Source organism: Phallusia mammillata, chromosome 6, assembly GCF_965637545.1.
Source record: "Phallusia mammillata chromosome 6, kaPhaMamm4.hap1.1, whole genome shotgun sequence".
In the NCBI taxonomy this organism is placed as follows: domain Eukaryota; kingdom Metazoa; phylum Chordata; class Ascidiacea; order Phlebobranchia; family Ascidiidae; genus Phallusia; species Phallusia mammillata.
In genome coordinates, this window is record NC_137257.1 from 5,739,199 (window position 1) to 5,809,039 (window position 69,841).

The following is a 69,841-nucleotide window of genomic DNA, read 5'->3' on the forward strand; positions in this document are numbered from 1 at the left end:
TTTTACATTGTTTGTTGTTAGTTCGTTATGATGCTTCAAATGCAAGATTGTACTCATGTGTCAAAAATAATTTATAATAAAATAAACAGCTATGTTCAAGGCCCGGTTTCCACATACCACATAAAGAAATGTCCAACAACATGATACTACAAGCTCAGCTCGTTTATCCATGATAACCTTTAAATGTATTTTTTATCGAAGAATATTTAGAAACACTATATGGACACGTAAGTTACTTGAAAAATTTCACTGGTGATAACAACAGTGAGTGTTAACACTTCTGCAGTAACATGTGTTCACTTTATACAATCTCTCCTGCACTTTTGCTTCTGATTAGGCTATTTCGGTCAAGAAAAAGTGCAAAAAGACGTTTTTCATGACAGTGTGCCCTTTTTGAAAGCTTTCAAATTTATCAGTTTCCATAAAAAAATGATAAATCACGAAAACAAATGCTTTTCATCATTTGCGGCTTTCGATTTTCATTTTTTAATTCTCGAAATAAGTTTTCCGCAATTAAATGCGACATTTGAAGCGGCGTCGGTATAGCGACGTCTCCGCCTGTGCAATTTAACATAGAAATGCGGGCGTTGATCCAAATATGGCGGCATCTTCGATATAAATTCTGACCAAACCACTTCTTGCAAATGTCACTACGTGCTTTGCTAAGATCACAAGATTTATTTATGACCGAGATGATATTTTTACGTTGCGTGGTTACGTCGATTACGTCGCAATTGAACTTTAACGTGAAGTATAAGCAATCGGAAATTCAAACTTATAAGCGTCCGTGATTAGCGCAGTTATTAGTAGATTGCAGAGGGAAAATTGAGATCTTTTAGGACTCCAAAATAGATGTTGAAAATAAATACGTCAAGCCATTTTTAACACACATTTTTGATGTAGTGTTTTGATGTGATATGTCACAAAATTCAGGTTGATGTATTGCATACCCATTAAAAATATGTGCGAGTATTTTTGCGACGTTTTGTTTAATGTATTTATTGGCATCATCGCAGTGATGTACAAGCTGGGAAAGAAAAGTAACCCAAAAATGTTTTTCCACCGCAATTCTTTTTTTCAAATAACGTCTAGTGTTTTAAAACCGATTTAAGATTGTATAATATTCTGTTTAAACTTAAATCTTCAACATAATGTGATGTGAAAAAAAAAACGTTTTTGTCCATGTTTCAAGGAGAAATCACGAGAAGTTTTTTATCATTGATACGAATAGCGTGACTTCGTCTTCACCGTTTACTGTGTGCAAATGTTGAAGACACAGCACAATAATTCGTCATAATGGGGGTGTGTTACGTATGAATGTGGCGTTATAATAACAACCACCCTGAGCTTTTGGGTTGAAAATTTGAGCGGAAAACACGCCAAGTTTTCGGCAGTAATTGCTTGATTTCTTTTTGCTCTATCGCCCGACAATAAACCCCATTGGCTTAATTTGTCGCTACCCAAAGCCGTGCCCGTCGAACCGTGACCGACCCGAAAGCGGTCGTCATGGCAACAGAATGAAGACAGAATCGCGCCTCGCCGGAAGCGAAATCGCTGGAGCGAAATCTAAATTATTTCAACCGAGCGAATCGGTGTGATTATGAGTGACGTTTATCATCCGACCTCTAGCGCTACGGATTTAAACACGCGAGACGAATTCTCACCACGGTTCGTGCGGGCTTTGCTTGGAAAAGTTGCAGGGCGGTGTGAAGTCAAACCGACAAATGGAAACCTGTTTTAGCGTGGATGGCAAAGTTATTGTTACGTCACCGTGACCCGTGACGAAGTGTTCCATTACTAAATCGTAAAGCGTCGCGATATTTTGGTCTAATCGAATCTTTAGCGAAGCGCCGGTTTAAATTTAGGGCGCAGCGGAAGAAGGCAGAACAAAAACAAACAGGTTTTGTATTAAAACATGAATAGGAGGCAACTGAGCAGTTTATTGTCACTTATATTCGAACAGGGTTTGGCAAACAATTTAAATAATTTGTTAAAAATTAATCGGCCAAACCCGTGAGAATAATGTGTTAAAAATCAGCATTTACCAATAGTAAATGTGTTCAAGTTGATCCACAGCAAATTATCGTGTGTCTGTTATACACAAGCAAGTTAAGTCTCCCACGACCAATCAGCGATCGTCTGAAAGCGCGAAATAATTCGATTTAACCAATTAAGAACGAGCCCGTACCTTGTTTCCATGGTTACCACATACGGATGTTCTACGCCCAAAACATTGTCTTTATTTTCTATTGTGACGAAACAATACATTATAAACAGTAGAAATAACTTGTTTAGGCATTATTAGTGACAATTTAAAATTCAGAAACAGTAAGCGCTGATTGTAGAGGTGAATTGGGTGGGTGGTTGTCGATAAAAACGGGGTTAGATGCGGATGATAAATGGGGTTACTGGGGGCTAACATGGGTCAAAACAGGTTCGCCTACGCTTCCGTTTCAAACGTTAACAATGATTGATGGGCGACTTGACACCAGCTGTTTCCTTTATTAAGTCGTTTAGGTATTAGAGAAATTTTACAATGATTAGAGAATACAGTTATTAGAGAAAAAGAGAATTGAAATATAATTTGTATTATAAATGGGCCGAAATTCTGGCTAATATTACAAATAAAAATATTTTTCTTATCAAACGGACAATGACTTTTTAGCGTTCATGCAGTATCAGCAATTACAATGTTAAAATAAGTTTCTTTCTTGATAAAGCGATTACATTAAAAATAATATTACGTGACAAAGTCGCTAAAATAAGTTTTTTTTGCACCTAAACAGTATCAAAATTTGTTCATAAAAATTTAAAATAGATTTTGGCCGAAAATATTTTGTGACACAAAAACGGAATTCTAGCGGATATTACGTCACAATATCCGGTGTGAAAACTTTCCCACCGTTAACGAGAGTGCCCGACATTTCCTCATTAAAACGACAGAAAAAACGCGAACAGCTCCACAATTAGTTTGGATTCGTGACGTACAGACGTTACGTAATAATCGCTTTCTCTTTTGATTGACAGCAAATAAACAGTAATTTTATATTTTCGCTTCACGACTAATTCCACGTTTGTCCGATTTACAACGTGTTAGCAGTAAAACGGAAGTCACGAACAGCACGCTATTGTCGCGTCACAATCCCTGACAATGGCGCGTCAACTGACTTAACAAGAAGCCTTTGTGACGTCGTAATGAGATCTTTTAGGCGCGAATGCGTGAACCGGAAGCGAAGTTTGGACTTTACTTCTTGGGCACTCCGCGTCCAGTGCTTTAAAATTAGCCAAACGCAGCAAAGACGAACTGAAGTAGCGCGCATATTTAGCAGCGGCGCGTGCCAGTTAAATGCAATGCATGATGACGCATACGCTTAGTGTATTTTTACTTTTTCCCCAAACATGGCCCCTGGAATACTAATAGAATTATTCTGCGCGCGCGCACGGTAATGTCACGTCATAATGCAAGCGTGCAATTTATTTTCGCGATTGTCTTAATACTGCTTGTGACGTATCAATATCGTCTGAAGCGGAGGGAAAGTTCTGACGCTTTATGACATCACGATCATCACGGATATCCGGTTAGTGTGACAAACTGCATGCGGGCACCTTTAATTGGATTTAACATTGACAAACCTGACTTGTGATTGGTTGCAGTCGAATGGGGATAACCAACATGGCTTTACATGTGGGATGGTTTACAAAATAAACTTACTCTGCGCAATAAACTTCCCCAAAACATGAAATTTAATAACATTGCCGTATGTGCTTAGAGGGGCTTTTCAACATAGCGGGGATAATAAACATTATGTTACGTGACAAAGATACAAGAATAAAAAAAACTATTTAAAGTTAGTTTTAGCGGGTATAAAATTGTTCGCAACATATACCAAAGTACAAAATTAAACAAAAGTTTCTTAAACGAGTATTTCAAACTGGTTTCTGTTATGGTATAACTGTTCTACTTTGTAAGTAACGCCCCTTAGAAAAAAGTTAGGACTGTAGGTATGGTAATAAACAAAGCGGACAGTTTAAACTTCCAACGCTTATACAAAGTCTCATTTTGAGCACCGCAACTGACAATCAACAACATACTTTACCTAGAAATTAATTTGATTGACAAACACAACCACCTTACACACAAAAAACAAAACTCGAAAATGTGTTAAACATTTCATACAAAAACACCTCCTTACGCTTTCACATGGACTATAAAATGCTTTAGGAGATTTGACCACCATCAACATATGTTCCCTAACAAAAACAACGACAACGGTTATATGGAAATATCGCCGTATCTTGAATGGACAGTACCTATGGCGTTTTGCATGCATCAAAGCATCAACAATAGGCCAATATGTTTTTTTGCCGGGGCGTAAAACAATGCTATAGTGGTTGAACAGAACACTTGCGCTTTTATTTAAACACGTACGAACACAAACGTCTAAAACTGAAAGCAACCGATTTTATAGCGTAACACGTAATTGTGACGTCACAAGATAAATGTGGCTAACCATATTTGCGCATCACTCTCACAAACATCGTATTTTTACTTGAGTACGTGCTATGTCGTCGTTTTTTGTGAAACGCACTTTGGACCAAGATGGCGCAGACAGTTAAACAGACATATTACTCTACTGCTATCTAGCGGACAAAGCAAAGTCATCTAAATTAGGTATCAAAATGAATCTTCGGCATGTAAGGAAATACGTATAAACTAAATGATGCTCTTATGGCAAATATATTGTATTTACCGTCCTATTTAGGTATCCTTCACAAAGACAATAAAACTCAAATTCTTAAGTAAAAAAAAAATATTTTCGCAGTATTTAACTGTGAGTTTAACGTACACCGAATATAAGCATGTTAGGATGCTGACAGACTAAAACAATGTTAATATAGATTTCGTTTGAGACTAAACGCAACCCATCCCTCACCTGTAAGCAAATGTTTAATTTTATGTGAATTTAATTTCGCGATAAATGCTGTGACTCGATATGTGTAATGTACAGTGGGAGACAACACTTCCTGATAAAACCTGTATCCCTTCTACTTTTAATACAACATCCTGTCATCTATGCATCTAAGCACTTACAGCAGTTTTGCAATCAAGGTGGGATCACACAACATTGTGCAATCTATACTCTAATGGGTACCGACAATAATGACCCTTGCCAAAAATCGTCGGAAACATGGGGATTTCGCATAAAACAAAAGGTTTAATATTTACTGAGAGAATAAAAAAATGATCTGATTTGGCCGATGTTGATTTCACAATGACACACACCCAGCTAATAACATACCATTGACAAGGTCATTAAGAAATAATTATATTTTGCGAGATGAGCATGTTACGAAAAGCAATAAAAGCCGTTGACAAAGTTGTTTGAAATGACAAAACCTCGAAATAATCAAGCTTGCAAATAACAGTTTATGAAAACATAAAAAAACAAATTTAAAAAACGTAACGATAAATGTTTGATCAAGAAATCATTATAAATGCTGATTTGTCCCTTAAAAAAAGTTCAATTACACTCAACTTACTTAAAATTCTACACCGGATGATACGTGGAGAGATGTTTAGTTTTCTTTGGCCAAATTAGGTGCATAATTTCTGATTCAAGGACAAACAACTTAATAATTTCACTTTTTAATTGCTGATAGTAACAATCACCTTTTTTGCAACTTTTTAGTAACAGCTGTTTGCAAGAAAATGCACAAAAATCGTGATGTTAGCGTTCAGCCAGTTACACCCGCCTTAGTACATTGTGCGCTGAGTCAATTTAAAAACGCTTTCAATCTTTTATTACTGGCGACTGTGCAACATTTTTAACGTTATTTTCATCACACGATCTCTTCCTAACATCGGTTTATATCATCGAGTCACCGTTCTGTGGTGCTATGATAAACAAAACTATAACTTACATATTTTTCACCAATGCCAGTGTTGCAAAGAGAACCTCGAACAACTATTTTTATTCCGCTGAAATCAGAGCCTCGCTTTCCCGCCGACTTCTTTGACTAAGCGCGACATTCGCCATTTCGGATGGACTGTCAATCACTTCAACTCAGATTCGCAAAGCTACAACCTACAGGCGCAGGCCCCCTAAAACCGCGTCACCACAGCACGCGTGCACGAGTGCGGAAGCTTTTTTTCTTAAGGGCTAGCCCCGGTTTGAAAGTTTTAAGACAACACTAGAGTTAATTTACTTTTCTTTTGAGCTAAGGCTATTTTGCTCGCTTAGGTGCCTGTAACAATACATTTGTGATTATCAAACTGACATTGCAGTCATAGGGTTTCTAGAACCTTTTTTTACTCAAACTTAAACAAGAACATAACTGAACGTATTACTTGCTGCTAATTACTTTATCAGTGGTCATATAAAGTTAACACTTGACCACAAATTTCAATAATGGCCCTTGTGTAGTATTTTGACACGAACACTTACAAAACAGCAAACTGATCAATCTCTTTGTCACCAAGCGCTTTCGTTTTTTCGTCTGAGATCAATGGCTAGATTACGAAAGGTTTCACTTTTCACTTTCGGACCTTGTTTGCAACAGCCGACAACGGTTTCACTTTCGGACCTTGTTTGCTTATTTTATTACACGCCTTGCGCAAGTTTAAACAGTCAATACCACTTGAAATAAACTCTGCTTCCTTTTGGTGTTATCCTACAGGTTAAAAAATCCTTCAGTTGCTGAAAAAGTATTTGACTATTGCTGCTGATGGCAGTGAACAACAACTGCAAGGCGAATAAATTTGATTCACCAGTTGTCCCTTTAACATTTTTGGTTTATAACATTCTAACGCTGCGCAGTTACTTTCGGTTCCTTAGTTATTCTGGTGCAATTGTGCTGTTGCGATTTCTTTCACCAAGAGACAACTCATAACTGAAACTGAAAATAGTTTGGAATCAAACCTGGTTAAATGTGCTAAAAAAATCTAACATGTGAGCTAAAATATGACTATGCTTTCAGTGGGAACTTTCCTGTAACAGAACCTTGCCAATACATCCGAAATTTGGTCTCAAATGACTCCAATAAGATCAACTAAATCTAAAAAACGCTAACAGAAACCGACAAACAGTCAGGCAACAGTTCAATGCCAAACCACGACACAATATTTCAGTATTAGAACATTACAACAATAGGCGCTGTTGTAGAACAAGAGGCATTCATGAATCAGAGATTGTCCGGGATTAGTCTGTGTTTAATGCTGTTTACCTGCTTGTGTAGTGATATAACTTGGTTCTTTCGGTCGTATGCGGTAGTGGTAAAAACACACAGGCTGTGGAAACTGCCTCGTGGTTTGTAGGCGACTAAAACGCCAACACTTTTACAAAATACAGCGTACATTTAAGTTCATACTCCGCACTACACATCCAGTTTCATATAACATCACCAGTGTTTAAGGACAGCCATATTAAAACCATAAAACGACCCAGGTTGCTTACAGGTAAAAAGTTAACTTCCTGGTCAGCGAAGGGGTTCGATTGTTTTTGTGCCGTCATAAAGCGAACTTTGACCGAGCGCGCGCCTCGATTTTACGTTCCTCAGTGGAGTGATTTACCACTCACAGCAGTTCCAGTTTAAACTTTGTGTGTACATTTCCAGTAACTCTTACCTGTAGGCTGTTGCAAGTAGTGAAAGTGCGTTCTGTTCTAACTTAGAGGCTTATAAGTGAGATAAATTACATACGCCCTGGGGGTAAGTACAAGGAAACAAGAGTTTTGATGTATTTTTTGAAAGATATTATCAAAATTATTTTTTATTATTTTACATTTTTATACAATCTGGTGAGGGGTAAAACTAAGGGCAAAGGGTAAATACTGCCCGAAACAGTATTCTCTAACCTAAAACATTCCTGAAAAACCTTGTACTTGGATAATGTTCCATTTAATGCCTCTATAAGTCTAACCATTACTCATCAATAACGCTTGTGCAATTTCGATTAACACATGAGTTTGAAAACCAGCCAATCAGGTCACGCGCATATGTGTCACGTGATCAACTATGACTTTTGATGACGACATTTTAGCCCTGCCAATTTCCATAACAGATTGGAATTTTTGCAATCTACTGTTACGTAACAACCGTTTTAGGTAATAAATGTTTTCAGTTTCTAATTATGGGTAAATGGAAAGATAATTTATGATGTACAAACACTAACATATTGTGTAATCTTTCGGTGAACGGTATTAATTTAATAATTGTTGACTTTATCACGAATAATATCAGGTCGATGACACTAGTTTCGCTTTAAAATGACCCTACTGACTAGGTTAATGTGTTTTACATCAGTAAATGCTATCGCTTTTACATTTCTGTAAGGCAGCACATAAAGAATACAACGGCCCATAATAGATGTAAAATGCTAATACGATAATCATTTACCAGTAGGTTTAAAATCTGTCTGGGTTTATACATTTCTAAAATGAATTGCTTTTATTTTAGGTATTATGCCCACAAAGTCAAGAAATTTGGTAGAAAGCGAAAATTCATATTATAGTAAAAACGCGCAGGCACTCAGCCACACCTTTTCACGTTACTTGAAGGTCAAGGGGAAATGACCTCTACGGCGACCACGTGTTGCATTGAGTCACGCAAACACATACGGAAATGCTTAAATGTCGAGTTAAGGGATTGTCCTAAATATCCGTTGTTTGTATCAAAAATCTCGGGGAATTTTTGTTGTAAAATGTCGGCGTGCACGCAATCGGCCGTGACGGTTGCCCGGCAACGCCTGTCCACAAATGGAGGTGTTTGTTACGCTGTGAACACGTCGATGACACAAACCGGAAATACTAGCTACAATTAGATACCAGTTTGTGATTTTGGAGACGTCCAAAGTTATGTGGTTTTAAGACTCAGAGACGCAACGTTTAAAAATTATGACTAACTTAATTAATTTGTGCTTAATTTAAATTTGTGCTACTGCTTTTCAAGTCTTTAGCAATTGTAAAGCGTTAAATTAAAATATAACGTCGAAAAACAGATTTTAAACCTAAATGACCTTTAAACCTAACATAAAAATTTTGAAACTCTTAAACTTTTTGAAGAAAGTCAATAAAATTTGGAGCAAACTGAAACAGGGCAAAAATATCCGAGCAGCACAAATCCATTAGGACAACATATTCAGTACAATGCCGAGACATGCTGTTGATTGTAACATTTAATAACCCGTGACTGTTCTCCACTTTGGAGGTCACTCGAGGTCAAGTGGCACTACGACAAACATGTGACTGTATGCCTCGGCCGCCAAGTCAGCTCGTCTGCCAAAAGCCGAAGTTAGTTTTTTAATTGTGAAATGCATTGCGTTGCTTTTTTGTCAAAATATACCAGAGTGAAGCTGGCGCACAATGCAACTGCTCAAAGAAAGAAGGAAACGATAGGATTTTAAAATTGTGGGCTCAAATTTGGAAAAGGTTTCGTGATACCTTTTAAACTTCATATTTTATGTATTTTTATTAAGCCCCCTAATGGTATGTTGGAGCAAAAACAGTAAGAGACCTGGAGATTCATCAACGCTAATCTGGACCAACGCTGTGGTAGCAGTTTTAAGTAAACATTGATAAGATTAAAGAGCAAACAATACTTAAAGTCGGAAACGGTTTCGACCTGTAAAGTGACAATGCATTTTCTAATCGTGCCGTAACCTTAAAGAAGTATTTTTGGCTCTTTCCTTTGCCAAATTTTTAATTAAAAAAATGTTGGAAGGAATTTGTAACAATAGACGGGTATGCTGCATATATATGCAAGAATAAACTCGCCTCCTAGTGAAAAACATTTAAAGTATGCAGCTGTCAAATACCGTAAAAATTGTAGGCATGTTTAAACTTGCTTTTTTACGAAATACAATTACAGTTGGAAGTTCCCAACTTCTAATAATTACCTTTCCTAAAAATCAAGAAATATAGACTGCATAACACAGGTTCAAACATAGGTCAAACGTTTTTGCACCTTGTAAACCAGTTTCGGTTGAAACTTGTTCTAAATTTAGGGGCACAGTTTTAACGCTTAACAGTAAACTGCTTTACAAAGAGTTCATCTTTACAGCTCTTTAAAAGTCGCATTTAAATTGTGGTGAAAGTGGAATTAGGGTACCTACAAGTCACGTAGACCTAGCTGTAAAAATCCATGTCGATTTTAAGACAGGGTTTCACGGCTGTTTACATCCCTTCTAACTGTATTCTTCTTTTGGAATGTAGTTTGTTAAAATTACAAATTGTTTGTGAAAATGGATCGGTGATTCAAAGAGGCTGACGACCGAAAAAACATTTGGTAAAATGTCTGTGATATAAAAGATCATAAAGGAGATAGGAAAAAGAAACAAATAACTAATGGTATATCAGGCCTAAAATATAACTAAAATATACCAACACCTTTTAAAAGTGCGTGAAATAAAAATGCCTTACAGGAGTTTTCAAGCTTCGAGCGACAAAAAAACATTTCTGAGAAATCATTTTGGTCTCATTTCTTGTCATAGCTTTACGAGCAGCTAATGATTGTTAACAAACAATGAAACTCAGGTCGCCACATCAGCTCGGCATGACGAAGGACTTTTGTGTGCGAACGAGGGCAAAAGCGAAACTCTAGATTGATCCTTGTTTCGTTAATCATTCACAGCGATTGAATATTCCTTTGTTTCGGCACGCGCCTGTTTGTTTTGGGTCGTTGTGAACTTCGTGTAACCCCAACAGGCAGGTAGCAACGAGGCCTGAAAAAAGCGCCAGTGTTTAATGAAGAACGTAATTTACGATCGAATTCTCATATATTCGAGTTAGTTTACTAGGCAACCGTGTTCTACTAAGTTTATTGGTCTTGTGGCATCACGTAGCCAGAGAAGTTTTATTGTCCTTGCCCCGAAATCAAGCAGTTTCGCACGGGCAGAAATTTGATTACTTTTATTTCTGCTAGGCTATATGCTGACTTGATAAACAACTTTAAATATTTCCTCTGTACCTAACTGCTTGTACACTTTCATAAAAAAGAAGCCAGGGGCCTCGTGTACAATAAATACAACGAACATTCTAATTTAGAGGTTTTAACAATATGCTGTTATCACACGTACTAAGTAGTACTTTTGCTAAGGTCCATGAATACTTATAATCTACGCGCTTGAGTGATATCATTACAAATAAAGTGGACTGAGTGCATCTCAAGTTATGGTGTACATTTGAACAACGGCAAATTCATTTTCTTTAAATTTCGGTTGAAAGACAAACAACCAATCGGAATGCTGTTTTGCTCTTGCGTGACACGAAATACAGCTTTGGAAAAAACAAGGTAAAGGTGAATATATTTTGGTACAAAAGTGCCAAAAATAATAGGCTTGGGTTTTTTTGGCGTTTGTTGTGGGTATAATACTAAATGATACACGAATATAACCTTCCATAACGTTTTACGTTGCCCAGCTATTTCCGGCTTGGTAATTGTTCAGTGCCGTTGTGACGCTGTATGTGCTTTTACCAAGCGAAATAAACTCACCTCAACATTAAAACAACTATTTTTTCGCTCAAAGTCTAATAAAGTCTAAATAAATTGTCGCTAAGCCGATGAACAGTTTTACTGCCGTCATAAAACCCGTTTTGCCAGCTGAAAACAAACAGAATTCTTGCGGAAAAACCCTAATTTTCCTTACAATAGCGACTATAACGTCACATAGCGTTTTTACTAGCAGTTGATTTTCAAGAGTAACAGTAACGAACCCTTAGGATAGAATGTGGGTCACGAACAACATATGTATATTAATTTATATGTTTACATTGCCACAGCCGACAGTATTTTCATATTTACTAATATAATGTACGTGAATGTATGACTTTCAGCAACAAGGCTAATTGATTTTTTTCATCAATACCAACAATTCCATATGCTACTCAGTTTAAAAATACAATTTAGATTCAGATTCCGTTTTTAGAATGTCCTAAACGACAGCTAGGTTCCAAAACATTTACAATGCCAAAACTTTATGAATGGCAACACCTTTGTGATGACACAATGGTTCCTTGTGAAAAGCTTCGTTGAATGATGGAACCTGCCGCTAGGCCACGGGGGTGAAAACAGACCTCTATTTTAGCCCCTACCAGCCCCCGTATTTACTAGTTTCGCTTTCAAATGCTCACGGCGTAACGGACCCCGCCGAAACAAAAACTCATTTCTTTTATTACGTTGATAGTTTCTGTTATTATACCGGGACCTGGCGAGAAATTTTCCGTTTGTGGTGACTGCTCTTGTCAACACAAGATTACCTGAAATCGGAAGGTTATTTAGTTTTGGGTGGCGGTGTTAACGTTACCCAACTTTTGCGACGAGTGATACATAGTTTATGGTGAATTTTCACCCATTTACAGGCTCCGAAAAGGGGGTGAGTTACACCCCTTTTTTAACCACCAAAGCAAATTTTCCTAATTTTACAATATCGGACATTTTTTGCAAATTACAATCGTCTTTCTGTTGCACATTTGGCGCAAAATATAATGACGTCATACATAGCCAGTATGACGTCATAGAGGTTGGGGAACGAAGTCATTGTTTAATCAACGTCATTGTGAATCATGCAAGCGTGTCCAAGTTCAACATAACAAACATTGAAACGAAAGTAATTAAAGTAGTGGGTTTCATAGATTCCAGGCCCGCTCAATTCTTTCACGATTTTTTCGCTCGATGATTTAATTTCCGGTTTGTCCTCGGAAGTATTTATGTTTCGAAGAAATATGAAATTTTTCAGCGTTGGAAACGAAGGCCTGTGGTGCAGTATTTATTATTGCTAGCTAATGGAGCAACGCGTGAGCACTTTATATTACTACTGCTGTGTAGTTAAGGTTCGGACGAAATGAACCAAACCTATAAACGAGATTTGAAAACACTTGGTCTTTTGGCATAAAGGTACTGCTTCCACATGAATCACTTCAAATAAATCAATGTTGCGCCCATTTTAATAAAGTCTCGAGTTGAAACAAAGTTTTGACGCAAAGTCACTCACAGTACAAAACGTTATGCGACATTTTTCCACAAAAATGATATTTTCGCACAGCATGGTGATTTTGTTCATTGCAACGTTAATCGAACAATTCAACACTTTTGCATGAGAATCTTGATGCACTCATAATGAATATATTTGCAGTTTTAAAATCATCAAAACCGATGAAGAATCATTGAATAACATTGTAATACCTTAGCAACGCCATTCGCAAACACAGCTTTACGACAATATCTTTACAAAATGCCAGGCTTAAAGGGGTTTTCATTACATGCTTATGATAAACTTTTGCATGTTACTTTTAACACGCCAGGTGCACACATGTCACCACTCGCTTTCAATGGTTTATTACTGGTAAAGATTGTAAACGTTTGATGCAGTAGACTTTGGCCGATGTTAAATACTTCAACTTCGCAGCTAATGTGGCGTGTCAAAACGTAATTTGTGGTCAACACGAGCTAAATGCGAAAACAAATTGCGCAGTTTTGTTGACCTTTGGTAACCACAGCAAACCCCGCTACTAGAACACCTTGTGAGCAAATGTGTTTGCTCCAAATTTGGCTCCCGGTATAGAAAACGCTCAAATAGTGTTTAAAATAGTGTTTTTGTTGCACGGGATGTAGTAAAACGTGGCCGTCAAACACATTTGTGAATTGTCTGTTTTTAGTTACAAATTATTTATAGATTCTATGAGAAAAATAACTACCATCTAAAAATACAAATATGTTTTTGTGTTTAATTACTTTTGTGAGGCAAAGGTTTAAAATTTTAAAGTCAAGTTGAAAAGAACCGGTTAAAACCGGATGAAACTCACTACTAATAAAAGCCCCCAGCACAACTGAATTATTAATTGAAAACAAGTAGACACAAATACACTCTAAAATAAGGTTTTTGTGAAAAGAAGAGAATCGCGTGGTTCTTTGTTACGTCACTTTAGCAGAGCGCTTTCTGCACGAATCGTGTCTATTTGCCGCAACGCGGGGTGAAAGTGTTTTTTGGAAAGTTGTTTGGTAAAACTTAGGTAAATAAATCGCTAATTAGCAAGGCTCAGACCTTCCCATCAAAACGAAAGAGGTTTAGGAGCGTCCTGTTAATGTTTTCTCTACTGTACTCTTTCTATTATAGTTGGTTTGGGCGGTAACCGCGCGACTGTTACCTAACACCAACTACCGGTGTGATACAAAAAGCCGCGTGCGCTATGAAAGCCACAAGCACCGAACGGAAACACGGAGGTACTACGGTCAACAAATCCACGAAGCACTTTCCCACACTGAGACGCAGAATAGAAACGAAACCATTATCTTCACGCGCTGGCCGCTTTCTAGTTGGCTGCTGGATGAAAAAAAGGCGGGAAAATGAAGTAACTTTGAACAAGTGGCAATTACACTTCAATGTAATGTAAATGGATTATGATCATTTTGAAAAGAAAAACTGTTTTGTGAAATTGCACATAAAGTATAACACGATGAAAACAAGCTCACAAATTTCGGTAATAGTGATGTTATTTGTAACGTTGCAATTTGCAAAGGCCAATAAGAAATGGTATCGGATTTTATGTGGAAATTAAGCTTCGTATTATTTACAGGCCAAAAATATTTACCTAAACATCTACTGTATGCTTTTTCCTTTACCGACAAACTTTTGAAACAGCAAATTGAATTGGGAAATTTAACTCAAAACACACAGAAATACATAACTTTAGAGTTTGTAAAGCTTGCACACAACGTGTAAGGACCAGAAAAGGTTGCCAACGGACTTCCAATTGACAAAACCGCGCAACAAGCAACGTTTACTTTCGCCGGTACGCTTACAACAGTTTGATGTTTTTCACTGGTAACCTGCGACTCGTGGGACCTGAGTAGCAAAGCTTGAGACGAACCGTCTGTTTGTCACAATGCCAACTGCGACACAATAAACGTCATTGTGACGTGTGAGTGGCGTGCGTCCTGAATAGGTTTCGTCAACACCGTGGTCTTTAGGACGAACAAAAACAAAACTAACGTGAATCTAAAACAAGAAAGTTCTTTCTTTATCACTTGGTTATCGAACTATAATGGTTTGGTTTATGTGTAGCAAAAAAGCTGACTATTCACTATGAATTACAGTACTTTTTTGCTGTCAATAAAAATACTTGCAATTGGAATGAATTAAAGAGCCTAAAAGGAGTAATAAAAACTTGTTCTTTTTTCACGTTACTTGATGTTTGTAAATCAGTTAGAAAACTAATAAAACACATATTAAACATTGCAAACTGTTTTAAACTATATAAGGTCTCATTTATATTGGCTTTATGGTTCTATTTTAAACATTGTATTGCTACAAAGTTAAGGTTTTGTTTGTTTTGGTACACATTTGCAACTTAACACAAACTACACACTGCGCACATAACGACATTATTTGCATTCTTTTTATCAACAATGCACAATTGTTAAGTAACAGTAGCTAAATTGACTGCACAAAAATATTCTTATAGTGTCATAAAGGTGTTGTTGTCTTTGCAGCATTATTGAACAATTTCGTACCTAATCGAACTTTTCCTGTTTTGTTTCTGTTTTGTTTTTACAGCAGACGTATAAAAACAACAACTAGCCATTATGGGTACGGCAGCCGTAGATATAACGCCCTCGAATCCGGAAAAGCATCTGTCATCGCCTGCTGATCAAATCTCTAACTGTTTCATGTGTTAGGGGGCGTATAGGGTGTTATTATTGCAACCCTATTGTGGGTTAGGGGTAATGTCACGTTATCCCGAATATTGGACCAGTTTCGAACGCCTAAACGCTTTTTACACAGAAGCCAACGTTTTAACAGAAATGACTAGAAGGTCACCAATGGGAGTATCAATCGCCGTTTATACAAAAGTAGGAAACCGAAATTTTCATTCTTTTTTTTCGCGGAACTACATCTTGGGTGGTATATGAGGGTCTCTATCGATATTCGATGTTTATTTTTCTTCTAAATCTCGGACAAAAGAACGACAAAAAACAAGAAATTCCGTTTTTGTCAGTGTTAAGGCGAGCGGGTTGTCAAAACATAAATATCCCTTAAACGTCCATTATCGGTTTTCTAAACTGCTTCCGTTTGTGCAAAGCAGAAAACCCTTTTCATTGTTACATTAAAACATTTTAATCGTAATATCCCAAAATAAGTCAATTCTGGAACCTAAATAAACACTGGGGGGTTGGGATTTTACGTACAAGCTAGTTGTCAATACACAGTGCACTTTTATACCAGCTATATGGGTTTCAATGAGAAGTGTACTTTTACAAAAACAAAAATAATAAACCATTCATGTAAGTTACAGACAGTGCACACTGTTTCGGGCTACAAAGTCTCATTGGTGCAGCTGGTAACAAGACATTCCGTATAGGCTTGTGTAGCCAAATTGCAAGACTCCAGTTTGTTTGAAGTAACAGGCTGAAATCCTTGTTTTACAAATTTTGTCAAACTAATAGTGTATTTACTTGCACATAACTATTGCATTAAACGTCAAACAAATCATCACAAAGTTTGGGTCTAGAAAACAAGGTGTGACATCACAACCAGTCCAATGACGTAACATAATCGGGTGTAGTTTTCGATTAAATGACGTTTTTATCGCCTGTATCGCAATTTTGGTGCAAAAAAGATAATCGTTAAACGATTGTTTAAAAATGCAACAAGAATAAATACGTACTGTAAGAAACATACTGTTTTCAAGTAAGTGTTTAAGCAACAGTCATTGTTTCTTGTAGAATCAAAATAACGCTATTGTAATTCCGACTACTTCGACTGCGTCGTTCCTTGACTGCTTGGAGCATTGCTATTCAACAATGAAAGAGCGTCGCCACGTTGATTGCATGATTTCTTGAGGTGAAGTGGTCATTTCTTTCTGAGGTGTTCCCATTGCACAAAGTGTACTGCTGTAGTAAAGGTAGTTGAAAGCAGGTTTTTTTAAGGTTTGGTTTGGGTGACCGCTAATTAGTTTTAAGAGACCGCAAGTGTTTCATTTAAATACAAAAAACTGTACTTGTAGTTGCAAGTCCAAATTTTGGGAAACCGCTGGAGAAATTTGGGGGACCGTTTCGGAAAGTAAGTGAGATTGTCAAAGAGTTTGTCACCAGCTGCACTGATCCTTATAGGTCGAAACATTGTGTCTGCAAATATAATGTATTAGCTCCACGCTCTTACTTTGTCAAAATGATTCTTTGAAATATGATTTTTATTAACACAGTGAACGATTACATAAATATGTTGTGTATGGTAGTTTGTTTTCTTTACTCGTAGCTAGTAAGTTTTTCGGATTGAGAATATTAAACTCAGTGCTGCCGCAAGTGGCAACAACTACAAACTATGTTAACCGCTAGATAGCGCTACATTAAAAAAAGAGTTTCACGATTCGGTTCCGGTCGATTGAAGGCAACATAAACACGTGATTGGTTGTAATTGTGACATTTGAGTGCTTGCGTGTGGTCGTAACGGTAATGCGAATGAGAGCACGGAATTTGTCAGGAAATGAAAATTGTACGACTATGAATTTTGAGTGACGTGTTATGTTAAGCGTGTCGTTGTGTGGTCCTAAGTTTTCTCCTTAAAAACATTTCTATTTATAATTTTGGTTCTTTTTTTACCCAATTTTATGCTTGTTTAAACAGTCTTTATTTCTTGAAATGTTTTGAAATTTAATTTTCAATTATTTTTTTTTTTTTAGAGATCTTCTGATTATTATTATCATTATTAAGTAAAGCCGCCTTTCACAAAGAATATAGCCTATATTCAACAAAAATCCAATAACAGTACTTTTTATTGTTTGCCTAAATAAAAGTCGTAAATTCAAATTATTTAAATTAAATTTACAACCAATTTCGTAAATATAAACGAAAAGCAATTTTTACTTGTAGGGAATCTGCACCGAAAACTTGCGGTTTTGTGTCTGATTACTTAAAATCGAATAATACAAATATATTCAGTCCAAGTATTTGAGAAATTTACAATCCAGCAATTGCGTGACACTTATAAATTGTTGCGTAAAAATAGCAATTGTTATGAAACTGACACATTAAGGCACCCAAACTGACAAAATATGAAAACACACATCGTACCCTAGATCGTCCATTACACAGAAGATTTGCACCTGGCGTTATTGTGATGTTGTTTTACGGTATATTGGTTCGATAGGTGTAAAAGCAAACAACGCACACTAATGCTCTTAGCTGGAAGTGTCGAAATTTGTCCGGATGTTTAGTTATTTGTACCACGCCTTTTTGACATTTCACACAAAACACTTCACATGCCCTGTTAACATCAAGTGTTAAAACACCTTGCCTTCCGAAATTGATGATTTGACATAAAGTACGTGAAATTCCGATAAAAACCAATTAAAAACAATTTTAACACTGAATTACATGCCATTTTAGGTTTAAAATGAATAAATTCACCACAAACCAAATTACAAATATGCACAATACAGCTGATGACCGTTTAATTGTTTTGTTACAAAACCATATTCGAAAGCATTGTTTCAAGTGTTCTTGAAGAATTGGGAGATAGTTCATTTGTGTCGTAACAATCACATAATGGTCCTTCACAGTTTTTCCTTGTTACAGATTCGACTACAAATTTCTTGTGACAGTTTTGAAATGTACCAAAGTAGGAAGGACAAATACATCAGTATTGTAAATTGGTATAGCCTAAGATTGGGATAAAGAAACTTGTATTGTGATTAAGTATGATCAAGCCAATTAGTATCGGATATGATAAAAGTATGACACAATTTGCTTCTTGAAATGAAATTTGACTTGATAGAGATTGTATGCTTTCAAGGCTGCTTTAAACTCATTATTTTACCTAATAAATGAAGGATATAATAGATGTCATAGGATTTTTCTGCAAATACAATGTACTGTTGGTGACAGCAGAATGTTTTAATAATTAAGCTCTTGGTAGTTGTGTTTTTATCAAGTTACATTATAAGTCAAACAAAGACCATACAGTAAACCTTGGTTAATCCGGACCCGTTTAGACCAAAAAAAATCGTCGGATTATAGGCAAAGATCTGGATTAACCGACGTCGACCAGTTAAAGCCTTATCACATTACAAGTCAATTGTACCTTAAGTTTTGTCTGAATTCCGGATTAACCGAATCTGGTTTAAGCCAGGTTGACTGTTTATTGTGCTAAACTAATCTTTTTACTTGATATAATTAGATCAAGCTTAAGTGAATAAATTAACTGCAAGACCAGATGGATTTCGCTTCGTGTTGTGATATTTACTGCACATCTTGTCGTATCTGGTACTTAAAGTTTCTTCGTCCGGGGGATACGGTTCCATTTCACAAACCGAAGTACATCCTGCCGCTTGGAGTCGCCCAAATATTAATCGGTGAGACTTCTGTAGCAGGAACTTGGCCGAATGGTCCGGCGCGCCTGACCCATATACAGACATAAAAAACCCTGATCGGGATTCGTCCCCCGGAGAGTCCTGGATTCAAACCCCGTGAAGAAAAAAAAAAATTGGGTCTTATACGCTTTGCCAATTCAAATCGTTTTTCAGAATATTATGCGTCAAAAAAAACATGAAAACCCTTTTTCTTGAAAAATGTACTAACGTAAGAACTCACATAAGAAAAAGTTAGCTAAATACCGATGGGTGGCGCAAAGAGCATTTGGGAATATTTAAAAGCAAGTTGTGTGAAAATGCTATTAGGGTTTGGGGTGTGATTTATATTAATACTAACAATAATTTTTTTTTTCATGACGTAATGCGTCGTGTTATTATTTTTCGTTCTTTTATATTATTGCAGTGAAAGAAAAAAAAAGAAAATCTAAGACTTGTGAATACAAATATAAAATACTAATTAGCCAAGGCACAAAACAATATATCTTTGCCTGAAGTGTTTATTATAATCAAACATAAGTTTTTGGATGAAATTCTATTTGGTCGCATTCTAAATTTGTAAAAAATCGTTGACTTTAAAATCAGTGACCTTGTTTGTTTTTTCTCCGCAGCTTTTGTGGTGATTGTCCTTGACACTCTGGCGCTGTATTGCCAAGGTCAAGGTTTTGCCGCACCAGCCCCCTCTTTCCTGGGGAGCCCGGGGTTTCCCCTCTGGTTGTCCACTTTGGTAGGGGTCATTTGTTTCACATTATGTATACATCAGTTAATTGGCAACATTTTTTTGCAGTTCATCGTGAGTGGTTGCGTTGATATTTGCTGCTACAAACACAAAACAAGATTTTCAGTAAGAGGACAATTAATGTTTTGCTTTTGACATAAATAACTCAAATAATTAACAATAAAAAGTAGATAAAGTTAGTATACCTATAGGTATACAGTAACTTCTGAATTACTTTCCCATAAAAATCAACACATTAAGTGCTTTTTACAGGTCACAAGTAGTATACAGTATGTCCTCATATGTTCTGGGAGATATATCTTTTACAACAGTAAAAACTATTGTATGTCCGCAATAAACATCTCTCTTTGACCAAAAGTTAAAATAAACGCTTCACTTGCAAATCAATGCGTTATTATCTGAACTTTTCCCGCAATCTTTAACTAACTTTTTTGAAGTTCTGCAAGATTTTTTAATTGGAAGGTTTTCGTGAAACCCCAGATAAAGTTCCCTTGTTAAGTCTTTTTTTATTAAACCTTTAATTGTGACACTACTTACTTCGAGCTTTAAATCATCAGACTGCACTTGCATTCGGTGTTTCAATCATTGCAACCATTCTTTCAATCACGTTACTGGCTGTCATGACAATGGCGATTGCTCAAGAGGTTGGTAAATTAAATTATAATTAAAATAAAAGCTTGCTTATAGCAAACATATGCCTTTAGACACTTTTCGAAGCATGAATATTGTTATCATCTGTGAAAAATTTGTTAACCGGTTTTCCGTTACCTTTAGTATGCCTGAATTTGTATACTGTTTAACTATTTTTAAAACTATTTTTCACATATTCAGCAAAAGAAAAATCACACATACAATATTTGTTCGTTGTGTTACAGCAATATTCTTTTGTCGAATTTACCTTTTGACTTTCCCGAAATCCCGATATTTATTTCTTAATGCTTTTAAGGGAAACAAAAAAATGTACAATACTTGATATTTAAAAACTTAATATTCTGATTATATGCAAGTGATGACTTTATCTTTCATACTGAGTCTCCAATGACTACTATCAACCATTCGAGCTTTCAGCATGTTTGCTTTTAATATAACTGCTTTAAAATTCCGTGTCACTCTTTTCACAACTCTTTGAGACTAAATTGTAAAAAAATTTTCCAGCTTACATTCTATCACAAGCATCTCAGTTCAAGTGGTGTCGTCATTGCTTGCGTCATCTGCACTCTGGTGCTTGTTCAACTGGCTGTGACGTCATCATCAGCACTTCTATGCTATCTGTCTCTGACGTCACACGACGACCGATGGTTTACCGACAGGGTAGGTTTCCGATAACAACCACATATTACTTTTCAGAGAATGTTTAGGATATCTGAAATATGGCCTTTAAGCGTTCGATATTACGAACACACTCATGTAGTATTTTTAGTATTTTGGGCCTTAATGGGGCGTTGTGTTTTATTAGATTTTATCTAACATGCGGTGAGATTCAAATCTGTAACTGAAAGCGTTGTTAAAACATGTACAATGTTTATTGGTTTTAATATTGCAACATAGTGGACACCATTTTTGAATGCCTACTAATATGAGTTAAGTTGAGTTTATTTCGCCGGGTGAAACAATTCGTAGCAGCAAAATTGCGCTAAAATATTCACCAAGTCGGAAATAGCTGCGCAACGTTGGGACGTTGGTATACAATAACACTAAGTACAGATGATGTTGCGGAAATGCAATTATGTCTGGGTTAATATCAGCAGTAATGCTAAGCAATCGTTTGTTTTGTTTCACCAGGGTACTCAATATGACGCCACAGCGACACCTAGTGTTAACAATTCCAACGCTAAACTGAGCGTTCCCAGCGGACAACCGGCTTTCCTGTTCTACGCACCATCCAATGACGCAAACAAGTACACGTCAGCGTTTCGTGACGTCATGAAGGGAGTTGACAAACGTAACGGTATGTGTGGATTTAAAAAAACTCAAAAATATCCGTTAAAAAAAGTGTTCTCTGTTTTTGGCCTATTCACTTAGACATCAAAACAAAATACAGTAAACCTCGGTTAATCCGGATCTTCGCCTAATTCAGACAAAACTTGAAGTACAAATGACTTGTAATGTGGTAAGGCTTGTACTTAACGACATCGATTTTTACGGACTTCGCCTATTTCGGACAATTTTTTGGTCCAAACGGGTTCGGATTAACTGAGGTTTTACTGTAGTTATTAATATGTAGAAAAAATAAGGTCTGACTTCGATTCCCGAATAGAATATTAATTATGCTTTGGCAACTTCCCCTAAATCGCAGTTTCAAAATCACACGCAACAATTGACGAAGATTATGATGAAGAAACAGATGGAAGAAAAACGGCGGGTATAAAAATTGTTTGAACAAACTAAAATAAATTTTCACACTTTCACTTTTTCCTTTGCTCAGATTTTAGCGATGGAACAACTGTTGATCAACTGGACAATGACGCGACAAAAGCACCTGACAATTACCTCACAACCCCTGCCAACATATGACGTCATAATACCTTCGTTGTGTAAATTGTAAAAAAAAGAATACAAAAAAATGCGGGTTTTGTTATGAAATCACCTTCTGTGGTAAATAAAAACAAGTTTTTGTCTGAAAAAGGACAACTTTGAAAGATTGGGTCAAATTCTAGGCCAGGAGTGCACAACATTTTGGCTATGACGGCCGCATCGTAGATATTTGTTTCACCAACCGCCGCCAAGCGTTTGTTTGTTTTTGTTTTAATATTACTTATGGAAAAAATGGGTTTATATTAAATATACCATCTAATTGCGCCTAAAAAGTCCATAATAATTTCTTACGTAATGCACAGATCGAACAGTCTGCATGGCGATCAGTGTAAACTGTTTATGACGTCGTCGTATGTATGTATTGTGACGTGACGTCACAATTGTTTGCACACAACAGGCGTACAAAAATTCTGACGCATGTGGCCGTACCTCCGCAGGTTGTGCACCCCTGTTCCAGGTATTTTTAGTTGATAGATATCCTTTATTGTAATCTAAATGAAGAGAATAAAAGAAACTTCTCTTTTTATGAAATTACATTTTGTGGGAAAATAAAAACAACTTTTTGTTTGTAAAAACGACAAATTTGAATGGTTTTCTTGAATTCTTGTTCTTGTTTTATTTAAGTTATAGATATCTCATTAATTTTAAGATGGTATAATAGAAAAGGTGTTGCGCAAAAAATACTCCATTTGCATAAGACTTGAACATGGAAACAAGTCTGGTTTAAACTGATTTAATTTTCAATTTAAATTTCCAAATATCAAACTGAACCGGGTCAATGTGAGTTGTTTGTGACGTAACACTGGTTTTCGCAGGAGTACGCGAATTGTCAGCGGCATATTGAGGGGTTGTTTGCTCAACAAATATAACAGAAGGAAGTTAGAATAAATATCCTGCAATCTTGTGCTGTGGGATATCCCTGGACGGGAGACTGACAATAAACAAAAACTTTCCCGAATCTAAAAATCACAGACAAATTTGTTTCCTAACTGTTTTAGAGTTTGATGACAAATGTAAAGGCTCAAAAAGACGTTAACGGCGACATGCTTTATTATTGAAATGTTTCGGCAAATGCTCATGCTATTATTAGTGATATGAGGGGCCACATCAGTTAGACCTGTCTTTTCTCGCTTGAGTCATATTAAATATGTTTGAGAATTGTTGTTGTTACTTTTTCGTACAAATAGTTCGTACAATAAAAACTTTGTTTTGTTTAAATTTTTTGACAAAGTTTTTTCAGTTGGTACCTGCAGACCTATCGCTTATTACGTAATCGCAAGTGACGTTACATACACACAAAATATTAAATCACACAATATTAAACACACTAAAACAAAAATTTTACATGGTATTTGCAGTTTGTTCAAATGGAACCGGACGAACCAAACTGAAGCTTGATTTTGTGGTTGGATAACCAGGTAACTTGCGCACTCAGTCACAATGTGTGGCTACAAATATAGGTGAATTAAACAGAATAGCGCTAAACCGTTTCAAACACCGAGTTTCGATGTGAAGTACCACAGCAAGCAAGTCAATGTATCGAAATAAATAAATAGGTAAACAACATTTTGTGAATATTTGTATGCAGTTTTGTACGGGTTTGGAACCACTGGTTTAAAGAGTTGATATTGTCCTTGTTTGTTAACATACGAAGCGGCATTACATAACCCAGTTATTCCCAAACTGTGTGCCGCGGCACACTTGTATGTCGTGAGAGATTTCCAAGTGTGCCGCAAAATAGTCTCTATTTCAAAGTGCAAACATTTCCTCGTGTTTTAGGACTCTATGACGAAATGCTGCTGCGCATGACAACGTTTCAAAGCTCATATTTTTGTTGTTGTTAATAAAAAGCGTCCTAACCCACCACAAAAAAGTTGAAAATTTACTATATATGATCAACTTTTGTTATGTTTACCTGCGAAGTGTGCCGCGAAAGGAAATATAAGTTCTTTAATGCGCCGCATGCTTAAAAAGTTTGGGAACCACTGACAAAACCCGTCTCCTAAAATACTACTGTCACTTTAAAGCTTTTGAACCTAGAAATCTTTAAATATTCTGATCAGACCATATTGATTTTTGCACGCAATTGTTTTTCAACTCAAACTTGTGTTTAGGCACATTAGAGGCATTTGACGCTTATAAGATCGTTTCCTAAGTCGCCACTTTATCTCACGTTAGCACCTTGCTATCACGTCACAATCTTCAAACGCTTTTCGTTCCGACAAATTAAGTGACTTTGATAAAAACATACGCATTGCGCACAACGTGTGTATTTTGCACTTAAAAAGGTTGTACACTTACGTCTTATGCTATAGTTTATTTTATGTACATAAGTCACACAATGAGCTAAGTGATCAATCCACCTGTAGGGAAATGAACATTATTACATAAAAAATGCATATTTTTCTAAAATTTTACCGTTTGTAAAATTCATATTGCTTTTGTTATTAACTGATTTATTCCGTTTGCTTTTCCGTCCAGAAAAATTTATCAAATGCAAACAACCGAATGCAGACAAAATTTGACGTTGCAACAGAATAACAAACTCGTCTATTACGAAACAATGGGAAAGTGTCGCGTGGCCCGTCGTAACAATGGAATAGAAGGATGTTTAATCGGAAAAACAAACAGCGGACTGTGGGGAGGTAAACAATAGCGTCGGACCCCCTTTGTGCGGTCAAACACCCCCATTTGTACCCCGCTGGGACAGGTAATGCATCCAGCAGCTAGCTGAGGCCACGTAGGCAATTCGTCCGAGCAATTGTGACGACAAAAAAGTTCCTTGTGACGTCACAGTTGGCGTTGCGGTGAGTATAAACTTTGCACCAATGTGCCATTGCAAACCAGTGGAAGAAGCTTTTCGAAGCTGAGTGCTAGAGATGTGGGCAATGGCAGGGGGTTGCGATATTTCACTCTGCACTGCGCATTTTCTCGGGCTGCTGATTATTATTAAACGCTTGTGACATAATAGTTCAGGCTTAGCGAGGTATTGCAAAGTTTTCAGTTGGCATTCATGTATGAAAAGTCGCTGTTAATATTTGCAAGTATGAAGTTGAGGATTTTGACAAGCAGGTGTCAGTCATATTCTCGAATATTCAGAAATAGTTTGTGTATTGTTACGTCACTATTACTTGAAATTTAAAAACACTTACAATAACAAAACTATTCGTTTGAACAGCAGTTTATTTCTTCTACAAATATTTTTATATTTTTTAAGATACTCGTTTATTATTCTCGTTCAACATTTTATAAAACTTTAAAAATGAGCTCTGCAAAATCGAAGCAGTCTATCAATGATATTACGTCAGCAATCGTGACGTCATCGCGTGGTGACGAACTAAACTCCAACAGTGGAGTAAAGGTGGGTCTTATATTTTTGTACATCAACTGTATTTTTTATTCAAATAAGATATTAAAGTTAAAACATTAGAGGATGAATAATTTTGATTTAAAATTATTGCGCATTATGACGTCACTGTGTGTTTGCAGATGACTCTGTTGGAACAGCAACTGTGGTCGAAATTCCATAGTTACGTCAACGAAATGATTGTGACGAAAAACGGAAGGAGAATGTTTCCGGTTTTGAAAACCTCGATATCCGGCTTAGACCCTAACGCCATGTATTCCATCATGCTTGACTTCGTCGCCGTTGACAACAACAGGTGACGTCATTGATGATTACGTCACTTTAAGTGATTTAATTTAAGAACATAGCTAAATATTCTCCAAAAATCCAACAGTAATTCATTTAAATCCCATGATTTTTGTCGCAAACTTTTTTCCATGAAACAGTAACAATTTTTCTGTGCCAGTAAATTCACATCAATCAGCCAAAAATTGAAAAATCCGTAGGTAGCGTTGTTTAGCTGGTACATTCTTTCCTTACTATCTGCGTTAAGTATGAAGTAAAATTTGACCTTTAGTGACCTTGTGTCTTTTGGTACCTGAACTGAACCTAAGTAACCCCTGTGATGTGTTTGTAGGTGGAAGTATGTAAATGGGGAGTGGGTAACAGGAGGAAAACCCGAACCTCACGTTTCGTCGTGCGCTTATATTCACCCCGATTCGCCCAATTTCGGCTCTCATTGGATGAAACAACCGATCGGATTCAACCGTGTGAAACTGACCAATAAGACGACCGGAAACGCACAGGTTTGTCACGTGATCTTCTTGAAAACGACAACAGTATTGTAAAAAGTTTTTTGCATTGATTTGTTTTGACTGACTTTCTGTTTTGCATTGTTCTGTCATATAGCTTAGATGAAAACATTTTCAGCGGGTTCACCACTGAGCCTGTGTAGCTAAGTCGACAGAGCGTGAGTCCCGGAAAGACTCTGGTCGTAGGTTCGAATCCCACCACAAGCTAGATTTTTTTAAGCCTACGCCTTGCCATGTAGGAATGCTTGGGAAACCGGCTTGATTCGATAACACATTTAATGGCCCTGGCGTACTATGTTTCTGCCATAAGTGATTTTTATTCGAATCTTACCGCAGGTTAGATTTATCTGGTCTGTGCCTTGCCATATGAGAATGCTTGGGAGACAGGCTTGATTTTAAATAGCCTTTTCAATGGGCCTCGCGTTCTATGATTCTGTTACATAGACTAGTGATTTTTTTAAAGTGACTTTTTTAACGTGACTGTATATGGATTACATTTCAGCAAATCATGTTAAACTCCCTGCACAAGTACGAACCCCGCATACACGTTGTGAAAGTTGGTGGGCCTGAAGCACAGAAGATGATTGCGACGCATTCATTCCCTGAAACCCAGTTCATCGCCGTCACTGCTTATCAGAATGAGGAGGTATACGAACGTGATTTGATGCATTTTTTTCATCAGGCAAAACTCTTACTAAAATTCTGGTCAAAAAGATAAAAGCTAGTATTTGAGTGCTAAACATCACAACGTTTTTTCTTTTTCTTTTATAAAACAAACAGAAAAACGGGATGTAACTCAAATGCTGACTTTGATCTTTTTGTTTGGAATATTTGGAACGGTGCATTGTGTACTTTGACTAAAATTATTTTTCGATTTTTTTTAGGTGACTTCATTAAAAATCAAATACAACCCGTTTGCGAAAGCTTTTCTCGATGCTAAAGAAAGGTAAGAAACAACTTTAATTCAGTTTTTGGTTCTTTTTATCCGCGCAAATGATAGCTATATTGCACCACACAGAAAAAAGAAAGATTTTCGATCAAACGGACATTTTAATTTTTCTACTCCCATCGTTGTGGTAATAATTGCAGATAAAACTTCAACTGATAAAATATAGCGCAATATTTTGATAAAAACTAGTTCACCAAATCGTAAACTCCCCTCGTTTTGCTATGATTGAAAAGTCGCCATTTTATTTTTAGTCGGAGTGACATGGATCCAATGACGTACGGTGACGTAAGCAAAAGTCAGATTTCACCGCAAACTCCACAAAGTAAGTGATGACTCAGCGTTTTTCGCTTTCCATTTTTGCATGTTACGTTTTTCGTAGAAAAAACAAACAATTGTAATTTGTTTTTTAGTGAACTCATGGGTGTTACCCAACCACGAAGCTTTACCTCACCAATACCCCGCCCCAGGGGGATTCCACCCGCACCCCTACCCACCAGCGTCGGTACAACAAATAAACCCATCACCCATCATGACCCCAAACCCCAATGTTTACCCCCGGCATTCAGGCAAAGAGCGACACACGAGCCATAAAAATCATAGGCACTCGCCGTACGCTCATCCGACTTACCATCCAGTGCAGAGAACCTCCCCATCAGGTATTTATTCTGCAACTTTTATACACGACACGTCAGTTTGACAGAAAACAAGACACACTTGTTATGTTTACGTGTATTTTTTGAAAATGTTGTACGAGTTTATAAATGCAAACGTTCATCACTTACTTAGATCATCCGCTTTTGTTGCATTTTTTATATCAAAACATTACTTTTAGGTTCGTACACGCCTACATCATACCAAGACCTCAACCTAACCCAGCCATCGATCAACGGTGCATCTCCAGCCGATTGCGTTTACACCTTTCCTTCTGCGGCCGAGCCGTGGCCAACACCTCAGCCGCTAGACGGCACACTGAGCGGAGAACATTTTCAATTCGACGTCCCAAACAATTTCGATCAATTCCAGCCAAATTTCGAAGCGAATCCCTACGAGTTTCAGCATTTTAATTATCCTGCACCTGTTGAAGGCCAAGCTACTTCGGTGTATGACGTTCCCAGCAGTCAGTACAGCAATATGACGTCATACGCGCCGCATGACGTAGCGTATACGTCAGAGTATTTACCAACTAGTGATGTTTCAAGCAGTGCAGCGCCCTTGAATCAAAAGTAAGTTTGCCTAACAAAAAGTAAAAAAAAATCAACTTTCAACTTTCAATTTTAACCTGTTCCGTTTTTTTCAGTTTTCTTCCACAACTAATGACGCAACAAAACGAAACAAATATTACTGTTACGTCACCGGATGGCAACCACGTGATGATGTCGTCACTCTATGACACGCCTTCACCTCCTGTGATTGAGTTGAGTCAAAACTCACCACTCAACGAAGTTGCATTTGATCCTTGCAAGAGAAGTCCCCAGTGGTCACCTTTGACCCCACCTTCATTGTGATGTCACACAAACTGTTTTCTTTTTTGTTTCAATAAAATATTCGAAAAATATCAGAAAGATTATGTTCAGTATCATATGCGACAGTCCTGTGCTCAACTGAATGTTGAGTTAAGTTGAGTTTATTTGACCTTTCTTTACTACAAATTCAAGTTCAGAAACGGTTGTGTCAACGACTCAGGTCAAGTCATTATTTTGTCAGAACCTCAAACCAAAGGATGCTTGTTAAAATTTAAAGCATAACTATTGTTTTTTATTTTGACTCTGATTTCGCCTAGAAACAAAGGGCTTGAATAGCTGTTTATTCAACTTCCTGCTTCAAATTTATCAACAAACTGTAATGAAACGATGATCAAATGAAAACAATTTCATTTCATTACATAAGCGGTTTTCAGTAACAATTATCAAAACAGGAAATAAAACTACATTTGTAGCGAGTCCATGTATTAAAGTCAAAATTACTAGTTCAGTAATTCATTCCGAAATATAAACATTCTTGTAAAAGCGATCGTAAATCTTTTATAAGTTAAATCTTTTTCTGTTTCATTGTATCATTCTATGCATACTTCAATTATTCTATTTAATAACGGCAACATAAGAACATGTACCAAATAGTTGACAAGAAAAGTATTTTATATTCTGTACGCTACCAAAATGACAAATGAAAAATTTCTGTACGCTACAAAAATGACAAATGAAAAATTTCTGTACGCTACAAAAATGACAAATGAAAAATTTCAGAACGCTACAAAAATGACAAATGAAAAATTTCTGTACGCTACAAAAAATGACAAATGACAAATTTCTGTACGATACCAACTTAAAAAAACACATTTGTTCCCATGTAATGTGTTACAAAACGGCAACATAACTACATGTACCAAATAGATGTTTTGAGAAGTAATTTGTCATTTTCGGTACGATGCCATCAGTTTGATAAAACGATGACATTCTATTAAGTTACTATGTGTTGGCAGTCGTTATCATTCATATCATGTTGCTTATTTTAAAGTTTCCGGTAAGTATAAGTGATTATTACACGAGATGACCTGGCACAGTTTGGCAACATTGCGCCACTCCCAAACCATCTCAAACAAATTTCGGACCAAAATGCAATACTTTGAGCACGTGACCTTTATGCGCACGGGCGTTCTGCAAAATCATTTCACGTGCTCGGCCCTGCGCGTGAGTCATGTCCGTCCAAATTGGCCCTATGTTTTTGCTTAACATTTGGAACCTAGTACTTAGCTAAGGTCAATCGTTCAACGGAATTCGAGAGGATCACAAGCTACATCCTGTCGTTTTTCCGTCAGAAATCACCCGAAGCTCGGCTTAAATGAAAGAATTCGACCAAAAAAACAATAAAAAAGTGACCTCAGTTAAAACTCCATTGCTCCGGGATGTCTCGATTGCGTAATAATTCAAAAATCAGAGGCTGGACTTGATTACACGGTTTCAAAGTTCCTCCTGCTATAGCGATTAGAACACGGAATATTATGCACTCGCCGAAGTACATATAGCCGGAAGCGTATGGGTGTGGCTCATATAAGAGTTTAACCGGCACCGCCAACTAAAGAAATGAACGTTTAGCATGAAAGGTGCAGGTAGGCATACAGAAAGGCATATTGCCTAACTTAACAAGATTTATTAAGCCAAATTCAGGATAAAGAAACTAAAATATAAACTGATGTTATTTCTTTTGCTTTTTGGAGTGCCGCAAGGCTAGTCATGATTTGTTTAAAGTTAGACGAACTTTAAAATACATTTGAATCATAGCGGTATTCGTCACATAAAACATTGTTTGGTCACAGATGGTGGTTGATTAATGACGGAATTAAACGTGAAATTAAATTGCCGCCGGCGAAATATTGTCGCAACGCCAGCTTTTTGGTGATCATAATGCACGGCGCTATACTGCGTTGAACTTTATATGTTTGTTTGAGGCAACTCGAGAAGAATTTTGTGCCATTGGGCAGTGAAAAAAGGGGGAATCACCAGATTAGGTACGCCGCGAGGTGGAATTTGTCAATGTCGAAGTCCGGATAATGATAAGCTAGCCCTAACCGAGACCGGCAAAACTGGATTTATAATTGACAGGATTTCAAAAGTTCAGATTGAAATACTTGGTAAGCCTTCGCATGCCGCGTGGCGAATTACCCGTTATTTTAAAATGATAATGACTTGGCTTGGCATTTTTTTGGTTAGTTTATTGTTCCTGCTGATTAAATGTCAATAAAAAGCAGGCAGAATCGTGCGTGTACAGGCTAGTTTCTAGGATCTTCATTATAACAAACTGAAAACCAACAATGCTTTAGTTTCTAAATTCTATTAAAAAGTATAATTCTATCAAATCGTTTAGTGTGCAATAAATATCACACCGCGTTGTGGGTGTTTGAGACCCTGCTCTAAAAACTAGAAGAAAACCTGAAAATTCTAAATAATTTTCTCACAAATCTTGTTAAAACATAATGACTCTATATTAAAAAAAGCAAAATGCTGGATAATGGAATCAGCTTTTTGCTGAAACGATGCTTTTTTGTAACTATAAGAGCCAGCATATTAACTATTTGAAACATGAAAAATGCAGTTTTAAATTGAAATTAGGAGAAAAAACAGCATTTACGTGTGTTGCAATACCCGCGGGATATGTGACTTGCTAAATTTGTCATTCAAGGTTTTTTCTGCTTAGTCATCACAACGAAAGGTCACATTAAAGATAAATAAAGCTTTGCTAGCCAGAGTCACAAGTGACATATCAGGCAAAATCCAACGCACTATGTCAGTCAAAAAAAATTTGCTGGTATAAGGAAAGGAATTGCTAAACAGGGTCAACTTTGTTCTGGTGAAGACGTGCAGTACAAGCTCTGTTCAATTACTTGGAAGTCTAAGGCAGGGATGTTTGGGAGAACAAGAGAACGCTGTGGATGTTATCACCTAATCTGAAGTTTTTAGAATACCAGGCACTGTGGTGTTTATATGTCACGTGTATAGGTAGACCGTTGACAGAACCCTAGAGACAATACTTTTCCTGGAAACAAGAGCATCACACCGATCGTTAGTTTGCCCAGCCAGGTTGCGGTTTACCGGTAAAACTACTTTTCTGATAATTTTGCGCCCCTAATGTCAAGAATCTGCGATAACCAGCTTTGTGCATCGTTTTAGCTAAAATTATGACAATGGCATTCCTCCCTAAAAGTTAAAAACATTTGCGGTTTACGTAAACTACAAGACTGTGCAATATATTTAGAGTCGTTCGAATTTCAGCAATGCTGTTTTGAATGATATGTTTCCAGCGTTTTAGAATAGTTTTTGTTGCATTTCTAGTTACTTCTTGAAAAAGAGTACAAAAAGATGAAATGTAAAGATGTATTGTTCACAAGGGGAATAGTATCTTGTTTTAAAATGAATAACAATAAAAATTTTGTACCTTAGCCAAAACCAAACGGCGCTAAAGATAGTGGGAAGAAGATTAAAACAATTATACAGTCAAATTTTATATTTTTACAACTTATAATCTTTAAAAAACATCTTTACCAGAATACAAAACAGGTGCCTCGTACATTCCAAACTTATCTATTATCTTTAGAGCAATCTCTAAATGTGGCTAAATGACAAACTGTTGAGACCGGATTAAAATCGTTGAGTATTGATTTGCCTCGCAGGAATTAGATTCAAGAAGGTTATTTGTAGACTGCGTGTCTGATTCTGCAGGTCACAAGTCCGATTGCGTTGAGAAAATGACAACTGATAGGTTTAACGCAGAAAAACTGTTCAATCTAGTATAAAAGGAACCAGTTTGCTAAGTATGACGAATACTGGGTCGTTGTGAGATAACTTTTAGGTTTTAGTACCTGTTTTTCAGTTTCTCATTTTGGCAAAGTTTCCAAGACCAGCGGTTGTCAGTTAAAAGTCAGATTATTCATAAGAAAGATATGTGTAGACGTAATTCGTGTCCAAACTGAATGGTTGTTACGTAATTAATCCCACAACACCGCAATTCTATTTGAATAAGAAACTGACGATACCAAAATACTTTAGCAAATATAGATTTTCTGTTAGAAAATTCTGTGTACTGGTCAATTATGTTTGGCATACGTATTTTTTTTACGCTGGATATTTGTAATTAAAAAAAGCACGTGTGAGATAACTGATTAGTTTGAAATATTTTTTGGAATATTTTGGTAAGAATCACAAGATGGGCAAAAATTGAAAACAGGCCTCTCAAAAATATTTTGTAATATCTCTGCATTATTAAAACCTATTACCCAAAAAAATTGCTAGTTGAACTTTTCTTTACTGTTTTTAATCGTTATTGCTTGTTTTCAAAACAAACGGTAGCTGGACGTAACCGTCCAACGGCCGAGCACGTTTACGTCAAGCTACGTCGTCACCTTATATAATTCTCGCCCAGAAAGAGCTAATATGGCGAAGGTCAGGCCGAGGGCTGTAAATTTTTCATGAGTTTGCTGGATAATGACGTTGCAATCATTTAAAGAGGTTACATTTTTAACCACTTTTATGTTAACTACATTGAAATATGTATTTCTTATTTTTCACTTACATGTATTTTAACCCCTGTGTGTTTTAAGGACAGAAATGCATCAATAGAATCTTTTATTCTGTGCGGGAAATGGAAGCAATGCGACAGAGTCCTTATGTTAACGGCATAAAATGAAAATATATTTCACGATTGCTCTAATCAACATGTGTATTGTCGTCATCGGTTCCCACAAACTGCCACAAACGTCCACTCAGCTACTACAGGACGAGCGTGAGGCTGCAAATGTTCAAAATCTTCGACTTCAATTAATGAGAAGGTTCCGAAATTCTCGAGTCCTTTTAAGAAAATGGAAGGTAAAAAACTGATATTTTGTTTTATCTTTATGACATTTGGCAAAATATTTGTATACAATATTTCAAAAATTTGCTGAAAAAACGTGCTGCGGAACGAAATTGTTTTCACCTACGCAGCCATTTTTGTGCTAATTTTGCTACTTGCTTTGCATTAACCTTTTCCCGCATTTTTTCAGGGGCATTCTTCTGATGGTTGCTTGGTGACAGTGACTTGGCCACAGGCAAGTACTTGACTGTTTCATCCTGCTACATTAAAAAAATAAATACGTTTTTTACTTTGTTTCAAACTTTTTTTTAACTAAAATTTCCAGAAAAACTGTTCTGAAAAACTGTTCTGTTCTTTCTGTTCTGTTCTTCAAAAAACTGTTCTTGAAGTTGCAATAATTTGTTATTTTATTTCCAACAGCAAATATTAGTCCTTCGCTGCAAGTTTAGAAATTAATTATTTTTTTTTCAACTGAATATGACTGAAGAACTTGTCATAACGTTTATTTTAAATATCCCATTTTGTCTTAATCACTTTTTTCCTAGTAATCTTTGCCAAGCGGCAGCCAAATTTTTTTCAGGCTTAATATTTTTTCGGGATACATTTAAAAGTTATACATTGCCAAGAAAAACAGATTTTGCGAGTTACAACACATAGGGCAGCAACCTTTTTTTGCATTGCAGACCGGTTTGAAACTGTTTTTTTTTTTATCACGGACCGGCCTTAAAAAGCACACAAATATTCTGCACTGAAAACTACAGTTATTACAACGAGCAAGTTTTATGCGGCCCGGTACCGAACCCCTGAAATAGGGTATAGCAACAAATTTTTTTTTGCAAACACACAATATTAAAGTTGATTATGAATTTCTATAGTAATATTAAAAAGCTTTAAAAAATTTAATTATTTAGTATTTACAAACCGGTATATTGCAGGCAGAAAATGTGCGGCAAGATTCCACTTCGAACGTTCCAATCTTAACGCACTTGCAGTTGTCTCTTCATGCTCTAAAATCTCTGATGACGCAATGCTCGAACACGTCATCAAGTACGCCTGCTCATATTTCTTCAAGTTCAAGAACGAATTCTTCAAATTTCTTTCACTACTTACGCCACGTCGAGGAATACCTTCGTCGCTACGCACAGGTTCTTTAGTTTGTAATTACTAACTGTAATTAAGTTTGTTTATTTATGAGATATTTATTATTTTTTTCACTGCGATTCGAAACCACACTGTAAAATTTGAAGGTTGTAATAATCCACCCCAGGGTGGAAATTTGTGAAAAATGGTGGTAAATTCCACCATATTTTGAAAAAAGGTGGAAATAAAACTCCTAAGCGTGGAATTTTCCACCAACACCAACATCGTGAGGTTTCAAGCGTTGAAATTTCCACCCTCGGATGCTGAAAGCGTGGAGTAAGCCACTCCACCCCAACACATAGAGTGGAATTTTCCACCGTGTGGTGGTTAAGGTGGGCATTTCCACCCTCTGGCACAAAAACACATGTTTTTTTCAACGTGGAATTTTACACCCTTTAAACGTGGAGAATACCACGCATACTTAAACGACATTAATATTTAAATTAGTAATATTTATTTGTTAAATTCGATCACTACAAAAAATATTCCAACGTCAAGATGTTTGTGGCAGCGTCGCGTTTGTGAAACGTCGCTACATACAGACAGAAATTGAATTTCGGCAAATGCTAAACACATGTCAGTAAATATTGCAACCAGGGAAGCGGACAAGCCGTTCCAATTAACAAATCCAGTAAAATTGTAATGGCATTAATTCGCACTCGCAATGCCACTGCGCTGTTCAATCGTTTGAAGTTATCGCGCCATCGACTTTGAAGTTAAGACGACGCTCTGATTGGTTGATAGTAAAAGGAGGTCATAATTTAATAAGGAGCGAACAATAGGCACCAGTTTGGGCGGGATTTCAGCACAGCAGGAGGAGACACTTTTCAGCAGAGGTGTAAGTCCGGTTCGGGCTTGGGTCTCTTCAAGAAACAGGCTTGATTCTGGCCTGACATTACACTCTGTGTCAGTATTTTTTGAATAAATTTAACTAGCTAAGTAGCCAGTTGCTGGACCTGACCTAATGTCAAACAGCTCTAAAACGCTATGTTTAAGACCAATATCTATTGTGTTTGTTGTATTGGTCTTTTCTGAGGCAATATATAGGCCTGTCAATCAAACTTTCGGGCCTAAAGGGGTTCGGGTTCGGGTTCGGGCCGGGTTCAGGCTCCAATTTCAGGCCCTTTTACAACTCTGCATTTTGTATTAGTTTTTTGTTGTTGAACATTGAATATGAGACTTTTGGGGCTCGAAACATTCTGAACTATATATACCACGGAACAAGTATGCGTATGCGTCCATCTACTAGACAGCCTTTTTATCATTTAGGAATACTTTAGCAATTACCGATTCTGGACTCAATGAAATTTAAATAATGTAAACAGGGTGTAGTTAAAAAAACATTTTTGCGTGTCGTTAGGTGATCGTGAAATCGTTGGGTAGAGAACCACTGTGTTAAATTTTTTATTGCTCTTTAGCCACACCAGTTGCAAAAACTGTGCAATCAATAAATACAAAAATGGTGTCCTGATTATTGCATCAGCAACTTTGACAATTTGATCATTTCATTGAAAATGCAAATCTAATATCGACAAGAAGAAAATTATTTTTTGAGCAAAATTGGCACAGTTATTCTCAGAAATATTGTAGATGTATATAAAAATGCCAAAATCTCAATTCGTTTTATGGTAGAATGCACATCAAAGGCACACATAGACTTAGTTAAGATCATCAGTGTGTTGTTATAAAATAAGTCCACACAGTTAATAGGATTGACAAACCCTTGGAATAAAATAGCCTACGTTCAGGAACGCTTTCGAAACAGCTCAATATCGACTACATTTTCGAAATTTGTAGTCGTACAAGTCTCAACTGGCGCTGTGTCCAAAAATATCAAATCTTCGCGTCAGTAAAACAATGTATTTGGAACTTAGATCTGATTTCCAACCAGTTTTTAAGCTGACACTTTGACCATTTCGTGACATTTTAGAGGAACTGGTACCATCACGGCTATTCTCGGAAAACCGATAACTATTAAAACATGCGACGCAAAGCCAAAATATAGATGACATTTAATCAAACTGCTGGAATCCTCAAAATATTTTAAGCTAGGCAAGTTGCATGATCGATATATATATATGCGTATATGAAGCAAGGTGACTTATCTACCCGGTCAATTTTTAACGGATCAGTTACTGATTGGGGCACGACTATATCGACCTCTTGGTTCCAAAATACTTCAGTCTCGCTGGTTTCTCAGTATTGGGATCTTGATTGATTTTTCAGCATTGATGATTAATGTTCTATGTCCTGCGTGTGCGTATGTGACTTTTGCTTGTTATGTTTGCTTATATTGACCAGACACTGTTATCTAACGTTCACGATTTTCCGCTGCTTTTGACCATGAAATTTTAATCAGCCGGCTATATATTTTCGGAGAAACGTTTAGAGAAACAACTTTTAGACAGCAAAGTTATTGTTAGCAGATTCCTAAGTTAAAACTATAGTTGCGTTGTTTATTTTGGTACCAGCAGGGTCGGAAAGTGACTTTTAAAAGTTGAAATGATTTTGAAAAACATTTAACAGCGTTCACTGATCTAAATATTACTTTTGCTTGTATATGACGCTTACATGTATATTACTATGATTTTTATAAGATATTACGCTTGTTTCTAAGGAACTGAACTCAATTAAGTTTTCACCTTATCTCTGGTATTTTAGAGTATTCGTTTTATTTTACATAAAAAAGTAATTCTGAACTTGAATTGGAAAATACAAGATAAAAACCAAAACAGTTTTTAAGACATTCTGTTTTTTTACTTCACTACATTTAAACGTTTTTCTTTATTTTGTTTCAAGGTCCATGCCTCAGCGACATCGTCATCACCAACGTCATCATTGACGTCACGCACGTTTAGCGGTCGTTGCGTCAACCACCTTCATGATCACGTGAACCGCTTGCTGCGCTTGTCGCATAATAGCCACCATAGAAATCACCACGTCAATATTGAAGGTCATGACCTCTCCAAGTTGCTTGATCGTAATTTAGCAAAGTGTCGATGACGTATGTAGTGCAGTCTGTTGCTATGGCAACGCTGACATAGTATGAAGATAAGAGCGTTTCTCTTTCCGCTATTGCAATGCAATGTAGGCAATTCCCGTTATTTTTTCACTTTTGAGGCATATGTACTGCTTGCAAACATACAATATGCAAAGCTGTTTTGCTGCTTAAATAACACCACTTACCGAAAACCAATGCATGCTCTGTTAAATTAAAGATTGGAATCTTTAATTTCTACTAAACAGTCTGATTTAATGCAATACTCACATTTCACACTAAAACAACAATTTACCTGTTGTTTTTAGAAATTGCTAAGTGTTGACTTGGATAGCCAACCATCCAAAGGCAAGATGCTTGGCGGTGCACAAAACAAACTTGCTGCTATTCCTTATTGTTGTTATTTTTATTGTTGTTACTGTGGTTGTTGTGTTTTTAATATAAGGCCAAAATTGTTACCCATCAAGGCCTTTGAAGTAAGATTATCAAGAACAAAGCAGTAAAACAGGTTTCAAAACAAATAATGACTGCTTGTTATAATTGTTACGTAACAGTTAAGTATGTTCATCGTCATGTCGCAGCTCATTAATATTGTGGTAAGTTATTGTCACATTTAGGCAAAAGTTGTATTGTGTTGTGCTTTTTATCATCTGAATAAAAACAGTATTTTAAGTGGTTTAGAAACCTTTTTAGTTCTTTTTACGCAGCCGTTTTTCTTTTTGACTGGCTGTAAACCTTGATGGTAGCAGTGCCACAGCGTCACCTAGCAGAATAAAAATCGTTTTTTAATTTACATAAAGAGTCGCTCTTACCATATTTTAGTGCGGGTTTCCGGCGCATTGTGGTTATTGGGTTAAATCGTTCTCTTTTCGAAATAAAACAATATGCACGTTTGCAAATTACACCTATATACCAAAAACTGTCAACAAACGAAAGTACATTATGTTATCTTAAACTTGCAATAAAATAAAATAAGGGCAGAGTCATAAAAAAGTTCCTATAAAATAATTTTGTACCAACTTTATAAATACATCTTTAAACAGTGCCTATCTGTTAGTTTTGATCAGCCTAACACAAAAAAAATAAGTAAAAAAAATCAGAAAAATTAAGTGTGAAAAACATCGAAGTGTGAAAAAACACCGGTTGAGTGATCACAGATGTTGGAAATTGTTCATGCATAGCAATGTTTGTTTTTTGCATCAGATGATCAGACACAACAAGTCCAAGTTCGTTTCTGTTTGTTAGAGTCTGGACTTAAGTCTCAACGTTTCGGCAGTTCTTTAGCCAGGTTTGTGAAAATTGTAAAAAAACGGAAAATCGCAATATATAATGAGCTTCAAATTTTTGGTATTGGTTGAAATTTTCGTTATAATATTTCTTTGTCCTAAACCAGGGGTGGTCAACCTGCGGCCCGCGGGCCACATGCGGCCCTTGATTAAAGGTTGTGCGGCCCGCAGAGACACTTGGACTTCAAATGTACTGGCAAACGAGTGCAATTATTACATATTTTTGAGCAGATTAGTGCGCCTGGTGCTATTTTTCTGCGACCTGACAATATGCAGCGAGAATCAAATGCGAATTTTACTTGTAGTAAGGCATTTTTGGTATGCAACGAAGTAAAATCACCTTGTGCCATATAAAGGTGCGACCCGCAATCTAATTATTGCAATTGTATTTGGCCCCACAGTGACAAAGGTTGCCCACCCCTGTCCTAAACTGTTTAAAAACTCTTTATTTTGCTGACATTTACAGTGCTTCTTCGGTAATAATCTTTCTTACATTGGATACTTTATACTGCCTGTAAAGACTTTAAATAATGTTTTAATGGTGTATGTTTCGTGGTAAAAAAGGTCAAGTGCCATAATCGCACAATAGTCGTTTTTTTCATTGGATTTTACTCTTGTATTATCTTTGATAAAAAGTTTCAGTAGCACAAGTTCATCTTTTAAAATAACAAACTTCCTAGAAACAGATACAGGTCAAGTTGCTAAACAATAAAGTATAATATAATTTATAATTTGTATCGTTAGCTTTTAGTTTCCTTTCTGAAATACATTTCGTTTTTCAGTTCTTTGCAGTTGATTAATTTAATTAGCCTTAGTGAAAAGTATGGGAATGTTTTTTGTGAGCAATAAAGTTTTAACATTTTTGTCAAAGAACACTGCCACTGATTGTGCGGATATTTTGGGTCATAAAAAACTTTTTATAGCACTGTTTATTTAAATCATAAAAACTAAGACATTGTCAGAAATCCAACTATTTTTATTTGCAATGTATGCCATTCAACTATGTCAAGTGAAAACATATTAAAATGATAAACCCTAAAACTTGTTTTGTAAAAAAATGTGTATGTATTGTTAATGGGTTTATATACAGCGCTAACTGCTAAGCTTTTGTTGTGAAATCTTATTATTCACTGCAAGGAAGCTTTTCAGAGCATACCAAGATAACTTGTTTTTTTACACAGAGAAATATTACCAATAACAAATGCTGGGATAAAGTATTTGCCTCATTGTGTTATTAATTGGCAAAATTTGTTTTAAAATTACGTAAAGTGTAAATACTTTTTTCTAATGGCATGAAGTCGAGGTTACCATATCTTCTTTATTTTAAAGATTTGTCCTCATTTGGAAGTAATCTCCCTTCAATTTGGTTGCTTTCCTATTTTGTTTTAGTTAATGCAACGCTAAGTACATTTGTTTATCCTGCCCTATATCATAAATACCTACTCTCATTCAACACACAATTTGTCAGCAAAGATATTAGCACAAAAAAGTAGCTAGGACAGTAGGCAAGGACTATTGTGTTGTTTAAGTATCTCATATTTATTGGCATAAACTGTTTTAGAATATTTAAAATTTTACCCCTTAAAATTTCTTCGTTTAATTTTTGATGTGAAAAATCTTAAATCGAAATTAAAACTTACAAAATAACTTTTTTTGAAGAAATTTATTTAAACTGTACATATATTTATGCTGATTTTCTGCTGCTACTTGTGAAAAAGACCAACAAGCTGCTATTTATTATTAGGTAAGTTGTTTTGCATTGTACTGTCATCAATATGTTTATACTTTTATAAGACTTTAAGTTTAGGTAACAGAATATATATGAGAAAAATGAAATCAATCAAGCATTTTTTCTTCATATTTTTAAATTTGTGAATTTTTTTTTCAAAAGTTGACAAAACACTTTGAAACAATATATATGTATACAATTACATACCCACAACAATAACCAGTTGTATCTAAACAGATTTGCTGAATAGTTGTGTAATTAGATCTCAGGCTTTACAATTCTGGAGATGTGTTGGAATTTAGTGAGCTCTTGTCCTATGGGACTTGAGTCATTTAAACTTTTTGTAAATTTCTGCCTGGGCTGATAGCATCAAGCCGTTTTTTTTACAGGAAAGGGAATAGAGTGCCTAGAAGTGCTATTGTAAATATGGTGCAATGCCATTTGTACGAGGGTACACTGTTAAGTACCCCTTAGTGCTCCACAGGTCTTCAATTAGCTAATGCCTTTGTGGTTATCACATCAAGCGCATTTAAACTTTTGAGCAATGCTTGAAATGGACGTTTGATGCTCATTGTCAGTAATAAATTTAAAATTGATATCAGGAATTTAGTCTTAGATAGCAGAGATACCAGGTTTATGGCCTACAACTTAACGAGGGCCAATAAATCACCGAAAAACTGTTTGATCATTCAGTAATGGAATATTGCTGTAGTCATAATTCACACCAAAGCAGACAGCAAACATGGGCGTATGCTCATTGACCAGCAAAATATTTACTGTGGTGAGTCTGAGGTTACGCTTAAGCAAACAAATTGAGGACCTTATGAGCTTTAATTTAAATTGCTATCTCAAGGACCTAAGATGTCGGACAATGAAAAAAAGTCTTGAGACAATATTTAACTTGTCAACGCGCAAGGTAGTTGTAAACTTTATTGCAACAGAAAAAACTTTGTCCGTGGGGTCGTACAGGCATAATCGAGGCATCAAAGCAACATATTGTTTGTTAGGCAGAGATTTGGAATTTTTTAATATAGGTTAATCAAAAAAAAGAGAGTGATGATGTAGGTTAAGTGAGGTTTTTTAGATTCCTGTCAGTTGTACTAGATGTTTTTGTGCACAGACTGTTACTTAGGTGTTACAGTTTGAAAACACTATAATATTTAAGTTATTGTTTTACTTTGTTACAGATTGTAGTTGTTTTTTTGTGTTTCAAGCTTATATGTAACATTCACAATGGGTAAGTTGTGCATGTTGGTAATAAATATTCACATTATTAGAAACTCATGACACATTATGGCATTAAGTAAAATTGTGACTATTTCAGACACTTCATGGATTTCAGTGTTACATCTTTCTGAAGGGCTGCCTAAATATGAAGACATCTGTAAAGTCAAGAATACCACATGGAAAGTATGTAAAATCACATGATTTTTTAAAAAATAATGTTTTCTAAGAAATAATGTTTTTACAATAAACAAGCAAATTGTAATGATTGTTTTGTTGTAAAATAGATCAACGAAAGGTACTGGGTTACCCGTACCAACTAGACTTCCACATCCAAAGTCCAGACTTAAATCGAGCACAAATCTCCGTAGCAAGCAAACCAAGTCACCAACTCTTGCACCAGAAGAGACAAACAACAATTTAAAAGCTAACTCTGAAGACAATCTAAACAACATAGCTTTTATTTGCTCTCCTAAACCAACTGAACATTGTGATCAGAACGGTAACGGAAGTACCCCTTTCACTGAGTCTTTGAGTCCAGGATCTGCAGCCGCTGATAAAAGTTTTGTTGAAAGACTTGAATTTGATGACAACTGTGACGTTTTGTCTCTTTCATCAGCAGGTCCTTCACCTGTTAAGCTACTTGACACTGAAGGTAAACTACCTTTTTTGACACTCTGAATTATCTCTTAAGTTTTCACACTGGAAAAACTTAAAATATTTTGCAAACAACATTTTGTTTGTATGTTATATTTTATACATTGGTTAGTTTGGCTTTTAACATTATTTAAATACAATCATAGGATTGTTTTTTACACGAATTTCGAAAACAGTGGGATTGGAAATAAACCATTTTAAAATATGTGTTTTTGTCGGGGTTGCGGAATTGGTTAACAATTTTCCAAATCTGACCCCATTTAAAAAAAATTCTGATTACAGAATTTTTCCAACTCCAACAAAAAACAAAGTTGCCCGTGCACAATTATTACTGTTTTTGTCAACAAAGTTAGCAAAAAGTTTGAGTGCACCAAAAAATCATTGCTCAGATTCTATCATATTTCATAGTGACATTAAAATGTTTGACTCCTTCCTCTTAAACCCGTTTTTTGTCACTTAAAAGTTGAAACTGTGTAATTTTGTTTCATGGGTTTCAAAGCCCAATAGTTCTAATGTAACAGATAATATTGGAAGTTTAATAAATTTTCCATTTTTTTAGATTTAATCAGCTACAACAGTGTTGACAACTTGGACAATTCCAATTCATCGCTCGTAGACAATTTTGACACTTATAGCCTCGAAGGTGATTTTCAAAACAACTGGACAAATCCAGTGATCGACAATTTCGCCCCCGATCTTGTTGCATTCCGTCGGTTTCAAGAGGTACTACATCCTTCCCCCACTTCAGGAAGATCTAGCCCAAGCAGTGAAAAAGACGCCATTCCAAACAAAGGAAGATTGCCTTTACCATCAGCAACTGTTGTAAAGACAAACAGTTTATTACGACCAAGCAAAAAGTTTCCCACGCAAAAAACGACCAGCGCAAAGTCAAACTTAAAACCGAAAGCAGCATCTAAACTGCGCTCAAAATCAGAGACAAAGACATTTGGGAAACAAAATAAAGTCAATTTGCCGGGAAAGCAGTTACATATTTCACCATCTAACGCAATGGATTATGTACGAAAAATCACTGGAGTACCTGCAAACACACCAGAAGTTTCCCAAGCGCCCAGGCGACGCTCGCGAGGTGTTAATGAGACACACAACAGTGCAATGCATAGATACAATGGCAAGGTAGACTTGAGCGATAAATTGAATCGGAAAATATCAAGCAGTTCTGGTTCAGTTGCTTCCAAAAACAATGGGAAATGGTCAACAGACATTGATTCAGCGATGAACGTCCCACGGAGGAATTCTAAAGTCTTGTCACATGATAGTGCAAATGTAAGTACGGCTAAAGATTATGAGCATTTTATTCCCTTTTGTAGATTAGCCATTATAAGAATGTGTTATCATTGCTATAATGTTTAATGTTTTTTTCATCTCTCCACATTCCGCAATACTTAAGAGGCAGATATTGTTTTTGTCCGTATTTTTTAAAATTTAATGCTGTTTTTTTTCAACTGTTTGTTGAAAAAACAAAGTGCTTAAAATAGGTTTACCAGATGTCTGAAATTTCCTGGACATGTCCGGAATTAAGGCGTAAAATCTGTTTGGCAATAAATTTTAAAAACACTCTTAATGTCCGAAATTTTAATGCCATGTAGCTTCAACTACAATAGTTACCACAATTCTTTTTAAAAGAGGACTAAATGGTTTACATTAAATATAACAGTTGTCTGTGCCAATTTTGATATGCACCCTACTGTGTATATCCATGCGACTATCCGTCTTAAAAAACTAACAATATTCTGTTGAAAGGGCCGTATCTTGTAAAACTTTCTGTTTTGTAACTTGTTTAGAAACAAAACTGAGTTTTTTATCTCTGTGATAGTAATGACATTTTATGAAAATGGCATGTTTATCCTTGCAAACTCCAAAATGTGAAATTTATAAAACCCTTTCTAGTTACCTTTAAAACAAATAGATACTTTGGCTCCATTTAGCTGTTTGCAAAGTAAGGTTATAGTCCAATACACAAAGCTAGGCCCAAAGGGCAAACAAAATACCAGCTCCCTGTTATTTATACTTTTTTGTCAGTTTTATGTTCATTGTGTGTTCAAAGCCCTTGGGAGGTTTCAAATTATTCATTAGAGCAGCCATTTCTTTCCCCTCGTTAATTGCGGTCACTGACACCTCCCTAATCAATACACCTTGGAGCAATAGTGCAAGCAAAGGTTTTGAAAGAACAAAATATGTGCAGGACCTCTTAAAAACTAATTTCGTTTTCAAAATACAGTCGTTTAACTTGGAAAAAAAAACTTTTAAGTTGAACTTTGGAATTGTACCAAAAACCTAAGTTTTATATACCTCAAAAGGAATACTTTTATGTTACCCTGAGTGTTTTTTAACTCTCATTTAAAATAAAATTCTCTGCTCAAATTTACAAGCCAGTATCTGTGCATAAAACACCACAATGTTTTGACAATTACTGTTGTCCTCATCTGGTGAAACAAAAGCAACAGAAGGGAAGTAACTTGTGTTGTGATGCTTTATACGCAGATATTGTCTTTATTTTGGGGGTTTTATTGTAGAAATGGGTTTGCACTTATGGTAGTTTAATGGGGTTCACCACGGAACTGACTTTTTGTCTTACCTTATTTATTTTGTTAACTTTTTAGCCTAGTTCAGAAGGGACGTCAGCCAGAGCTGATCGCAAAAAGCAATATCAGGAATCCAGAGTCAAACACGACTCATCAGAAAACAGGTAAAGCACTTTTTTCACTTAGGACCAATGCTTTCTTGCTGTAAATTGTTGTTACATTTGTTCGTTGTGGCAGATTTTCCAAAACCACCCCCACAGCGGCAAGCAAAGTCGGATGTAAAAGTCCTAAAATTGTTCGTCCTGTCATGCGGCCACTGAAATCCAATCTAGCCTCTGACAATGACCACACGATGGCAGATGAGCAAGCAAAAGCAAGTCCACATGAAGATAACGACGATCAAAGTGACAGTGAAAATGAGGAAAAACTAGACAATTTTCTTGCACAGAAAAGTGATGATGATTTGTGGACTGGAAGGTTAAGAATCCGTCGGTCGAGCGTTCCTGCGACATCTGCCAATGAAGTGAAACCTGTCGGTCGACGGCCCAGAAGAAGGGCTTCAGAACATTTTTCAAAGGTGGGTAAAAGTTGTATTGAAAATGAAAATGGCACATAGTATTTCTACAAGTTTCCATCAAAGTGTTGCAGTGTACCTATATGTTTTTGTAACAAAGAAATATGTTTCATACACAAAATAAAACTGAATGTTTAAAACAACTGAAGTAATTATTACGACAACATGGTTAAAGATTTAATTATTTGCCAAATACGGCTCTGCATACTGAAACATGCTTTAATGATTAGGAAAAATCCATCACTGTTGCTTTTGTTATGCGGTGACAAATGTATTTTTAATGAAAAGCGTCATGATTATATCGCAAAACTTTGCAAAAAATGCAGCATCGGCTACAAATGCGTCATGCTAAGCAAAGATTCAAATTGAATCACCAAATATGGTCACGATGATTTAATGTCGTTCGAGTTCAGTAATCAAAAACTGTTGACCGAAACATGCGAACCATTTCAGTTGACGCTTTGTGTTGTGGGTGAAACATCAAAATAGTTGATCTGACCGAAAATAAAATAGGCTGTATATGTCAACAGGCAGGCTGTTTTTAATTGTTAGACTGTTAAATTAGCTAAAATCAGCCTGCGTTATGTCTATTGCTCATTACAAGCAGTTCAAAGTAAGCTCTTTTGGCAATTTTAAACATTTTTGTGTGTTCTTTTTAACATGTGCTTACCTTTTTTTAGAGAATGCTCCCTGGCTACAGTGAAGAAAGCGGGTACAGCACGAATACAGCCTCTTCATCATATACTGAAGGAGATCATGCCGGAGGTTAGTAACGTTCATTCATTAATGCAATGTGTGTACCCTTGGTAAAATTGCTAAACCGTATTTACTCCATTGTAAGCCACATGTTGGGGTACTTAAAAAACAATAAAAATGCAATTAACATGTTGTGATGTTAGGAAATTAATGTACGCAGGCTAAAGAAAAATTAACTCAATTTGTAGCAAATTTTCTGAGCAAAAATATTGGCATGATATTTAAAGTGTAAGCGGCACAAACTAAGTAAAAAACTTTTAAGGTTTATAATCGAATAAATACAGTGTAAATATGGCAGACATTTAAATGCAGTCAAGTCCCAACAAACTGTACTATAATTGAAAGCTTAGCCCACTTGACCAAGATTGTTGGTTTTAACCTGTGCGTTGTTGAGTGTCAAGGGCATTTTGCCGCTCTAAATTTTACTTTTTTTATTTTGTACTGTTTAAAACTGCTTCCAATCTGCTAAACAATATATACCCGTAAGTTTACAAAAGCACAAGATTAATTTTGCATATTCTTTGCAAAGGTTCTGTAATAAAGATCTCTTTAGATCAGGGGTGGGCAACCTGCACCCCGCAGGCCACATGCGGCCCTTCATTAAAGCTTGTACGGCTGGCAGAGACGCTTGGATTTCAAAAGTACTGGCAAACGAGTCCAATTATTACATATTTTTGAGCTGATTAATGCGCCTGATGCTAGTTTTCTGCGATTTGGCAAAATATGGCTGGAATCAAATAGGAATTATACTTGTAGTTAAGCATATTTGGTAAGAAACAAAGCCAAATCACTTTGTGTGATGCACATGTGCGGCCCTCGATCCAATTTTGACATTTATAACTGGCCCTACAGTAACAGAGGTTGCCCACCCCTGCTTTAGATATACTGAGCTAAAACACATTTTAAAGTATATATTGTGTGTTTGTAGGAGATTCAGTCAAGCACGATATTGTTCGAATGCAGGAACGCTTAAAACAAAATGTACGCTACAGAGAAATTCTACAGAATCCGGAAATCGTCACCTTTGGACAATGGAGAGTGTAAGAAAAAATTGCTTTTGGACATCATTTCTTCGTATTTTTTGTGCATTTATAATGGTCAATTTAATAGTCTTGCATACTGCACCATTTGCAAACTTGCTTTAAGTTATATATATTTGTTCTTTATAGGCCAAAAATATTGTCTAGATTTTGAGATTCTATTTGTATAAGACACTGAAGTACATTTTTAGTGAAATATATATTTGTTCTTAAAAAAATTTTCAACTGATTTTAACATGGAAATAAACATTTCCCAACTTGTAATATTGAGATTGGGTAATAAACCATTATAATATCATTAACAATTTCTGATAATTTGCAGGAAAAAAGAAGGCAATTATGCTCCCGAGGAGATGTACGGTGTAACAGAAAGACAAAGGATACGATCTTCGAGCGGCAGTCTGTCACCCGTCAGAAGAATTAAAACACCAGAAAAAGAGTCAAGTGACTCGATCACTGCACAGAGATCAACAGAAGCAGTGAAACAAAACCCTGACAAAGGTCACAGAATTACTAATTAGGCTTGAATAATTAATTAGCTCCCTGCTAAACTTAAAAAATAATTTGTATCGTTGTAATGCTTTAGGTCCAGACAATTCTGACAGTCATTCAAAAGATGATGAAGAAATAAATATAAGTTCCATGGATGTGAGTATGGTTTGTAAAATAACTTTTTGACCCTTTTTGGTACAAAATCAATAGTTTCTTATGTCATTAAATTATTGATTTTCTGCCGTTTTACCAGGATCCATCCCATGTGTATTCTCTGCATGTGCAGAATTTTCAATTTGAAAACTTTTCTTTTACATTGCAGGTCATTTATTGTATATTTATGTTTAATGCCTTTTTAATTATTTGACAGAACCTTCCTAGTCTAAACAGCACTGCATTAATGGGAGATTATTCATTTGAAAGTGACGTTTTTACTCCAGAAAAGTCCAAAACGGAGTTTAAAGGTTAATTTTTTGAAGGTTTCTATACCATCACAAATAGGCAGGGTTGCAATACCATCCTTATTTCGAAGAGCAATATCTTAGTAAAATTTGTTGTCATTATTTCTAAGAAATGTCCCTGTTTTTAGCCTGAATCCTTATTTTGTCTGATTTTCAACGATTATAAGGAACAAACTTATTGAAATGACAGTCAAATCCCTGCTACAAGTAAAAGTAAACCTAGACCTGAACTGTCATAAGATGCACAAAATAATTTCTATGAACAAGGAGTTGTTGGAACAGATTGTTTCTGGCCAAAATATTGCATATGATTTGTTATGGCTTGTCTAAATTCAAAAATTGTTTAAAACATTTGTTTCGTTCCGTATGAAAATTTAAGTATTCGGATGTCCTTATTTTGGCGTGCATGTCGATGGCAACCTTGCAAATAGTACTTCATTTTTAACGCTTGATTGACACTTTTCAGACCATTCATCTCAGCACAAGAATCTTCTAACACCAAACCAGCACAGGGCTGTAAACAAACTGTTAAAAGGAGGTCAGTAAAATCGTGACCTTAATTTGTGTTGTTTGACAAGTCAATAACTAGGTGTTGCCTAGCACGTTGGTAACAATCATGTGTATATGTGAGTTTGATAAAAAGTTTCCATCACACACTAGACTAAACAATACATATTAAGTATGCTTTTGAGATAAGAAAACACATAAAAAACAAAATATAAATGCTGGAGTTTTTTCAATATTGGTGACATCTTTTATGCAGTGGTTTCCAATCTCACAAGGGTTTTTAAAACTTGAGAAGAGACATTTAGTGTAATTTTTAAATGTGTGGTTTGTAAATAGACACTTCATTCCTGGGAATATAACTTGTGAAGTCAATAAAATTCCCAATTTTTTTAAATCTTTGTATGGTTTAGCACCTACTGAATGAAAATGTTTTAAATTGTTAAGGGGGGAATTTCTCCAAAAAGGTACGGAACCACTGTTTTAATACCTTTCAAGACATTACCAATAAAAAATTATCCCAGTAAAATTCTCACAACATATAAGTCTAAACACATACCTTACTTTGACCTTGCCTTGTAGGTTTGAATGGAATGGTTGATCAATACCTCAGTGCATCTGACGTGGAGGGTTCACTACCATCAAGTCCAGTGCACAAAGGTAAATGATAGACCAATGACATAAACATGATCATACTGCTGCCCCTATCCTTATTTTCTTTGTAACCGAACATGTATACATTAAGTTTTTAGCTACCAGTAAAATTCGTAAGTGATTTTAGACGGAGTTTCAATTATTTACTTTCAATAAAATATGTTGTTTTTCAATTATTTAGTTTCGGCCCAAACTTTCTTGAATATTTGGCCCAAACTAAACTTTTTAAAGAGATGAAAAAAAAATACCAAACGTTTAATATCTCCAATTTACTCCATCTTAAATTAACTATTTGTTGTGTGTAACAAACACGAGCCATGTTGTCTGCAAAATATTCGGTGTTTTATCCTGGTTAGGCTGAATGCTTGGTTTTTATCCAAACCATTTGAGACAGGTTCGGTGCATCAGTAGTTACAGTCGTAGATTAACTTTTTTCCACCATCGTTTTGCTATGAAACACTGGAAAATTTAAGTTAGAATGATAACACACTAAAATGTATCTACTATTTAACAGGCAGACTAGCTACTGATGCCTCTAGTGGTAAGCTTGCTGAAAAGATGGATGAGATGTTGGAAGAATACAAAATAGTTCGTGGCGCTCTCGAGCAACTACACAAAGCCCTAGATGCCGAAGAAACCCAAAAGAAAAGGTAAATGTGATTTTAAGTCAATTGTGTAGAGCAAATTGTCTTAAAGAGATAAACTTGAAATTTAAACTTCTGTCTTAACAATATGCTGTCTAAGGCAGGTTGCCCAAATATCCAGTTTGCAGGAATCAACCTATGCTCATGGTGGTGAAAGATTGACCTGTCCTGTCAAATATCCCATAACCCCGCAAATTTTGAAGACAAACAAATTTCATTTAAAGACTAAACTGACAATGCCTTTTAAATAGGGAATGACAGAAAAAACAGAAAATTATTATTTGTGCTTTGATAATAAAGGATTACACTGACACATATTATTTCATGTAGGGCTGTTATCAAACAAATAATTATTTGATTATTTGAAATTTTTAATTATTTGAAAATTTATCAAATAATTTTTTACACATTTCAAATAATCAAATATTTTTTTTTATGCAGTAAACCTCGATATATGTGCTAAATCAATTTACTTGAACACATTGGTGACACTTTTATGAAATTGTGGTTACATGGAAGCACTGCAACATATGTTTTCAGGTTTATATTAATATTCAGTAACCCATTCCCCCAAAAATGTTGGACAAAAAAGCATGACAATTTACTGTTCATTCCGGTATCTGTTACACCCAGGAATAATTGAAGTTATTCAAGCAAGTAAATAAAATGTTATAGATCACAATTCATTTTAGCAAGTATCCAAGGAAGAGCTGTTGAAATAAAGTGAAAAAATTCACATGGAAACACATATGGTTTTTCCAAATTAAGGAGAATAACTGAAGCATGTCTGTATCTGTACTAATTTATTATTTTAAACAGAAAAAAAAGACGTAGCCTAGATTCAATGACTAAGACCTTACAAAATTTGTTTAGTAGCCTAATTTTAACTGTGATTTTTAATCTTTATTTAATAATGACTCTGGGCGTTGTGTATCAGGTTTTCTAAATTATTTGAGTTATTTGAAAAATTAAAAACCTTTATTTGATAACAGCCCTAATTTCATGCCCTTTTGAGTATTTTTGTCCGCTTTAAAATGGATTTAAATTTCATGAAATTTTTTTCAAATGCTTTAAAATCACATTGAGAACAAATTTTTTTTAAAAAAGATTAATTTTGACGTGTGTTGCAGGCTGGAAGGCGAAAACGAACAACTTATCAAAAAAATGGATGAACTTCACAAGGAAAACATGAGCTTGAAAAAACTTGTGGTCAGAAATTTTTATAGTGTTGTGATTATTCTTTTGCTAACTGTTACAAATTTGTAGGAGCTGCAAAAAGCAACCTACAGTCAAAAAAATGATCAAAATCCATCCAGAAGTCGGAATTCATCAAGGACAAATGATGTAAGAAATTGTTTTAGTGATAAACAATTTGTCATTGTATTGGCAAGAATTTGTGCTATTGATTTAAGCTTCAATTACGTGTTCGATACACAATTCATTTACAACATACTTGTTGAAAAATTATAAAAACGTAGTTCTAAACCAATTAAATTATTGTCAATAAGTTAACAAGTTTCTGAAATTTAATAACCATCAATTACTGCTTTCCTGAGTGATAATTTAGAGAGAATCTTAAATATTGTCACTTAATTTTGAGGGTCGAGCAATTAAATACTGAGCGCAAAGATAAAATTAAATTTACATGGTTACATTAAAAATAAATGAATTGTCATCCCTGATATTTTATGCAGACTGCCAATACAATCTCGACACAAACTGAAATCGAGAAACAGCCGACTTGGTACAAAAGTGAATTGAGGTAACTCATTTTTTGTGAAAGTAAAGGTTTTCGAGTTTGACTTTTCCAAGATGTTTACTGATTTTAACACTTTTCCTTTAAAATTTCTACATCACACCATAGTTTTGCTGTTGCATTCAAAGCATAAAATTATAAGTCTTTTTTTTTAAACTTAACTTTTTTTTAATTTTCAATTTTGGCATTTTTTCTTTTAACCAATCACTGCATGAAATACCTGAATTAATCTAAACTTACTGAGAAATGGCGATTTTTATTCGCCAATTTTATAAAAATGTTCGAATTAATTTATGCCTAATTTAAGTGTTGTTTACAAAATATAAAACAGTAACTTATTTTAATAGCACCGAAAAAATGTATCTTTTTGCTAAACAATGTTTTTTAAAAGATTTTATTTGTGTTGAGATTTGGGTAAGAAATGATTTGTGTCTTATTGTTGTTCACAGAATGTCGTGCAAATGTTTGTATGTTATAACGGAAAGGTATAACGTAAAGTCATCAGTAGATTCAATATCGAACTAATTCCTAATTCCTCATCCATATAGCAAGTAGATTATCACAACTCATTCACTAAACAATAGGCACAGGCAGAAGTAAACACACCAGTAAACAATAAAACACAATGGCTAAACCATGGGTTCACAGCCTTTTATGGTTTTCTGACCTCAAGTATTTGTGTCACTAATAGCCACCTGTGTCCATTAAGCATAAATAAAGTCTTCTTATTGTGTAATATAAAAACAGCCACCTAGTGGATGACTTAAAATCAACTTAAGAGGTCCCAGAAAGATTCCTGAAGTGGGTTCGAATCCCACTGCAGGGTAGATTTTTCTTGCCTGCGCCTTGCTATATGGGAGGCACCTTCAATGGGCCTGGCATACAGTGATATGCAACTTTAGAAGTAATATACAAAAAGGATTTTTATGTGAATATTCATGATACCACTTGTTTGTCCCATCTTTGAATAACATTTACAAACTTTACAATTTTATGCATATTTTAAAATGACAAATAGATGTGTCACAAACGAGGTTATAAATAGTAGAATATCATCATAAAATTGATAATGATATTTTAGTTACATCACAACATTTCATTGCAAAGTTGTATTATTGTATGTAGAATGTGGTGTTTTTTGTTGTCTTTTGTTTGACGAAACTGGTGAAAAATTTTACTGTTTGAATATCTAGATCTGCATTTCCCAACCTGGGCAAAATTTCTCCCTTAGAGCAGTGGATTTTAACCTTTTTTGTCCTACAGGCCATTTTAGCAACCCAGTGTAACCACTGCCTTCTCCCAAAATTTAATGTGCAACTTGCCAACATTAAAGTGCACCCTTGCTAACATCCATCCTCGATTGTAAACTTGCACTAATAGTTGGGTAACTTTTATAGGCTGCAGTTTTCAATTGAGTAAATCAAGTATGTTATTCATGTTATGTGAATTATTTCCTTAAAAAAGGTTGGGAACTACTGATCTAAACACTTTAAACTTGCTAATATTGTGAAAACGGACAATTGTTTTCTAAATTTTAGATCCAACCGTTTACCACTACTGCTAAGTGTTGTCATACAAATTTTCTTTCTTCACATTTTATAATTTTTGAAATAATTGTTTTAGCTCTGTTGGATCAGACCTGGAGTGTGCAGTTGGCCAACTTCGACAAATGAGAGACATAAAAGAGGAATTTGCCCAAAAAATCAACGACGCCGAACAAAAACTAACTGTTCTTATGTCGACCGTGAAAGGAAACAAATAGGAATAAAATCTATTTCGGGTTGCAAAAAAATACTTCCTGACCTAAAACTACATGCGCTATGTTACTAAAAATTGACACAAAAAACATCCGTGTACATATTTGAGTTGAGTTTATTTCGCTTGGTGAAAGAAAACATAGCGATGAAGCTATCTTGGTTGCCGAATACCCTTCGCAAATACTCTTACATTATCAGTGTTTGTTTTATGTGTCAGGTGGGCTTGCCTAAAAATATGTGCCATGTTGATGCCCTGTTGCAGCGTTAAACGAGCAATTTTGGTACTTTCAGTACACCTTTATGTACATATGAAAGTAGGTCTATCTATATTCGTTTGTTTAATTTATCACCTGCTTCTAATTCTGCACAGATCGTACCAGCTGCAATCTTTTTCCCCTTGTGTTTATTGCTACTGTGCTTATTTGGCGAATTACTGTGTATAGCCTCTTTACTGTTCAACAAATTTAACACGAGTTCTGTTTACTGCGTAAGTTGGTTTTCAGTAGAGCAGTGGTTGGCCACATACCTCTGAACTACTTTTTCTATCATCGCATACCACCTAAACCCTGTTCGGATGCATGGACAAAGAGATAGGCCCATTTTTCTTAACTCAGGTTGGTATAGTTCTAAACCAGCAAGGTTAGCAATTCCTAGAGCAGTGGTTCTCAACCTCATACTGATTACATACAGCCTGAAGACTTTCTCTATCATCGCATATTACCTAGACCAGTGGTTCTTAAACTTTTTTGACCGCGACCCAAATCTGAGTTTTATGAACATCTCACGACCCAAGCCTCAAACATAAAAAAATGTAACAATTTCGAGGCCACGTTGTCGCCGCATATGAGTCTGCCCATGTCAAAATGGCTGCAGGTTTAACGAGTTCGATTCGACAATACTACATAACACAACACACATTGTGGCTTTGTAGCACCATGGTCATTGATAGAAGTGAATCCCAAATCTAAAAATGTTTCCGTGTACGAATACTCATCCTCAAACGCTAACTGGTATGTATCCACGTTCAGTTTTGCATGATTAACTTTTATTCCCCGTGCTATGACGTAACAATCGCCATGTGCGTAACAGCAAAAATCAGAAGGCTATTGCCAATGATTGGTTCATTTTACTGTGCAACGTGGTCGAGTGAGGGGACTTTACTACTACAACATGGGTAAATTCGTTTGTGTTTACTTAATGCGGTAATATCGTTTGGACAGAATTGAACCACCATAGCGCGACCCATTTTTTGACAACCCAAACATGGGTCGCGACCCATACTTTGAGAACCACTGACCTAGACAAAGAGAAAGGCCTGTTCTTCTTGAGTAGGCTAGTATATGTCGGAAACCAGCAAGGTTAGTGAATCTAAAAGACAGGAGTTTTGCGCAAAACCAGGGCTGATCATTTGGGTCAGTTGAGTTACAATTTTCAATCAGACTTGAATTGAGTTAAATAAAAAGCTCCTGTCTCCTGTACCATCTAAAAAGCTCTGGCGTACCGTGGTACCCCACATGAGTTATTAATTTTGGGTTTAACTTGCAGTGGCCTTACAAACAACCAACATCAACATGCAAAAGTAAGAAAATTTATTACTAAACAAGCAGCACAAGAAAGGGTATACCAGTACATGCAATAGGCAACATATGTAGATGAAATATGTTCTTACTACATGTGTAATAAGGTACACAAATGGCAGTGTCTCAGTGGTTTGACAGGGCGTGCAAAAAGATCAAACAGCCATTTTCATTGCAATTTTTGGATGTGGATGATAGTCTTCTATTATGAAATCATCCATTGTAAAGTCATCTATGCATTTCACCTCACGAGCAAATCTCAGTTTTGGAAACGGTTTAGGTTTTCGTTGCAATTGTTTGTTGAGGGGCTCGATGTGGTTTAGATACACATGAGCGTCACCTAGTGTATGAACAAAGTCTCCGCACTTTAAACCTAAAAACAAAACAATTTTGTTGGAGTAAAATAGTAATTAAATATTTTGACCCGATGTTTTGTGTGATTTATTTAGTAGATCTTTTTATAGTTCAAAGTTCAAAAAATTGCATTACAAAAATATATAATATTAAACATCTTAAAGCAGATTGGTGGTTACATTAGCCGATAAAAGGTCAATGTCTGGTCCAAAATAACACCGCAGAATGTTAGTTTGGCTAACCTGTTATATGTGCAATCATGCATGTGAGGAGGGCGTAGCTCGCAATATTGAAAGGAACACCTAGTCCCATGTCACCGGATCGTTGATAGAGTTGACAAGACAGCTCACCGTTGCACACATAAAACTGTTAAGACATTATAGGTGAAGATGAACATAAATTAATAACTGGAATCAGCCCTGAAGCGACCATGCGGACAAGCGATCACGACACACATAAGGCTAGATTTTTCTAACCTACATTTTGTCATATGGAAATGCTTGGTGACTTGGTGAATGTCTTCAATAGGCCTGCCGTACTCTGATTTACGTTGTAGAACACAAATTGCATTTTTTAACTGTGGAGTTTTAACTGCGATATTTTTTGTAAATTACTTTTGGCCAATTCATTTTTAAAACAGCAATGGCAAAAATACAGGCTTTGTTTTGGCCAGAGTCATAAAAATTTCAACCGACTTCACACTTATTTGCAGGAAACTATAATAGCAAGTTATTTGCAAGAAAGCATAAAAGTCTGAAATAAATTTTACATTTAAGACATCATTACCTGGCACAAAGCATGACATGGAGGCAATGCCATCTTGTGTAAATCACGAGGATTCCAGGCACACATTATGATCCTTCGGTCATCTGGGTTATTTCGTATCTTATTGATGACTTGTTGAAGTTGATCCACACCCTGAGAACATTTGTTTGTTGAATAATTTTTCCAGCGTAAGGTCCACATACAAAAGCAGTTCCACAAATAGAAATAGTGATCATTAAAATGGAACATATGGAAATAGAAATATTTAGACATACAAATTTTTTCATCAAAAGTAACGAAAGTCAACATTTTTCAGATGAATTCAAAAGTCATGTATGTCCCAAAAAATAAACCATGTCACTTTGTTATGCATTCAAGCGACTTTTTTTAAGCAGTAACCAGAATAATATCAAGCCTGTGTGCTGCACAGCTATGATAAAGGATATTATAATAGTGATTTGTTTAGATGTACATACCTGTCCAGTGTAATCATCGTGCATTGTTTTGTATTCAGCTCCGAAGTGTCTCCATTGAAACCCGTAAATCGGCCCCAAATCAAATTCCTCTCGGTCAGTCAATCCAAGGCCATCCAGAAATTCTCGAGAACCATTTGCATCCCAAATATGGACATCTATATACACATCGTATATGCTGGTGCACCATTTTTCCCTTTTCTTCATTACACTAAACTAAACTAGAGACTATTTAATTGATAAAAATTGATGGTACATATGAATTTGGTTTACAACCACTTTGCAAAGCTTTTTTATGTAAATTAACCACACTGTTTTGCCAACAAAAGGCTACTGCTGGTATTTGCAATCCCTATGCAGATAACAGAATATGCAAGTAACAGGATTTGTCTGTATTTGCAAAAAAAAAACATTTCAGATAATTCTACTCAATTTGCTGGTCTTTTTGTTGTAAATAAAAAACAAATTGTATGGGCAACAAAATACAGGCTGGAATTTGTTATTCGGTATGACATAAAATTGTCTGGTGTCTTACTTTTATCCGACAGTTCCTTTGCACTTGTGCTTCCTCTGATAAACCATAAGAGTTCTTCAGCCAATCCCCTGAAGAAAACTCGTTTTGTTGTAAGAAGAGGAAAAGAATCACGAAGGCTAAACCGCATTTGAGCACCGAATATCGATTTTGTTCCAGTACCTTTGAAAAACAGATTTGTTTGAGATGATACACATTTTCAATTAGGCTACTCACTCCTATTTTCAAACAGTCTACTTATTCCTATCAATAGGAAATTTGTACTAATGCCATGATTGTTTAACTTTTTATCTTGGCAACACCTGTGTTATGCTTACAATGAGTTCGTCAACAAAATGCCTGTTTTTATTAGAAGTCTATTGAAACATTTTTTAACTTATAATATTGGTGACTTCAATTTAGGAAAACACATATAGTCACGGCAGGATTAGAACCGATAACTTTATGAGCATAAGACAATCACAGTAACTATTCAACCATCAAAGCACTAGCCTAATCTATACCTGTCCGATCTCCTTTAATGTTTCCATGTTTCATAATTTGACGAATTAAATCTAAATATTTGCTTTCATCGTGGTTTTCTTCAACTTTTATGTTTTCCTTGTTTTCTTCAGAATTATTTGTAACCAAATTTGTGGAGATGGTTTCTTCAAAATAATAATTTTGAAGTTTACTGTTGCAGTATTTCAACATCACATTTAATAGGTTTTATCCAAAACAATAAATGCAAAATATATGCTTAATAAAATCTTATTGTACTACCCACCCATTATTGTTTGGTGTTTGGGGGCAACAAGTGTTCAAAATTAACTAATAAACACACCCTAAAATTGAACACATAGTTTTAGTTAGAGAACAGTTAAAAAAAAGGAATTGAAACCATAATATAGAAAACAACATTTTGATAAATAAATCAAGGTAAATTTAAAATTTTAAGTTGATTAAAATAAATACATTTACTAATTACACAGTGATTACAAAAATGGTACAACATTTAAAAATCTTTTGCGACCCCAAAAAAGCGTTTTTGTAAAATTATAAAAATCTTATTCATTTAGCACTTTTTGTAACAATACATTTTAGCCATCATTTTTGGTACATTTCCAAACTCATCAGTGCCTTCACCATAATCTACTTCTAAATATTGGGTTTCAACAAAACGTTCTAGTTTAAATTTGCCAAGGGTTTCAAGAGATGACAATTTTTTATCTAGCTCTAACAAGTATTGTGCATTTGCTTTGTTATTTTTCACAGTAAAAATTAAAAAGCCATCTGCCTTAAGGTTCTTCAGCAGCACATCAAGAGTGTCTGGTGACATATGACTCTGACTTAACCCACCACAACAAGTAATTATGTCATAAAGTTTATCGCCAAATGGTAGATTGACCTCTGGTTCAACAGTCTGTTCAATCAAATTGCGATAAAGGGTTTTAGCTTTTGCTTCTTTAAGCATCCCACTACTAGCATCAAGTCCATCAATTTCTCCAATAAATCCTAATGTTTGAAGACGCTCTGCAACAAGACCAGTACCGCAAGCAACGTCAAGAATCTCAACAGGTTTACCCTTTGATAGTTCAAAGGTCAGAAATGCAACATCCCTTGGTGCTTCATATCCAAGTTCAGTCACCATTGTGTCATATGAAGTAGCATTTGAAGTGTAATTTTTAATTGTGTTTGCAGCGCTGCTTAAATCAACAAAATCTGTGTAGACGTTTTTAAACAACTGCACATTGTCTTTAGTTTGTTGCAACATTATGCTTCAGCTAATTTTGGTCTTCTGTTAAAGCAAAATAGTTACATTACCACAATACTAAGCAATAGACAAACACAAGCCCGTACAAAAGCAAAAATGTCATTGAAGTTAAACAATATGATATAGTGCAAACACTTTATATTGAGGTGGTTTGCATGAGGTAAGAATTAGTTTTGCAATATTTGAAAAATTGATGATTTTGCATAAATAAACAATTTGCAGATTGACATAAATGCAAAGGGATATGCAGGTACTGCAAGCGATATGCAGGTGCAATAGAAGCATTCAAACTACACCAAAAAATTAATACACTATGCATTTTACTACACCACCAATTTGAGGGCACTGATAAATGATACTTGTTGTTGGTCATTACAGAAATATCTTAAACCTTCTGAAAACAATATATAATAGCTTTAAGAGGCTCTCCTTTTTCTTTGTCAAATCGGAAATAAGTCGTTGGAATGACATCTGACTTTTTCCATAAGCCTTTGTCTTCAAGATCCTTGACCGTTGCCTCTAATTCTTTTACATAATCCGATGCTTGTGTGTTATCCCTCGTGGCAAACACAATTACGCCTTGGGCCTTTGTAACATCGATTAATAACTCCAAAGTTGCTGGCATTAGATGACCGGGGCCATAACCTCCGGAGCAAACCACAGCATCATAAGTGGTTTTATCAAATGGTAGATTGACACCTGGATTTACAAATGCCTCAACCAATTTGCGATACACGCCCTGTTTAGCCTTGGCGAGGTTTAACATTCCAGGGCTACCATCAATGCCATCTATTTCACCCTTGAATCCACCGTTGCGAAGAGCATCAGCCACCAAACCTGTCCCACAAGCAATATCAAGGACTTGTTGGTTGTCTCCTTTTAAATATTTTAATGCAAGTTTTGCAACATCACCAGGTGTCTCATATCCCAATCCTACAAAGTCTTGTTCATATTCTTCAGCAAGTTTTGTGTAGTTCGCAACAGTTGATTCTGTACTTTCAACATTAATGTAGTCACCATATATCTTATTGTAAAGTTTAATATCATTTTCTTTTTGAGAATCCATAGTTTTTTGTTTTTTTAAGTTGTTTCTGCAAAAAGTAAAACAATTAGAATAAAACTATCTATAACGTTAAATATAATGGAAATTGTAAAACTTTGCGAAAATAAAATAATTTGATATCTAAAGTTGACCAAAACATATTTAACATCAGGGTTGCCAGGTAGTGTCGACTGGATTCGGACAACATTTGTCTAAAAATCGGACATTTTAGGACAAAAAAAACTAGAGCGTATAATTGCAAATAAGGTATCAATTTCGAGGTGCCAACAGCCATTTTTGTGCGCTTACGTTCCCCACACTCATAAGAGCGAGTTTTACAAAAATACAAAGTGGTGGACGTAAAACATAACAAACTTCCTATGTTTGACAAAAAAACGACATGTTTAAAATAATATTTAGTCGGCAATTGCAACATGTTGCTCTAGCGCAGGGGTTCTTAACCTGGGGTGCACGCACCCACAAGGGGTGCGAGAACTGTTCCTAGGGGGTGCGGGGAAGCTGAATCATTAACGTTGGTTAGGTCTATTCTATTTAGGCAATTACAAAAGGGGGAGCGAACATTGGTTAGTGATTTGAAAGGGGGTGCGAAAATTGGTTGGTGATTTGAAAGGGGTGCAGCAAGGAAAAAAGGTTAAGAACCACTGCTCTAGCGTTTATCATTGATTTAGCAACGTTAAAAAATGTTTCGTTTGCATTGTACACAACAATGGCCAGACATTCACTGGCAGACAATTATGTGTTTGACGTCATAAACAAGGCACTAACCAAAACAAGTTGCAGTTTTAAGCCACGTTTTGTCGTAAAAAAGGTTTGCAACCTTCAAAAAATGGGATTTTCGGACATATAGCAAAATTCGGACATATTAGGACAAAAAACTAAATGTCCTAATGTTTTTAGGCGTCGGACACAGCATGTGAAATTAGGCCAATTTATCGTTTTTTTGTCCGAATTTTAGGCCACCTGGCAACCCTGTTTAACATACGCACAAATAACCGCCACCCGTTCCCGCCAAATTTAAATATTAATTTTAAAAAGGGGTTTCAGGCGGGCTCCTCTGAAATATGCAATCTACGCCAGGGGTCTCAAACTCAAACTGCTCTAAGGGCCCAAAACAAACTTTTAGGTAAGTCGAGGGCCGCACTATCGAAACATTTGTTACAGTGTAACATCACAACAAAAGTACCGGTATTGCATGATTAAAAAGGAAAATGTTCATTTCCGCTATTACCGGTAACTACATTTGAAAAATCACAATAACAAACAAATAAGCACCAACTATGCTTTATTGCTCTGTGTAAAAACAATGACCTACAACGACGCAACAATGCAAGTAATATGACGCAACAATGGCAATTGCTGATTCTATGAGGAGCTTTTTTCGATTTTGCTATATAAACCCTGCATATCTACCACCAATGTGTCGCTATGTTGTCTTTCACCAAGCGAAATAAACTCAATTCAACCCAACTTAATAGAGAGTGATTATTTCTGTAAACTTGCTGATCTAACACGGTATCCCGCTTGAGTAAAACACATAACTGCAAAAAACTTCGCGGGCCGTACAAAAACTCTTGGAGGACCACATGCGGCCCGCGGCCCGAGTGTTTGAGACCCCTGATCTACGCAATCTACGAAAACTACGCAATCTATACGCAATCTACTTATAAAACATATGCAACTTTTAAAAATGTTGACGGTTAGGGCTTTTAGGGTCTGGGTGATCGAGGGTTTATGATAAAAATAAGACTACTGTATAATTAAGTTTTCGATGCCCAGTTTGGGCTTAATATTCTCATATCAGTTTTTTTTAGTAGATTGCGTAGATTTTTTTAGCCCGTTTCAGGCTGCAAAATTTTTCTTGTTCAGATCTAAATATACTGGTGTTGTAGAGTAAACGGCCTGAACTCCTGGCACTTAACAGAGATAGTTTCATTTACCAAAATGTGTACTGAAACTAAAGCTTTTGTCAGAGTCAGACCCAAATTAGTCAGCATAAAGTTTGTGTGGGCAAATTATTCAGCAAAAGTTTGGGTACATGAACTTGCATTTCGACCTGTCAAATATCTCAAGAAATACGATTCAAGTTACTTGGGTATGTAAATGACTTTGGCGTATGAAGTGAAAAAAGCGCTACAAACATCCACCAAAAGTAGTTAAGCGATATACCGTTCTTACACTGCTGTCCATGTGATGTTTTAACTTAACTACACACTTTCAACTCTGTGAAAAACATTTATTGGCTGTTATATATCCACAAACACAGACCTTTTTGTGACGTGTTCAAAATTAATTTAACCTGCGAACCAACAGAATAATATGGATTTCTTTTTGCGTTGCTAGTGTACTAAACGTAATCAAGGTTCCTTAGACATGTTTGAAACGTATTCAGACGTTTTCGTTACAAGACGAACGGTATAAAAAGTCAAGACGAACGGCACAAAAGTCTTTATTTTCTTGTTAAAACGAGGAGCCAATTTGACAATTTCCTGAGATTTTTAACATTCCATTTGATATTTTGTAACTTTTAACGTGTTCTTCAAGAACCCAGCTTAAAAAGTAATAAATAACATTCACAGATAGCCAATCTGCCTTTAAAACAGATAAGTTATGCAATAAAAATTGACAACTGACATGATGAAAACGTATTTTTACGACCAAATGATAAAATGACACACTTGTCGTAAAATAAACCTGTTCGGTCATCGGACGGAGTGAGCAGAGAGCTGTTCTTGTTGAAAGTGGCATGGCGTGTTTTGTAATGCAAATAGATAGGAACCTATATCGAGTAATGGCGGCCGTGCTACGAAGTGCTGCGCCGTGTTTTGCTCACCACATATTCACCGAAATACCGGCCGTAAGAGACAAAGTACTTTGGAAGTATGGCGTCTGAAATTATTATTGATGGGGAAGTTATTAGTTTACCAACTGTTTTGGTTAAAAACGTAAGTATTTTATTAGATTGATTTGTTTTAGTGTTGACTTTTTGTTTTTACTGGTACTATGTTATCTAAACAGTTTGTACATTGTATTTAATAACCTGCTTTTATAAAATATCATTTGTGCTTAAAAATATTAGGTAGTTTCAAAATGTTGATGCAAAAACAACATTTAAATTCAGATTTGGTAATATTATGAATGTAAAAATAAAGTTTTTGTGAATATTCATGATGTTTCAGTCTAAAACAAGTTTTAATATTTTAGCCAGAGTTATTGAAAGATGTTTTGACAACATCTGTTTGGGAAAATGAGTTGAATAATGAACAGAAACAGAATTTGGGAAAACTTCTGCCTGGAGGACTTGGTGATGAAGAAAACCAAAAAACTATAAGGTAATATCATTTAGTGATTCAATTTCTGTTCACAAATGTGTTCTTTGAGGAAAGAGCAAGGGTTGTTGAAATTTAGAATTATATTTGGGACATTTAACACAATAGTTTTTGTTATTTAGTCTTATAAGTACATAAATCTGAATAAAATCATGCGCAATAAAAAGTTGGGTGCTTTGAACAGAATTGGTGAGATATGGCTTCAGCCTGTTACTCTCAACAAACTGGAGAGCCGTTACATGCCTACACTAGCTAATACGGTCTATGTCTTGTGACCAGCTTGACTGATGAGACCTTATGGTCCAAAACAGTGTGCAATGTCTGCAGCTTACCGATCATTGATGGGTTTGATGCCTTTATAATTTGATGCGGTTTTTCAAAAATATATAGTGTCAGTGTGAATAAAGTATTGCTTTAGAATGTTGCTATCTGGTGAGGATTTGGTTGCTTTTCCTGAACTGAACAGCCAGCAAGTGTCGCACAATCCATTGAATCAGTTTGTTGAGCAAATGAAAACTGGATTTCACAACCCAATGGCATATCAGCACCGCAGAAGATTGGATAAAATTAAGAAAATAAAGCACAAATTACAGAAGCATCGTTATTACCACCAATTGTTAAAGGAAGTGATTGTTTCCAGACAGGTATGTTTTTTTATTAACATCACTGAGGTGTTATTGATAAATAGCAAATATTATTATCTGTTTTAGTGTCATTTAGCTGTAGCAGCACACCCTCACTCATTTAAACTATCTGTATCAAAAGCCAGTTTACCTCAAAATGAAGATGATAACATGGAAATAAAAGAATCTGCTGAAAATTTGTATCATCAGTAAGTTTTGCTGTATTGTTTTATTGTCTAGAATTGAATTCGTGCATTTTTTGCATGTAAACATCTTTATCAGAGTTTTGTTGCTATGTTGTTTGATTTATGGCAGGTGTTCATAACTTTTCTATCATCAAGTGAACACCCTCTGAAAGGCTTAATAAGGATCCATTTTAAATAATTTGGCTCATACAAGTGCTATATGGAAAAATATAAGCACAACTGCAAATTCTATTAGGGACAGCATCGTGCGAACCAGTGGTCTATAACCTTTTTTTTAACTGAAGTCACACTACATTGTTTTAAACTAAACCACACTGTCTTAATATTATGAACACTGAAAAACTTTGTACATTGAGATTTTTTAACGAAAAATGCTACTGTAATACATGTCTGTTGTATAACTTAAAAACGTGCTCCTATTTTCTGAAATTTTTCTTATGTTGTGATAACACTTGCAGAGCACTGGTCTAAAATCATACCAAAACCAAAGTGCCTAAAGAACCTGTTTAAGAAACCCTGATTTACAGTCTAATCTCAAAATTTAATTGTGCAGAACTTTAGCCAATGTGAACACTGAGATAGCAATGCACCCTGATTTTGCTGATGTTGATGTTACTGCATGGGAATCTGATTATGATACTCAACAAATGCACTCAGTTGCAGCAAAACCATTTCATCCAAACTCCAACACGGTTTCTTTCAACCAATTTAAAGAACTCCTGCTGCAGCACAAACGCAGAAGGGATGCTAAAATTGTAAGTGCAGGGTTATTTTTCTTTCTAAACATAAAAATGATTGCACCTTATTAAAACTGCTACCAAATTGCCTGTACTACTTGTACAAGCAATTATGTTGTTAAATGCCAGTAAAAGATAGGGACCCCCCTTTAAATTGGTAACTAATGTATGTATATATATATATTCATTATGGGTCCCCTTCCCTGAAGGGGACACATATTGTTTTTGTCTATATTTTTTTTTCTTTTTGTCTTTTTTTCTTTCTAACGCAGATTTGTTCCCACGTTTTGGTCAAGAAAGAATGGTTCAAACTTTTTCAAATTTACACACATTACAGATATTGGTCTAAAGATGGTCCATGTGAATTTTGACCCCGTTTGATCCCTCGGTTCACCCACAGCCCCCCAAAACGTGAAATTTTTAGCGCGGATTTGTTCCCACGTTTTGGTCAAGAAAGAATGGTTCAAACTTTTTCAAATTTACACACATAATAGGTATTGGTCTAAAGATGGTCCATGTGAATTTTGACCCCGTTTGATCCCTCGGTTCACCCACAGCACCCCAAAACGTGAAATTTTTAGCGCGGCTATTGTTCCCACGTTTTGGTCAAGAAAGAATGGTTCAAACTTTTTCAATTTTACACACATTACAGATATTGGTCTAAAGATGGTCCATGTGAATTTTGACCCCGTATGACCCAGAGATTCACCCACAGGCCCCCGAAACGTAAATGTGTCTAACGCTCGTTTGGTCAAGAAAGACACTGTAGGCAGAAGTACCAAGAGAGTAACTCACTGGTTTACGATAGCGGGAGGGCTCAGCTTGACGTCGGACAGACGTTTTACGAGACATCGTTTCAGTGATTAGAAATCAGCTGTTTTGCACAGCAATGCTATGTCGTTTTATTAAGTTATCACTCACATTTTTAGTTTTGGCGAAGGTTTTACACCTATGACGTGATTTAAGCCTAATAACCGTGCTTCGGTTTTGTATATGTCAAGAAAAACTTTGTTAATAAAAGTTAAGATGAAAAAATTAACTTGACTTTTTTGCCAAATAAATGTTTTTTTAAATGCTCGCTGTCAGGTTGGCCGCCGCATGATCACGGGTTACTTAAGGTCAACTAGTCGGTATTACAAACACAGCTCAGAACTTTCTTCATAACGTAGCGTTTTTTTAACAATCAATTTAGGAGTCAATACTCAAGGCATGTATAAATTAGGCTTAACAGTATTGTTGAACACGAATGACGGTGTGCTATTGAAAACGGTGTCAAAAGGTCAAACAGTCGTTTGGCGTGTGCTCCCTGAGAGGTTACTACAGGTCAATGGTACTCGTTTTGCGAAACAAAGTTAAATGAAAAACAATTTGTTATGTATACACTTGTAGCAAATTGCTTTTTAATTTAAAGTGTCTGTAACACAACTGTTACAGCTTTCCAGAAAAAAATGTGTTTGAAACCTGACCTTGGACCACAATATCTGGGTCAAAGCAAGAGAATCAATTGAAATTATTTTTTTTGTTCTTTTTTAAAGTTTTTGTAATTATATGACAATAATAGTGCAAAAAGAATACGAACAATTTTTTTTATTGTTGGGTTAATGCTTTCTAAAAATTTGTCCTTAAGAATGTAAAAATCACCGCAACATTTGTTTACCGTAAATCCGCACAAACATGCGTGTGGGGACCCATTAGTTTTTGTTTACAAAAACAATCATATGTGTAGATCAAATGATGTGTATAGTAAATTGGTAAATATCGTATAGAATATATAAAATGGAAGTATATCAGAAAGCCACTCTTCTAGTTTTAAGTGTGATCATTGGTGTCATACAATACATAAATTGGCAATACCTGGGAAGGTGACCTTTCTACTCCAGAGTTTGGTTGAAATGAAACGTTTCTCAGTGATTCTTTGGTCAGCAAATGAATAAATACATTGGCATAGATGCCATTGGCAACAGGCAGTAGTAAACGAATTCGGTCTAAGCTTGTGAAAAAGTGTGATTTGTGTGGTTTTAGTAACTGCTATACTATTTATACACATAAACTTGTGTTATTGGAACTAGGGTTACACAATCAGTAAGGGGTTAAGAACCACTGATGCAAATAATGCAAACTATTTATAAATTCATTTGATGCCCTATTTCTTGCCATTGTCTACATTCTAATCGCATTTTTTTGCAGAACACACCAGATTTAAATGTGAATGGAATAAAACTGGCTGATGTCATTTCTAGAACATTTGCTGGTGGGAGAAAACTGCAAGGTAAGAATTAGTTTTTTTTGCAAATTCTCTAGCACAGAGGTTCTTATCCTGGGGTATGAAGTACCAAAGCAGGAAATATGCAATATGGTACTAAACAAATTTTTAGGTCTGTTTGTGCAATAGTAAAGTAGGGTATATGATATCTTTCAAATACCATACATCAAACATCACTGAATGTGTAAAAGCTGTCAATATTATTAATGAGTTTAAAGTCAATTACTACAATTTGATTAATCTCACATTGTAGTCTCAAAAACTTAAGGGTATGACTGCAATAATAGGAAAAAACACTTACTACGCTTTTTGTACATCTTGATAGTGTGGGTGTGTTCTATGACTGTGCCAAGGTAGGCATTTAAACATAACATGCATATGAACACTAGAACAATTTATGATTGCTGTGGTGTTAGTAAAACAAACAACAAATTCTGATTTTTTTGGAGAAAATGTGAGTTTTGTACATTTTATTTACCAATAAAGCATGTTTTTTTGGCTATCAGGTGGCCTTGGCAAAAAGAGAAAACACGGCGATGTTTTAAAGAACAACAAACAGAAAAGAATCAAAGGAGCATTTGCAAGTAACCAGGCTAAAGCAGCAAGTATTAGTCAAAATCTTGGTGCAAAAAAATCTAAATATCATTTCAAGTATGAGCACAGGTAGGTTATTTTTGTTTAGTTAACAGATTTTAATAGGCAATAAAAAGGATAAAAAATCAAAAATCAATTATTGTGTATTTTTGTAGCATTAAATGTACTTTTTTGTGAATTCCTTGATTTGGTACAAATAATTTGAAGAAATCACCTATTTTCTGGTGCACTATTTGCTCATTGACAAAATACATCCATTTTATAATAGTGTCTGACTACATTAAATGTGCTTTATATTTCACACAGCAACAAATACATGACGCAGCCCTGTTGCTTTTTCGAGTTAATCAAAGACGTCTTGATTTTATCACAAGAAAAGACACCATCAAGTGTAAGTACCCAAAGTTATAAGTTCATGTACTACAGTGGATTCCGACATGTGGGTTTATTCTCATATTGAAAAACCCATTTAAATCACAAAAAATGTTGTGCAGCATTTCGCATTTTAATCAATTTGTAGGAAAGGTCATTTTCCAAAAAAAATCACTGTTTTTGAGCAGTTTTACGTCATGGCTAAAAGAAAAATATAGAAAAAACTCTTATCGAATCTAATTAAAAATGAAATGAAAGTATTAAATATTGACATATTGATGATGTTTCTATTGGTAAAAACGCTCATAGAACAATATTAAAAAATATGTTATTTTTTGTGTTTGTCAGGTTGAACAACTTGTAGGAGGTTGGCTTGCATCAGCAGAAGCTTCAAAATATGTTTGGACAACAACGCGTTCTGATTGGTCGAGACTCGTCCAACCAGCATTGGAATACATGAAAGGTATCCATCAAGGTAAAAATGTGAAAAAGTTACTTTCCATCAAGGTAAAAATGTAAAAAAAATTTAGTAGATCAGTTGCTCACAAAAATACTGATAAATTTTAAGATAGTATGTCTTTTGATTGTAAATTGATTTTAAAAACATTTTGTCATTTTTAGTGAACGACTTTGCGACAAAGTTGATAGCTGTCGAGGATATGAAATTGCAATGGCTTGGCCAAGTTGATGATGAAGGACAATCCAATTTTTTGGAGACGCTTTGCCACAAATGGATAAGTGAGGTAAATAAACTAATTCTCAAAAGTAGGTTCTCAAACTTTTTACAACAATGCTTTACTGGCAATGAACTAGTTTATGAACTGAAGGTTTTAAGTTAGTATCCAATATTGTGAATAACTTTGTTCAAAAATACCTGTTTTACTTGATTACAGATATGTATGTCAAA

General features: G+C 35.6%; 8 protein-coding genes and 2 long non-coding RNA genes across 16 annotated transcripts in view; 5 read left to right on the forward strand and 5 right to left on the reverse strand.

The window, feature by feature from the left end:
* Positions 1–15,910: 15,910 nt before the first annotated feature.
* Positions 15,911–20,700, reverse strand: LOC145233249 (uncharacterized). 3 transcript variants are annotated; one of them, XR_013861050.1, is made up of 3 exons: positions 20,635–20,700; positions 16,992–20,177; positions 15,911–16,881 (listed from the first exon to the last, which is right to left on the reverse strand). It is a non-coding gene; the product is annotated as an uncharacterized LOC145233249 (long non-coding RNA). The 3 variants fall into 3 exon arrangements; XR_013861048.1 differs by having other exon boundaries at positions 15,911–16,884; XR_013861049.1 differs by having other exon boundaries at positions 15,911–16,884; positions 16,980–20,177.
* Positions 19,205–22,736, forward strand: LOC145233248 (uncharacterized). 2 transcript variants are annotated; one of them, XM_080097942.1, is made up of 8 exons: positions 19,205–19,343; positions 19,970–20,085; positions 20,146–20,202; positions 20,655–20,741; positions 21,253–21,408; positions 21,880–22,045; positions 22,394–22,459; positions 22,523–22,736. In XM_080097942.1, the coding sequence occupies exons 1-8, from the start codon at positions 19,205–19,207 to the stop codon at positions 22,609–22,611; spliced, it is 876 nt and encodes a 291-aa protein (XP_079954068.1). In that variant the 3' UTR covers positions 22,612–22,736. The 2 variants fall into 2 exon arrangements, with proteins under 2 accessions (XP_079954068.1, XP_079954067.1); XM_080097941.1 differs by having other exon boundaries at positions 19,970–20,202.
* A 3,094-nt stretch (positions 22,737–25,830) lies between these two features.
* On the forward strand, positions 25,831–29,301 carry LOC145233934 (T-box transcription factor T-A-like). The gene is made up of 9 exons (XM_080098697.1): positions 25,831–25,993; positions 26,122–26,294; positions 26,616–26,784; positions 27,293–27,436; positions 27,675–27,736; positions 27,991–28,061; positions 28,150–28,395; positions 28,572–28,962; positions 29,037–29,301. The coding sequence occupies exons 1-9, from the start codon at positions 25,895–25,897 to the stop codon at positions 29,242–29,244; spliced, it is 1,563 nt and encodes a 520-aa protein (XP_079954823.1). The 5' UTR covers positions 25,831–25,894; the 3' UTR covers positions 29,245–29,301.
* A 4,611-nt stretch (positions 29,302–33,912) lies between these two features.
* LOC145233949 (uncharacterized) lies at positions 33,913–38,895 on the forward strand. 2 transcript variants are annotated; one of them, XM_080098708.1, is made up of 5 exons: positions 33,913–34,095; positions 34,272–34,320; positions 35,021–35,226; positions 38,021–38,174; positions 38,528–38,895. In XM_080098708.1, the coding sequence occupies exons 1-5, from the start codon at positions 33,913–33,915 to the stop codon at positions 38,542–38,544; spliced, it is 609 nt and encodes a 202-aa protein (XP_079954834.1). In that variant the 3' UTR covers positions 38,545–38,895. The 2 variants fall into 2 exon arrangements, with proteins under 2 accessions (XP_079954834.1, XP_079954833.1); XM_080098707.1 differs by having other exon boundaries at positions 38,021–38,895.
* Positions 34,018–35,066, reverse strand: LOC145233950 (uncharacterized). Its single transcript, XR_013861223.1, has 3 exons — positions 35,004–35,066; positions 34,252–34,341; positions 34,018–34,077 (listed from the first exon to the last, which is right to left on the reverse strand). It is a non-coding gene; the product is annotated as an uncharacterized LOC145233950 (long non-coding RNA).
* Positions 38,896–41,149: 2,254 nt separating the features above from the next.
* LOC145232262 (uncharacterized) lies at positions 41,150–54,787 on the forward strand. Of its 2 annotated transcripts, XM_080096836.1 has the most exons (19): positions 41,150–41,249; positions 42,559–42,644; positions 42,746–43,113; positions 43,675–44,399; positions 45,737–45,822; positions 45,896–46,235; positions 46,913–46,997; positions 47,917–48,028; positions 48,351–48,529; positions 48,615–48,676; positions 48,891–48,984; positions 49,448–49,519; positions 50,068–50,145; positions 50,654–50,789; positions 51,914–51,992; positions 52,050–52,127; positions 52,478–52,545; positions 52,931–52,953; positions 54,163–54,228. In XM_080096836.1, exons 2-18 carry the CDS (start codon positions 42,607–42,609, stop codon positions 52,944–52,946), a joined length of 2,616 nt encoding a protein of 871 aa, XP_079952962.1. In that variant the 5' UTR covers positions 41,150–41,249; positions 42,559–42,606; the 3' UTR covers positions 52,947–52,953; positions 54,163–54,228. The 2 variants fall into 2 exon arrangements, with proteins under 2 accessions (XP_079952962.1, XP_079952961.1); XM_080096835.1 differs by lacking the exon at positions 52,931–52,953 and having other exon boundaries at positions 54,163–54,787.
* Positions 54,788–55,870: 1,083 nt separating this feature from the next.
* On the reverse strand, positions 55,871–58,833 carry LOC145232263 (thymidylate synthase-like). The gene is made up of 7 exons (XM_080096838.1): positions 58,764–58,833; positions 58,501–58,644; positions 58,001–58,159; positions 57,469–57,623; positions 57,014–57,145; positions 56,470–56,593; positions 55,871–56,246 (listed from the first exon to the last, which is right to left on the reverse strand). The coding sequence occupies exons 1-7, from the start codon at positions 58,765–58,767 to the stop codon at positions 56,029–56,031; spliced, it is 936 nt and encodes a 311-aa protein (XP_079952964.1). The 5' UTR covers positions 58,768–58,833; the 3' UTR covers positions 55,871–56,028.
* Positions 58,822–59,763, reverse strand: LOC145232264 (methyltransferase-like protein 27). The gene has a single exon (XM_080096839.1). It carries the CDS (start codon positions 59,748–59,750, stop codon positions 59,052–59,054), a length of 699 nt encoding a protein of 232 aa, XP_079952965.1. The 5' UTR covers positions 59,751–59,763; the 3' UTR covers positions 58,822–59,051.
* A 9-nt stretch (positions 59,764–59,772) lies between these two features.
* Positions 59,773–60,837, reverse strand: LOC145232265 (methyltransferase-like protein 27). The gene has a single exon (XM_080096840.1). It carries the CDS (start codon positions 60,814–60,816, stop codon positions 60,136–60,138), a length of 681 nt encoding a protein of 226 aa, XP_079952966.1. The 5' UTR covers positions 60,817–60,837; the 3' UTR covers positions 59,773–60,135.
* Positions 60,838–63,551: 2,714 nt separating this feature from the next.
* Positions 63,552–69,841, forward strand: part of LOC145233069 (nuclear factor related to kappa-B-binding protein-like) — an 11,683-nt gene continuing 5,393 nt past the window's right edge. The window contains exons 1-10 of one of the 2 annotated variants that reach the window (XM_080097731.1): positions 63,552–63,755; positions 64,015–64,142; positions 64,558–64,783; positions 64,850–64,971; positions 65,522–65,723; positions 67,893–67,974; positions 68,475–68,631; positions 68,869–68,953; positions 69,283–69,397; positions 69,556–69,677. In XM_080097731.1, coding sequence (XP_079953857.1) covers positions 63,693–63,755; positions 64,015–64,142; positions 64,558–64,783; positions 64,850–64,971; positions 65,522–65,723; positions 67,893–67,974; positions 68,475–68,631; positions 68,869–68,953; positions 69,283–69,397; positions 69,556–69,677 — 1,302 coding nt within the window. In that variant the 5' untranslated portion in view covers positions 63,552–63,692. Of the gene's footprint in view, positions 63,756–64,014; positions 64,143–64,557; positions 64,784–64,849; positions 64,972–65,521; positions 65,724–67,892; positions 67,975–68,474; positions 68,632–68,868; positions 68,954–69,282; positions 69,410–69,555; positions 69,678–69,841 lie in introns of both variants that reach the window. The other variant, XM_080097729.1, reaches the window with a different exon arrangement.

Excerpts from the sequence above, each read along its gene's own strand:
- LOC145233248 (XM_080097941.1), top strand. The coding sequence starts at position 19,205 with ATGGATTTCGCTTCGTGTTGTGATATTTACTGCACATCTTGTCGTATC. Across the intron at positions 19,344-19,969 it reads AGTCGCCCAAATATTAATCG|CTTTTGTGGTGATTGTCCTT; the intron begins GTGAGACTTCTG and ends TTTTCTCCGCAG. Across the intron at positions 20,203-20,654 it reads AACACAAAACAAGATTTTCA|ACTGCACTTGCATTCGGTGT; the intron begins GTAAGAGGACAA and ends TTAAATCATCAG.
- LOC145233934 (XM_080098697.1), top strand. The coding sequence starts at position 25,895 with ATGAGCTCTGCAAAATCGAAGCAGTCTATCAATGATATTACGTCAGCA. Across the intron at positions 27,437-27,674 it reads CTGCTTATCAGAATGAGGAG|GTGACTTCATTAAAAATCAA; the intron begins GTATACGAACGT and ends GATTTTTTTTAG. Across the intron at positions 28,062-28,149 it reads TTCACCGCAAACTCCACAAA|TGAACTCATGGGTGTTACCC; the intron begins GTAAGTGATGAC and ends TTTGTTTTTTAG.
- LOC145233949 (XM_080098707.1), top strand. The coding sequence starts at position 33,913 with ATGAAAATATATTTCACGATTGCTCTAATCAACATGTGTATTGTCGTC. Across the intron at positions 34,096-34,271 it reads TCCTTTTAAGAAAATGGAAG|GGGCATTCTTCTGATGGTTG; the intron begins GTAAAAAACTGA and ends GCATTTTTTCAG. Across the intron at positions 34,321-35,020 it reads AGTGACTTGGCCACAGGCAA|AAAATGTGCGGCAAGATTCC; the intron begins GTACTTGACTGT and ends TATTGCAGGCAG.
- LOC145232262 (XM_080096835.1), top strand. The coding sequence starts at position 42,607 with ATGAAGACATCTGTAAAGTCAAGAATACCACATGGAAA. Across the intron at positions 46,236-46,912 it reads CTTCAGAACATTTTTCAAAG|AGAATGCTCCCTGGCTACAG; the intron begins GTGGGTAAAAGT and ends ACCTTTTTTTAG. Across the intron at positions 48,677-48,890 it reads TAAATATAAGTTCCATGGAT|AACCTTCCTAGTCTAAACAG; the intron begins GTGAGTATGGTT and ends ATTATTTGACAG.
- LOC145232263 (XM_080096838.1), bottom strand. Across the intron at positions 58,160-58,500 it reads CATTAAAGGAGATCGGACAG|GTACTGGAACAAAATCGATA; the intron begins GTATAGATTAGG and ends TGTTTTTCAAAG. Across the intron at positions 57,146-57,468 it reads ACGATGATTACACTGGACAG|GGTGTGGATCAACTTCAACA; the intron begins GTATGTACATCT and ends AAATGTTCTCAG.
- LOC145232264 (XM_080096839.1), bottom strand. The coding sequence starts at position 59,750 with ATGTTGCAACAAACTAAAGACAATGTGCAGTTGTTTAAAAACGTCTAC.
- LOC145232265 (XM_080096840.1), bottom strand. The coding sequence starts at position 60,816 with ATGGATTCTCAAAAAGAAAATGATATTAAACTTTACAATAAGATATAT.